Source organism: Triturus cristatus, chromosome 10 (genome assembly GCF_964204655.1).
Source record: "Triturus cristatus chromosome 10, aTriCri1.1, whole genome shotgun sequence".
NCBI classification, from domain to species: domain Eukaryota; kingdom Metazoa; phylum Chordata; class Amphibia; order Caudata; family Salamandridae; genus Triturus; species Triturus cristatus.
The window spans coordinates 1,198,379,825-1,198,451,913 of record NC_140593.1 but is presented as its reverse complement, the minus strand read 5'-3'; the positions used below and the strand labels follow the sequence as shown (position 1 = coordinate 1,198,451,913).

The 72,089-nt window shown below is 43.1% G+C and overlaps 1 protein-coding gene across 2 annotated transcripts; it reads right to left on the bottom strand.

Annotated features, from left to right (window-relative positions):
* Positions 1-20,789: 20,789 nt before the first annotated feature.
* Positions 20,790-68,770, bottom strand: LOC146797037 (myosin-4-like). 2 transcript variants are annotated; one of them, XM_085629646.1, is made up of 41 exons: positions 68,646-68,770; positions 68,173-68,218; positions 64,255-64,473; positions 64,001-64,144; positions 62,352-62,508; positions 62,237-62,264; positions 62,010-62,130; positions 61,822-61,914; positions 61,649-61,712; positions 61,463-61,561; positions 53,544-53,647; positions 53,272-53,410; positions 50,815-50,933; positions 38,914-39,063; positions 38,646-38,816; positions 38,253-38,559; positions 38,064-38,140; positions 37,815-37,902; positions 37,592-37,709; positions 37,145-37,268; positions 36,924-37,060; positions 36,580-36,835; positions 36,246-36,488; positions 35,979-36,155; positions 35,632-35,777; positions 33,736-33,826; positions 33,239-33,628; positions 33,030-33,156; positions 32,566-32,684; positions 30,721-30,917; positions 30,447-30,630; positions 30,197-30,362; positions 29,042-29,166; positions 28,629-28,937; positions 28,337-28,540; positions 28,065-28,190; positions 27,629-27,799; positions 27,436-27,540; positions 26,785-26,880; positions 22,091-22,225; positions 20,790-20,922 (listed from the first exon to the last, which is right to left on the bottom strand). In XM_085629646.1, exons 3-41 carry the CDS (start codon positions 64,456-64,458, stop codon positions 20,905-20,907), a joined length of 5,829 nt encoding a protein of 1,942 aa, XP_085485772.1. In that variant the 5' UTR covers positions 64,459-64,473; positions 68,173-68,218; positions 68,646-68,770; the 3' UTR covers positions 20,790-20,904. The 2 variants fall into 2 exon arrangements, with proteins under 2 accessions (XP_085485772.1, XP_085485771.1); XM_085629645.1 differs by having other exon boundaries at positions 68,173-68,662.
* Between the last annotated feature and the right edge of the window lie 3,319 nt (positions 68,771-72,089).

Sequence of the window (72,089 nt, the reverse complement as noted above, 5' to 3'; positions counted from 1 at the left end):
ATGAGAGCCATTGGCTTTGTCAATCTGTCTTAGCCGTGTTGTGCGTAAACGCTGTGAAGCTTGGCTGAAAGTAAAGAAAATGAGCATTTTAAGGGCGTTGCACCTTATAATGCAATGCCAAGAGCTCAAGCTTTCAGTAATGCGAGACCTATTGCATTGTAAAGGCTTGTTAACTTCATGTTCATAGGAAAAGGGCATCTATTTTACCACTGTCCTGTCGTCCCAGCGCTTGGAGAGAAGACAGATCTGACCTGTGGGAGCACGGTGACCTCCTCCAGGGCGGCTGCAGTGTTGGTAGTCCCAGTAAGCGGCAGTACAGTGAACCGGACATTGCTTCTTTGGTGCCTGTAGCTGCAGGGAAATAGCTCTTCTTCTCCAAGGGAGTTCTCTAGTAATTTGCGGAGCACTGGCAGCCCTCCAGGTTTCCTGAAGTCTGGACAGTGGCAGGACAATTTGGTTTCTCCACAAGGGTTGGGTGCAGCAGGAAGGCTGGCATGGTTGGCACCAAGTCAGTTGTTGCTCCTCTGTTCTCGGGTCAGTACTCTTCTTTGTCCACTCCTTCTTGAAAAAACCTAGCCTTGATCCCGCTGAACCGAATAATTACAGACCCTCTTTACGTCTTCCTCTCACAGTTAAAGTGGTGGAAAAAGTTATGAATGAACAGCTAACTATCTATTTGTACAATAACAACTGTTTGGACGAAACCCAGTTTAGTTTTAGGGCAGAACACAGTACAGAATCTGCCCTAATTAAAGCCACAGATGAAATTTGAGCAGTTTTGGATGCAGGCCTACAAATGCCTACACAACACCGGACCCCAATACCTCAACGATAGAATCACCCTCCACGTACCCAAAAGAAACCTTTGATCTGCCAACTTCATCATTGCTGAAACCCCACCCACCTGCAGAGACAATACAGGGGGAAGAGCCTTCTCCTACATCACGGCCAAGTCCTGGAACGAGCTCCCGATCGAAATCAGACGCACCCCTACCCTGAACACCTTCAGGAAAGATCTCAAGACCTGGCTGTTCGGCTGAATGGAACTGCAGCCCCCCCCCCCCCCATTGCCTTGAGACCATCACGGGTGAGTAGCACACTTACAATTCCCTTGATTGATTTATTGATTGAGGTGGCGCTGCTGCTCTGATTCTGCTCGACCTGTTGGCGGCCTTCGACACGGTCGATCATAATCTGCTACTTAATCGCTGAATTCTATTGGCATTTCTGACAAAGCCCTCACATTGGTTTCTTCCTTTCTGTATGGAAAAATACAATTGCATGCAAAATTGTGTTTACTCTTAGAAGTCCTTCCCCTCATTATCATAAATGGCGACAATCCAAAAGATTCATTAGTAGTCACCCTTTAAGCCCATACCGCCTTCCTCACTGCCAATCAGAGGGCCCGATTAACAAAGGAAATATGAGACAAAAGTCTAACTTTACAAATTTTGGTATTCATAGAGGTCATTTACGAGTTGTATCTTTACAATCTGCAGTCAGGCCGGAATCTCCGTCTCGAGCTGGGATTTCTACAATATACAAACAACTGGTATAGAGGGATAAATCTCTCTTTTATTTTAGCACAAGAGTTTATAAATTACCTTGGCAAAACACTATTTCTTATAGCAAATTCAATGGTTATTTTTCAGGTGCAAATATCCATCAGTGAGCATCAAAATGAATTATACACAAAACTAGACAAATTCATTACAAATATTCAAAAATAAATTGCAAGACAATCCATATATACATAATCATATATACAACAAGTACATCAATTATATTATCCCCTAACTACTTCTTAAAAATGTACACTTCTCCATCTCAGTGATACATTCAAAGGTAGCCCTCTTGGCATCAGAGGTCTCTATCTTAATTTGTTATGCCAAATAACTAATGTTTTAATTAAAACAATAGGCGGACTCCTCCTTCGTCTGTGTGTCGACGCGGTCGCGTTTCAGCCTCCACTTTCTTATTGGCTTCCTCAGGACGGGGGTACACTCTACAACAATGGTTAAACTTATATAAATCATATGTTCTATCGTACTTCACTCTATCCCTTATTTGCCCATGCAGTGCTCGGAAGGGAGGAGACGTCTCAAGAAATCAGTGACTCTAACTCAGAAAAACTATAAAAAAAATTCTCTAAAGCAATCAATCAAAACTGACAAAATCAAATGGAAACGCACCACACCGGCGCGCTACTCCGGGAGGTGGAATACGTGGGTGTGGGTGTAAAAAGATAAGCTACGTCAACACCACATGAACATACACACCGGTAATGTGACTGTGTGCCAAACTAACCAAGCTTCATCATGCCATATCTCAATTAAAACCAGAAATATACCTGTATGCAGTCCAAATTAATCAAATTTCAGAGCAAATAGGCATCTGCTTTGGCCCCATTCGTCAATCTCGTAATCCTACAATAATGGACAATTACTTATAGCGAACTCTTATCAATCTCATTTCGCGGATTATGTTATTAATCATGTGGTACTTAAATCCAAACCTCTAAACACTTGTTTCATCTAGAGGGGACCTGGTATTCTTCACGTGATTCGTCGTAACCTCAGGTCACTACAGAGAAAGAAACAAATATACTATCTGTAGATAGCAAATCTATGTCTTTATATACACACCACCTAATATCTCCCAATTGAAACTATCTTCCCCGTGGGTCGAAGGATCCAAACTTACATTAAATTTAAACCAAGTCGCCGCGCAATCGTCCGGCGTTTCTTCCTCTCGCTTCAATCTGCGGGCTCTGCTTGAACTTCCGGGACGTGTATAAATACGTATGCGCGTGATCGCGTCATACGTTCCCGGGCTATGGATATAAACAAAGGGCTAATCTCTATGCTATGCTTGGGTTATCGTACTACTAAGTAGTATCGACCTTCGACAGGATACTCAATACCCCTAATTCAGTACATCTCCACAACAAAAAATAATAATTAATTAAAAGCCTCACTTAGACTCCACATCAAATACATAGCGCAAAAAAATGTTTTTGTCTAAAAAACAAAAACTAACTAGTTCTTTCTCCTATCTTCTTCAATGTCACCTGGACTCTCGGCTCCTCACCCTGCACCTAAAAAAGTGCGTGTGTGTCTTTGTGTAACATAACCTTCGTATTAAAACCCCATATAGGCGTGGCCATTCTGTATAGTATCAACCTTATTTCTGTCAGTTATAAATTCGCTAGGTAGTACTCATTACTCCCACTGTTAATATCCATCCATCACAATGTAATATATCAAGGAGAATTCTCAACGAAGAAATCTCCAAATAATTTCTCAAGACCAAGCAGTAGGTCACACATCTCATGCAGGTTCAAAAACTTTGACAATGGAATCTCCAAGTTATTCATCAGAACTTAGTGGTAGATCGCACGACTCCTGCAAGTGCAAAAACTGTAATATATGACATCTATACACAAAAGGTCTCGTAAATTCCAATGCACTGTACGTTCAAACACATGGGCTTACATTCTGACTAGGAAGCCAAAGCCTCACTTCCTAGTATTTAATCTCTTATTTGCCCAGTTATATTTACAGACAAGGAGAGAAGATAAAATCACATTCGTCTGGATGCTTCAAATGCATCCCTAGTTAGATGTTTTATACCTGATACCTGACGAATAGGAATGCCTCTTTCCCTTTTAAATCAAGGCCCATAATTCATCTCTCTCATTCAGACCCTCTGTCGCTGTATGGTATCTTTCAATGAGTCGCGCTTCTATGCGATTTAACCTCATTTCCAATTCTCCTTTGTTGCTTGCCTTAATTACAGCTAAGACTGTCCACTCCATGTCATTCTCGCTATGGCCAGACTCAGCAAAATGTTGTACAAGTGGGGCTCCCTGGATTTTACATCTAATGCGGGATTTATGTTGTAAAATCCGCATCTTAACCATTTGCGTTGTCTGCTCTATGTACATCTTCCCACAGGGACAGGTCACAGCATACACCACATTTTTGGTGTTACAATTGGAGAATGCTTGCATCACATGTTCCTTGTTATTGATCATCAGTGCTTTAGAGTCGCTTGTACTAGCGCAAGCGACGCAATCATTACAACGGTAATGCCCTATAACTGCGGGGAGGCCCAACAAAGTTCTTGTATCTTTTTTTGTCATTGGTTCCCTCATGGCTTTTACCAAGTGTTGTTTCAAATTTTTACGTTTTCTAAAGACAAACAATGGTTTCGGTATATTGAATTGGTCAATCAACCTCCAATTTTTTAGGATAATATTTTTAACCTTGTATGCTTTTGGGTTGAATGTCAGTACACATGTCATAAGTTCTGTCTTTTCTTTTATTTTAGGAGTTAGTAAACTCTCCCTAGGCGTATACCACGCTCTTTTCAGTGCGTTCGTACCAGTTTTTTGGGGTATCCTCTGGCACACAATTTAACCTGTAGTTTCTTAGCATTATCAAAAAAATCGTCTTTGTTAGAGCAGTTGCGCCGTATTCTTAAAAACTGCCCATCAGGCAAGTTTTCTTTTAAACTTCTTGGGTGCCCTGATGAAAACTCTAAGAGTGTATTCCGATCAGTGGGTTTCGAATACAGATTCACCTCCAATTTCCCTTTGTAGTCGAAGATCCACACATCGAGGAAATTAATACGTGTATTACTGACGCATTTTGTAAATTTCAAATCTGGTGTACATCAGTTCAACCAGATATGGAATCTCTCTAATTCCTCAATTTTTCCATTCCAGATAAGAAAAATGTCGTCAATAAAGCGCACCCACCTATGGGTGTGATGGTAAAATGGTGTTGCTTCATTGTAGACATACTGCCTCTCGAATTGGTCCATTACTAGGTTCGCTATTTCCGGGGCGAAGCAACAACCCATGGCTACGCCCTTTATTTGTAGAAACAACTCATTCTTAAAAGAGAAAAAATTGTTTTTCAAACAGATTCTCGCCAACTCTAGTAAGAATTCGGTTGGAACCTGATGAGGCCTAGTTCTTTGGTCCAAGATCAGTTCCATTACCAAAAGGGCCTCATCTTGAGGGATGTTAGTATACAAGCTCTCAATATCGAAGGAGACCAACAATTGCTGGTCTCCATTGAAAGCCTGATCTTCAATTTTAGAGATGAGGTCCATGGTGTCTCTAACATATGCCCGTGTTGTATTCACAAATGGTTTAAGAAATGTATCTAAATACTTGGCAAGTGGTTCGAGTATCGATCCACAAGAGGAGATAATCGGACGTCCCGGTGGATTGGTAGCATTTTTATGTACTTTAGAGAGTACATAAATCAACGGTACTTTTTGCTTCGTAAAATTTAGATATTCATATTCTTTTTTACATAAGAACCCGGATTCTAAAGCCTTAGTTGTCAAATACAAAATGTTTGCTTTTAATATTGGTGTAGGGTTATCGCAAACCTTACGGTAGTGTATGGGGTTATTCAATTGTTTAACCACCTCTCTGTCATAATCATCGATATCCCAAACGACAATTCCCCCTCCCTTGTCAGCCGGTTTTATTACCGTTAAGGGATTGTCCGTTAGGCTTCTCAGGGCCATATGTTCTTCTTTATTGAAGTTAGACTTAAATGTTCAATGTTTACTGTTCAAATTGTCTATTTCCTTCAATACTTGATTTTCGAACAATAAAATCTCTTCTGGGATCATCTCACTCTCTGGGCAAAAAGAAGATTTAGGGCCATATGTAGATAAATTACATTTACCGATTCTTAAATACCGAATTTTACCGATTCGGTATTTATGAATCGGTAAATGTAATGTAGGTAAAATATTACCGAATCGGTAAGTGTCGGTATTTTAGAATCGTTATTTACCGATTCGGTAATGGCAACTGGCTTCCCATTCATTCCTATGGGCCTGGAGGCCCATAGGAATGAATGGGAAGCCAGTTGCCATTACCGAATCGGTAAATACTGAATCGGTAATGGGGAAGGCATCATCATGGGTGGCAGGGTGTCACATTGACACCCTGTTGCACCCCTGATTCGTCCATGTGTGCACATGTGGCGCACATACATGCCCTAAGGGCATGTATGTCTGCCACATTGCACACTTCAAAGTGCACAAAAATGCTTTTTTACAGCTATTCGTCATTTACCATCAACTTTTAGTTGGTGGTAAATAACGAATCCCCACACCAACGACACACTCCCCCTACATCTCATTTCAGGATTCGGTATTTACCGAATCGGTAAAATTACCGAATCGGTAATTTTACCGATTCGGTAAATTACCGAATCCTGAAATGTGCCCCCTAAATACCAAAAGCCTAAATACCGGTCGGTAATGGGATATTTACCGAAAATCGGCCGTTACCGACCGGTATTAGGCTTCCTACATATGGCCCTTATTCTTTAATCCACTCACATTGTATTCATGTGTTTCATTTTGGTGAGCAAAGAATACTTTCAATCTGATCTTGCGTAGAAATTGTAGTACTTCGGTCTTAGTGTCCACTGGATCTTGTAAGACTAGGGGCACAAAGGATAAACCCTTTTGTAGAACTCTCATCTCCCATGACGTCAGGGTATGTTTAGATAAATTGTAAAAAGGCTTCAAGATGTCATTAGATTGATTACTAGAACAATTAATAGTATCTACATCTAGGTCTACCGCCTGTATACTCGTTGGCGCGTTCGAAAGAAATTCTGTTCTTGTGGTTGTTGGTGGATTGGTGCCCTCCATCCCCCTCTGAACCCTCGCCCCCTGCGGGTCCCTCTGTCTAAAAAAGGCGGGGGTGCGTTTGGATATTGATAGAAGGGGTGCTATGGCTGATAATATGGACCTGCTCCTTGATCGGAGTCTGAAGAAGAATCAGAAAAGGTCAGGAACCTAGTACGTGATCTTCCTTTGTATGGTAAATTTAATGAGCTAGGATTATTGTTTTTAAAGAAGTCTTTTTTTAAGTATGGGTATACTTGCTCCTGCTTGAAATTTTTAATATCCCTGCTCAGTTTGGATGTTTTTAAATTGACTGTATGTGTTTTAAACTCAGCAAGCGTTTTATTAATACTTTCCAATAGAGCCTTAGTATCTACAATTGTTAAATCACTCTCAATTTCTTCCTCTAACCTTTTTATCTCTTTTAATTCCTCTTCACTAATTCGTAATGCGGTGTTAATGGACGGCACAATCGAATCACGTGAACACTTTGTCCCCACTCCACTAAAGTCGACTAGATACTGTTTGTCATTTATAAAAATCATAGGGACATTTCTCACCTGCAACCCTACTGGTGTGGTGTTAGTCTAGTGTAGTGTTCTTCTCGAGCTGGGATTTCGGCACTCGGACCGGAATTTCTGCATCCGGAGAGGAATCTCCGCAACCCGGCCGGAATCTCCGGCTCGGGACAGATGAAGTGTAATCAATGGGCCGGAAAGCAAGATAAATGGTGGAGAGGTCATGAAAATCAGTTTGGGCAGGGAAAAGGGTGTTGCCAGATAATAAAGCACAACCCAGAAGAATTTGCTTCTTTGCATCATAGTACATGCAGCTCCACAATTTGCACTCCCCTCAGTGTTGAGCGCTAACTGTGGGCTGCATGTACCATGATGCAAAGGAGCAAACTTTATCTCACATTCCTAATATTCCTTTTTGTAAAAAAAAAAATCCGGCCCATTGATTACACTTCATTCATCCCGAGCTGTAGATTCCGGCCTGGGAGCAGAGATTCCGGCCCAAGCCGGAGATTCCGTCCTGACTGTGTACGTAAAGATACGGCTCGTAAATGATCTCTGTGAATATCAAAAGTCATAAAGTTAGACATTTGTCTCAGATTGTCTTTGTGAATCAGGCCCACAGTGTCTCCCTAAAGCATACTGATTTACACCCTTAATCACACAGTTGAACCTTTCCACCATACCGTTTTCACTTGAATCGTAAAGAGAAGTGCTCTTACGTTTTACACCTACTCTCTCAAAATACATTTTTGATCCATTTGAGACAAATTGCACACCATTAGCGCTCAAAAGAGCAGCGGTGATTCCTTCTGACAGAAATTATTTGTCCAGAAACTCCTACACTGTCTGTCCACTATCGACCATCTAAAGAATAAATCAATTAGCACAATTATGTACTCTTGCAGCTCACCAATCGTATCTAACAAGTCTACTGCAGCGCACTCCTAAGGCTGCTTAGGAAGGAGACATTCGCTCATAGGTGGTCTTAGCATGAGTAAAACTTGTCAGCAGAGAAACAACTGCCACTCGCTCTGGCAAACCTCTCTACAGCCAAGTCTATTCCTGGGCATCAAAATAGTTCTTTTACTACAGATTTTGTTCTTACCACTCCAAATACCCCTCATGACAAAGTTCTAAAATCAATTCATGCAACCCACTTGGAGTAACTATTTTGCTTCCTCTAAGAAGTAAGTCTTTTTCTGCGGTAAGTTCCAACCTGACTTTCCTTGGCCAACCTTCACTCATAGACTTCAACATTTTTTGCAGAACCACATCCTTTCCATGCTCTTATTTTCAATCCTATTTTTTATAGCAGGCATCCCACAATCATGCACATGCACCAACTCAACACAGAAATCATTCCTGGGGTCATCCTCACATTCCTCCAATGGACAAGGCATCTTAGACAGGCAATGCGCTACCATATTGTACCTACCAGGTGCATACACAATACGGTAAATGTAGTTCCTTATGCGCATGGACAATCTCGCAATCCTCGCAGAAGCGGTCACACTCCCCTATGTAGTTAGCAATTTCACTAAGGGTTTGTGGTCACATTGTATAGTGATTGATTTACCTCCGATAAAAGCTCGGAAATGGTTTAAGGCCCAAGCACGCACTAATGCGTCATTTTCAGTGATAGGATACTTTTCCTCTGCTGGCGATAGGGGTCTGGAAGCAAACAGAATTACAGTTTAGTTACCCTTAGTGTCCCTTTGGGTTAACGCCACCCCCAAACCTTTGTTGCTGGCATCAGTCATTATGAAAATTCCACCTAGGGTAAAAACTGCCAAATTATTGTAATATCTTGTTTGATCCTAGGAAACTCCACCTCACATTGCGGGCACCATACAAATATTGTGTTTTTTTAACAATTGTCTGATGCTGTGCACTTTATCTGTGAAATTTTGAATGAATTTTGCACAGTACTCAGTCATCCCTAAAAATTTACTTCCTTCATCGTTACTAAAAGATGGGGGCCCCATTGATTGCATTGATTGATGAGGGTTTAGGCGTATCTTCTCCCTCACTAATCACATGCCCCAGGTAATTAACACTCCTTTCTGCATTTGGCAAACTCTACTTTGAGCCCCTTTTCCTCCAGTATCTTCAAGACTTTCTGTAATCTCTCATCATGGGTGAATCTATTATCTCCAAATATTAAAATGCTGTCTTAAAAATAAATTACTAAGTTTTCCTTCCCATACAACCTATTCATTAGCCTTTGAAAAACAGCAGCCGCTGATGCCAATCTAAACGGCATCTGTTTCAATTAAAAACCAGTGGGATGTAATAAATGTGGTGAATTTCCTGTATATGGGTGTCAATGAGATCTGGTGGTATGCAGACGATAGGTCTATGGTTGAGAACCACTTAGTGCCTTTCAGGCAGACACCATCTCGGTAATTTTCGACAAAGGAAACCGATCAATACCTATATTCTTGTTTAGATGGCATAAATCCACACACATGCAAATTTGTTTGTTAATGTGATGTTCCACCAACACAGACAAAGTCCATTCAGAAAATGGAAATATTTCCATCATGATGTTGCTATCATTGAATTTCCCTCATCTATCATGAAAACTTTCTCAACACTATTAGGGTCCAAAATAATATACAGATTCCCTTTGATCAAATCATTCTGGTACCAATGGTACTTTTTTTGCTACATATAATTTTCCCCTAGTCTGTGTATTTTTAAAGGGGAAGTTAGAGAAGTTCAACCATCTGAAACCTAACATATATGTCTTTTCTCCAGTATACGTCTCAGGATGTATGTCAGGTGCCAATAAATGTGTGCCAATCCTGACAAATGTTTCTCTCCAAACCTCCTTATTGGCAATGGTGAGATTGAACAGGAATCTGCATATATCTTAATGTGCACACCTCAAAAGTCATATTGCATCCAGGTTTGTTTCTCACATACAGGTCACTGAAATTTAACACAAAGTTATCACGCAAACTCATAACACTGTTCGTTTTTGCTGGTTCCCAATCAGTGTTACTATCTCCAGGACTTTTATTGTCTTCATATATGTATTTGACACAACTCTTATGTTTCCTGCAGACTTGCAAAATGTCCCACAATACCGCAGTAACTGATTTTTTGTTTTAGTGTGGGACAATTTTTGCATATGCGAGGTGATCTTACTATCACAACGGTAGCATTTCCTTTCCTTCCCAGCAATTATTTCCTTGGCACCGCTTTTCCTTTCCCTGTCAGTTTTATGAGTTATCACTTTACAAACACAATTCAAATCTTTGTCTGCTTGTTTCAACAATGTTGGAAACCTTCCTGAGAATTCTGTCTTGCGTACCTAGGCTAAAACCTACCCTAGTGAGGAATCTCCACTGATCCACAACCTCTCCTCTATAGCTGGATGATTAGAATGCATGACTAGTTGATCTCTTATCAGGTTGTCATGCAGTGCATCAAATTTGCAGACTATCGCCAATTTTTAAAAAGTCCTCTACATAGCCATCCTCAGATTCTTTACTTTGTTTACGCTAAAAATGTATACCTTGTAATGCCTATGCAGACTTTAGATGCAAAATATTTGTCTAAATCATGTAGAGCAGCTTCAAAAACATTGACATCACCAATAATTGCCACTTTTGGCATTTGACTGTATGTTTTCAACCCTACTGGACCTAAGGAATGAAGAAGAATCCTTTTCTTCTGATCTGCTGACATTTTGTTGGCTTCGTCAACTACATCAATATAGTTAACAAAATAGTCCTTCCACTCCACCCACCTCAGTGGAGATTCAGCTCTAGAAACCCAAATGCATGTGGTGGGCTTACACTACAGTTCTGTTCTGCCATTGTAATTGTAATGTTATTCTATAGTCACTATCAAAGTTTCTGTGTAAGATATTATACATTCAAAGCAGTACTATAAGCCCCCCAACAATGGGTTAATTCCCTTCTGTAACTCAATTAATTTTTATTTTTAACCTCCTGAGTACCGGCACATTTTCATTGCCACGGAGCGTACTGGTACTCATTACTGGTAGGCTCAGTGGTATTTGTGCTGCTGAGGATGAGGCTGTCTGAACGCCACTCTCAGCCAAAGTGCCACCGAGCCCTGTGCCAAGCCACTGCTGAATCATTCAGCGGTGGCTCATTACATTTTGTTAGTGTGGCAGGGAAGCAAGCTCAGTATCACGCTGTGAGTGACAGGTTCCGATCAGACCCTGCACCATAAATCACAGGTGTAAAATTGCACAGGCACTGAAAGTCCAGACAACTGGCCGAGAGTCTGCAAGATGAAACCCGTGGGAGGTAGGAATTGTAAACAACGTTTTTAATTCTGTTGTGAGCCTTTTGTGCCAGTGAATGTCTGCTTTTGTGTGTGAGTGGGGAAGCGACAGAGAGAGCATCGGGACATTATGTGAAGGTATTTTAAAGAAAATGTGAGGAATGTTTTGTGTGTGCATGTCTGCTTGTTCTTGTGCCTGTGTGTGACAGTGTGATCATGGGCAAGAGAATGTATGAATGCTGTACCTAATAAAACAAATAAAAACTGAAGCTGCACATATAAAAAACGCAGAAACTAAAGCATTACACACTGGCCTTCATTTAATTTTTTGTGAGGAGTCTGTTCATACATTTATCATGTGTTTTGGTGTGTGCTGAAACTGCTGTAACTAACATGTCCCTTTAAATGCAATGGGCGGCGTACACAGTTGAAAGGGGCATAGTAGAAGACAGGTTATTAATTATCTACATATGCAATGCCCACATGTGCAGAGGTAATTTGCACATGCAGGCAATTTGAGACTATTGATAAGTGCAATTCAAGGGCAAAACGATTACTTGACAGAATGCAGTAGTGTCTTTATATAATCATGCCCCACCCTCAGCTCCGCCCCTTGCCCCGCCCCCAGCTCAATTTGATGAGTACCTGCACTTATGTTTCCCCATTTAAAGAACTGTCTGTGTCCTGTGTAACCGTATGCTTTGCTCAGGTGCAACACTAATTATTGTTTAAACTTCTTACAGACACGCACAATTCCTCCTCATGTGCCCATGTATTCCTACTTTGTAAATCCAAAATGGCCCCCCATGTAAGGTCACACAACATGACCCAGGCAGTGCTCTGCAGTGCGGTGTGTACAAATGACTACGGACTCCTCTATTCATCATGTGCAAACTGAGCTCAGTGTTTCAGCGTGCGCGTGAGCGTGGGAATACTCGGCGGGCGCCAATGCAGTTGCTGGAGCGCTCTGCCATATGATAATGCAGTTGATTGCCTTTGCTGACCCCCACCGCAAAAAGGTGCCAATTCTTTCTGTTCAGATTTGTCCTTTGCATGTTGTGCTGCACACTCACATGCTTGTTTAAATGTCCCACTCCACCACTTTCGAGCATCTTCGTGTTGTATTCCAGAGCAAGGAAAAATGAGGAGGTCTTTGTGTGGTAGGGCTTTCCATTTCAGCTCATCAACACATTCTAGTGTGCACATATGTAACGCACGTAGGCAGAACGCTGAGGCAGTATGCATTGGTTACCCTATATTTCCATATACAAAACAGGCAGACATACTCCTGATGGTACATGCTGAGTACACTGTTAGAACCACTGCCCACGCCATATGTAATGGGTTTTAAACATTATTTAGTTTTTTTAAACTAGAACCGTGCATTGAAACATAAATGTCGCAGTCTCTTCTGGACTAAATTTCATTTGCATCTCTCCATTCTATCGTTTTATGTGCAACTTTGATAAATCACTTTGCATTACTCACAGTTTACATACATAAGTGAGAATTTATTTGAGTTTATCCTATTACACGGATTCATTAATTAATAATCGTTAATCATCAAATCTGTGGACTACAACAGTTATGTGGTCATACTTTTGCTAAGACCATGTCTTGAAATGTTCTCTGTTTCTTCCGCATTGCAAGATTACACACCGCAGCATGTGCAGCTGTTAATACAGAAAATCCCAGCAGATTAGAGATGTATCAGCATGGGGGCACTCAATACAACAAACAAGAAACAAGGACATGGACGGAAAGTGAAGGCAGGCTACAGAAGTTGATCAGAGCTTCAGTCCGTCCACAAGTCGCTCTACAATGGTGAAAGCAGTAAAGGTCTGGGATAGGGCTGCACCAACAACAAAATATGATTGGGAGCAGAATGGGCAGACCCAGTTTATGAATTTAGAAACCAATGGAAATGGTAGGTGTTTCACCTTAAGAATGACTCTGGTGCATTAGTGAGCTTCCCCCGTTTATAAATTCTAAACCGTTGCTGCAAAATGTACGGGTGGATCCCCACTCCCAGGCTGTGGTCATCACTGGACGGAAATGCACTCGCGACAGAAGACTACCATATGTAGTCAGGGTCTAATGCACTGATCTCGAGCGGCCAGGTGCCCTTTATTTAATCTCTCAGGCCGAGTCCAGATCTCGGGATGTGTGGAGCGCAGCCCATGACATTGTGTCCAAGTGGCCCACTACATCCCTTGTAAACTTTATTAAAGAAAAGAATGAAAGAAAAGATAGCAACTACCACACAAACTGGTCACATTCTGCACTGAGGTTCAGCACATAAAATCCCAGAGTCTCTGGCTTGATTGAGGATTCGCCCTTAGGTGGTAGGGACATCCTCGAGTGTTCAGGTTCGCTCAGGATCGCAGTTGACTGTTTTGAATGTTTACATTTCCTTCCTCTGGGCTCTCACTTGTTGGAGTACCATCATCAAAGTGCTGTGCTGGACTTGGGACTTCTTCTTGACCAGGGCTGTTCCTTCACATATCCGACTACCTGGCCGGTTGACCACTGACACTGTCATCCTGGCTAGTGCTTGGAAGCCTACTGAACCACAACACATTCCTCAACATTTCGGTGTTGCCTCTTTTTGCTGTCAACATGGTCTCCTTTATTCTCACCACTTCCCATGCCTCTCTTTCAAAGGGGGTACAAAACTTTCACCCTGGGAGGCGATCTTTGAAGATCACACAATCACCGACACTCATGGATGGACTTACAGCTCTCCTGTCGTGGCTCGTCCTCTCGTTGTTCTCCCTTCCCCTCTCCTGAGTGGCCTCTGCATCGAGAACAGTTGGTTGCCAGCTAAAACCAGCAGGCAGGATATCTCGCCGGGATCTTCTCATCAGGAGATCGCTCGGAGCACCCCCGTGGTGCTGTGGGGCATTTGCCGATAGTCTCGTAGAAACTGATGCAAGCTACACTCAGGATCTTCACCGCACTCAATCCTAATTTGTAGAGCCTTGTTGAGTGTTCTCATGAAACGCTCAAGTTCCCCGTTGGCTTGGGGCCATTGAGGAGTGATGTTCAGCTGGTAAAGGTATTCACGGAATTCTTGACCTTGAAAGGAGGGCCATTGTTGGTCTTAATTTTCTCAGGCAAATCTAGGAGTGCAAACACTTTTCCAGAGTGGGCTGAACACACTTGAACGCAGTAGAGCAAACCAGCTCCATGGCGGGGAACTTGGTATGGCTGCCCATTTTGACCAGTGTCAAAAGCTGCTGAAGTCCATGCTTAGAGATGACCAGGGATGTGAGCAGGCAGCCTCAGGGATGATGGGTGGTACCTCATGTGATGATGCATGAGTGGCATGTCTTCACTGTCTCTGTGACAAAACGATCTACCTCTCAATCCTTGGAGGCCCATTGTGGGTGGTGTCAGCAAACAATGGTACAAGAGGTTTGTGATCGGTCACAAGTTGAAACTGTTGTCCGCAGAGATAAATATGAAAATGCTAGCAGGCCCAACGGATGGCCAAAGCCTCTCTCTCAATTTGTGCATATCGAGTCTCTTCTGCTGGCAGTGCCCTGCTTGCAAATGCTATGGGGACCTATTCACCTTAGCTCACATATTACATCACCTATGACAACTTCTATTACATCATTGATAATATCACTGCAACCTTTGCAGTGAAATTATTGCTGAGAAAATTGTGCATGGCTAGGGCACAAGTTACAGTTACTTTAAGGCACGAGTTATAGTTACTTGAGATAACTATAATTATAACTGGTGAATTTCTGTGACTTTTAGAGTTTAAAATACTACCTTGTTACTGAACATTTCACCTAACTTTAACGTTACTTGTGTGTGTATGTATATATATATATATATATATATATATATTTATATGATGCTCCAAATTGCCCAAGCAATGAGCTGCACTCCACACGAACGCAAGGCGGAAAGCCTTACTTCAGGGTGAAACGAGCTAATGACTGCAGATTACATTTAGCAGCTGTTCCTGCGCATATGCCTAAAAATATGGAACGCTTCACGAATTTTAAATAAAAGTTGGAGGAAGGTCCCTGGCACGTATCTGTTCCTTACTCAGCCTCTGAGGAAGAAAGTGAGAATTTTGAAACGCGTAAGGCATATGCGCAGGAACAGTTAGGAAACGGTGGAGGGTGGTGCCTTCTTAATTAGTCCACGTCAGTGGATAATCAACATCAAAGACATTGCTCAAAATGAAATTACTTGTGTTGTTTTTATTTTTGGCAAAAGGTGCAGGTATAGATTGTGAGAGGAAAAGCAACAAGCCGACACGTGTTTCGCCCTAGTGGCCCATTGGCCTTGGGCTTTTTCAAGGCGCTTTTTAGTAAGTGTCAAGGTCTTCCTGCGGATGTCAGTAGATGAGTCTCTGCGGTCTCGAGGAATCATAGGAATGAGCTGTCAGAAAGGTTGGCCAACCTTTCTGACAGCTCATTCCTATATATATTCGAAGAGGCAGCTCCTCCTGGGAATCTCGCCCGTAGTAAGGTGGCGCGTTGAGCCGGTAGAGCCATCGCCGGCAAATTTTGATTATGTGAAAGTCCACAAATAAGCAACGCACTCTCAGATGCAGTTTAGAGTTTTAATTCTCACTGTAACCCGTTTCGAGAGTCTTACTCTCTTGATCACACAATGAGCAACCGTGACACAATACTTATTAAGTACGTGATCATACTAGACATAGTCAAAGGACTACCATTCTCATTCCCCCTTGAAAATCTGACTTTGGCGGCTATCTTGTAACGGGTATGATACACTAAAATGGAATATACCATTTGGTGAGCTGCTGAGAGCAAGACGGAACTGTAGCGATATAGAGGGATATCAGGAAGAAGAAAAGACCATGCTATGCAGATTCAAGGAACGAGGTTATCCTGATTGGGTATTGAACAGGGCAGTATCCAAAATCAGGAATATAACAAGAGAAAAAACACTAGAAGCTAAGAGCAAAGAAAGTACCATGAGTAATAATGAGACGAGCGTGATTCTTACTTACAACAAAGAATCACATAGGATTAAAAAAATCCTAAGTGAAAACTGGAACATTTTAAAGAATGACTCAATTATAGGCCCTACAATCAGGATTTATATCCTCAGGGAGTAAAACTTCTAGAGTTTGCAAGCGACTAACTGTCACTGCAACAATATTGCTGCCACACATCTGTGTGGTGATATTTTGTCTTAGTTTTAGTTAACTTAGGGACCGAGTTATAGTTATTTGAGAAAATTGGTGAATTTCTGTGGTTTTTAGAGTTTAAAACTTGACCTTGTTATTGCACATTTCACCTATTATGTTACTTTAACCTTTTGTTTTTTCAGTGATTTTCTAGTTTAAAAAAAAAGTGGAAATCAATATTTAATTACAACATGTGAAGCCAACCCCCACCGTGCATGTGGTCCGGCAGAGAGTTAGCTGCACGGCCTGGCCTGTGGCCAGCCCCTGGCATGCAGCCAGCCCCATGCTGCGCCTGGCCTTTGGTCGTGCGCAGTGGGGTGTTGCCCACAAGGTCTGACTGTGGCTAACACCCGGAAAGGGAGCCAACCCCACCCTGCACAGAGCCTTCGGTCGGACATGGTAGGGGATTATCTACCGAGCATGGCCTGAAGATTGTCTTTTGACCAACCACCTGCATGCAGCCAACTGGCTGTGGCCATTTCCCATAAAGGCAGCCAACCACAACTGCGTCGGGCATTCGTTCATGCATGTTGTGGGTAGGCCTCAGGGCCTGGCTGTGGCCAGATCCTGTGGCGCCAGCTGCATGGAACCAAACCCACGATCGCATGGGGTTTGGCCATAAAAAGTATAGGGTTGGCCACAAGGCCTGGCCTGCGGCCAAGCCCTGTGGCCAAACCCCTCAAAGACCCTCAACCTCACACTGCCTTTGGCTGTGTGCTGTGGGTGGTTGGCCACAGGGCCTGGCCCTCGGGACCCAATTACTGGGGCTCGATGTGATATTTAAGGGGAAGGGGCACACGTCCCCCTCCATGGGCCTTTAATTGCTCAGGGAGAGGGGCTGCATGGCCCCCTCTTTTTTCTTAAGTTCACGGTCCTGGGGGATTGGGTCCCCAGGGCCAAAAGCAGCCCTGTGAGGGAGCGCGTGCCCCCTCCCCCTTTAAACATGGTGGGCTCTGGGAGATGTGGTCACTGGGGCAAAAATTGGCTTGGAGAGGTGCGCTGTGCACCCCTTCTCACTTTACATATGCAGCCAGTTACCAGGGGATGGTTCCCATGGGCCAAAAAAGGCCCAGGGAGTGGGGCTGAGTGGCCCTCTCTCCAGAAAATTGCATGTGACCCCAGGAGTAGGTTCCTGGGGTCGAAATCAACTTGGTGAAGGGGGGCACTTGCACCCTCCTCTCCTAAAAGTCAGGAACCTGGCCCACCCGTGGGGCTTAAATAAAGTAGGCACTTCAGACTCTGATTGTTTTTTTTGCTAATTTTGCCGCAATTCACAGATCCTCTGCAATTTTGTTTCAAGATTTAAAAAAAATGGTTTGGGACCAGGCTTCCTTGTGTCTTTTTTCATTTGGTTTTTTTTAGGACTCAGGACCGACTCCTGAGTCCTAAAATGACTGCCACAACTTCCTGGTTTAGGTGGTGGCAGTGAATCAGATCTCAGTTTGAGATCTGTCAGGATCTGCGGAGCCTCCCTAGATATCACAGTCTTTGAGCATTAACTGCTTAAAACTTCTGAAAGGATTTACACCAAAACACAAAAGCACTCTTTAAGGACCTAGTTCTAGCTTTCTGCCAAATTGGTGTAAATCCGTTCTACTGTTTAGGTTGTAACTGTGTCTAAAGTTCCTATATGACAATGAAAAGGAAAAATGCGTTTTGGACCCCCCTTTTTTCCTTGGCTCCCACCTGATGGATCACCCTGAAATCCAGGTGCAAACTAGGCAAAAAAGAGCACAATACTGGAAACTTTAGTTGCGATTTGTCAAATATTGCCAAAGTTATTAGCAACATAAAAAATAAACAAATCCATTATATATATATGTGTGTGTGTGTGTGTGCGTGCGTGCGTGCGTGCGTGTGATCAAAAATGCCAAAAGTACACTGCTATCTCCGCCGGGGCTGGTGTCAGTGACTGCAACGGTCATGTATCACAAAGAGTCCAGAAGAAATGTGGCACATCAGCTAATGCACACCAGTATATTCATTTACATAGGAATGACACGTTTTGATGTGGCTGATTAAATGGGGGTAGTCCAGTACTTTTGGGTATGGTTTTCAGTCACATGTGGAGAATTGTTATTAAAAAGTATTGTAGTCTGGGCTGGTTCAGGGGTAAATAAGGTCAGGTATTACTGGGAGATTTGGGCAGCATTAGATCTTTGCTGGGAGCTGGTATGGTGTCCAAAGTTAGTTAACTAGTTAATTGAGATAAGTATCTGTTTCATAGAAAACATGTTTGTATAATGAGCAGGGCAACTACATTAGTGTCTGAGTTTACTTTTGTATGTTCGTTTTAGGTGTGAGAAGCGCAGGGGCTAGTGGCACACTTGCTCTAGCATTGGTTTGCCAAAAAAGAACAATTCTGTTGCCTTGTGTTTTTATGGGAAAGTATTTAATACAAATAGGCTTTTCTATTTGGTCCTCTTTGACTGCTTTAAGGAAGGGAAGTGGGAGATACATTTGTACAGATTTGCCTAAAATACCTGTGTCATGACTTTCACAATGTTGCACATTCTAATAGTAATTGATAACGTTGGGACAACGGATTCAGTGATGAAGATCTTACAATTGTACAGGATTTTCCCTACTTGGGAAGGAGCGAGTGGACTTGGTAGCATGAAATGCCACATTTTAGCATGAGGGATAAATATACGTAGAACTGTTTTTTGGTGCCCAGATGTGAAATTAATCCACTAATGGTCGATTTGAGATATTTTTATGGCTGTAGTGTTAACCAATTTTGGTTGGGTTTTTAGAGACGCATCTCATTTGATCTGACTTCTGAGATTAGGTGAGGCAGCCATAACTGGTGGCGGAGTAGGGGAGTGGCTAGCAATATGAAAAGTTATAACCTGAATTTCTATGTATTGCAGTACAATGTTTTACTAGATGTTATGAAGTTTGTCTAAAGAATGAGGTTATCCAGTGCTTAATTTGAGCTGTGGTTGCAGGTGGGGCCCACCAGCACAAAGATTTTGGGGACCGGTACTTATTTTTCCTCATTGGACTTTAATCCAGAGCAAGAGACAAAATTTCACAAAATGGGCAAAGAAAGAGGAATAAAAAGATGTAAATGTGACATAGAGAGAAAGCAGGGATGAAAAAGAACTTGCACGAGTGAGATAAAGGGATGAATGAAAGCGGCATGATGAGGAATCAAGACTACACAGCCTTAGGATTTGCCAACTCGGATATCAGTACCGCTGGCCACGAGCTTCTGAGCAAAATGTTGGGCCCCCAGCACTTATTATTTTACAAATGAAGCACTGGCCCCTTTATCCCAGACATAAATAACTGAAAAGTGCTAAAAGTTGCATTTAAGCTGAATGCTGACCATATCAGGTAGCATGAGTGGATATGGTGTAGGAGACCTTCAGCAAAATCATCTACATACAGTTTATTAGATATCAGGCAACAAGACTGAGCATTTCCAACATATCCACGCTTTTTCATACTAGGGCAGACACAATTAGTAGGCACGAGAGCGCTGTGGAAAGGGGTGCAGGGGTGGACTGAACATAAGACCAGTTACACGGGCTCAGTCCTGAAATGAGGGCAGATCAAATTATTAGCAAATTTCATGTGAATTGATGTGGTGCAAACCAAGAGAGACCAAGGACGCTCGCAACCACTACAAATGAATAAAATATTTATCTGTCACTCAGCCTCATCTGATAGTAATGGCAGGGGGAAATTATAGCAGTATGTTTTTAAATATGTCCACACTAATTCTACAGGATTCTGAGCGCTTGTGTTGGTAGCTCCATGATCACATATCTTTGACACCAGAGATCAGGGAGACTGAGAGCAAAGCTGCATTTGAATGGGGAGTTACTCATCATCTCAGCCTTGATGGCATTAGGTGTTGTATCCCTCATCAGCTGCTGAATGTCCACACAGGCGTCCACTTTAGATTTGTATTGTATGACACGTGTGGATACCCTGCAACTTGTTTCAGTGTTGCTTTTCTTTTCCTTTTTATTTACTTGTTTATAGAATGTTACTTTTGGTCTGAAGCTGACACATCCTAACACACAATGAAAGAGAAGATAATGAAAGGATCATTTCAAAACTATAAAAGGTTCACAAACACCTACTGAAGGCACTCCAGCCTGAATATCAAAGTCCATATTTAATGCAGAGACGAGACAAACTGGTAATACAGTAACACTTTTATTATTGCGCATATTGAAATAAATAAAAAGGTTCAAAGAAACAAAATTCACATTTTGCAAATTTATAATTCTTCACTTGTTGATAGAAGCAAAGAAACTATTCCCCTTCGGTTTTCTAGGAGAAAGACACATTTATTAAAGCATAAATTGGAATATTTATTTCCATATTGACACAATGTGAGTTATTAATGACAGCATCAAGCAAGCATTTTACTACAAATAAGTTGAATCTTTCAAGGGAACAAAAAGCCTATGGAAAGAAAGTATTAACCCACAAACGGCATTGTATTTTTCTACAATGGACACTGGTCAAACGCTACTTCTTACTTTTACCAGACTTATAGGCAGAACATTTTAGAATTGGCAGCCTTATATATCTAGTCGTTATGAGGGCAATATTAATCCATGAGTATTGCTAAAGGCATTCACTGTCAAGAACAAGTTAGTATTTTTCATTAAGAAACAGTTTTTGTGTTTATGGGGATTAAGAATGTAGGTCTTATTGTTCAAAAGTATATTTTTGTGGCACAGAGGGGATTTCCCTTACCTCACCTGCCACTAATTAATTCTCCTATTTTATATTGGTAGAACATTTTGTGTTATGATTCACACATAAATATGAATTCCATTCACTGCGAAAGTGAAAGTGTAGCAGAAAGTAGTCCTAAGAGGGATATACCATCTAAAAAAGTCATTTGGAAACCACCTTGTGAAGTCCAAGGACAACTGCAATTCTCTGAACTTTCCATCCTGGACTACCGGAGTGCCATCTAGGTGGCCATCCCTACGCTCCTCTGGATGTCCAGATCAATGTATTCAAACTTTGAACCTCTACTGAACTCCAGCTTACATTGACTTTGTACATAACAATTGCTTTGAATTATTTTCAATTCTTTCCGTCATACACACATTTTCAACTCAGTAGACAAACTCTTCACAAGGTCCTAACAGCTGACAACTAGATCCAAAACTTTTTTTCTACGTAGATTCTCTTGGTGCAAGCTCAAAAAGGCACAGAGCTAACCATCTCCAGTATGCTACAATCTGTCGAAATTCCACCCTGTTCATGGCTTTGCCTGATCCCCGAATTACAAAAGCTATATACAAATAAACTCTTCCTTGAGTTCCCAGTCTGCACTGACTCTACTGGGTTCCCATCCTCTGCTGTAAGTCGACCTCACTCTTTTTAATCCGTCCACTGCAACTTCGATAGAGTATGATGTTGGCAAAGTTAAAAACTGAATACAAAATCGTGATTATGATGTCTGTTTGATTTAGCTTACCTTACTCCCAACGCCACGGCTCTTGGTCCTTAGTTTATTCACTTGGGATTCAGCAGTGTCGGCTCTCTCCTCTGCTTCCTCAAGCTCATGTTGCACTTTCCTGAATCGAGTCAGATGTGTATTTGCTTGTTCCTCCTAATGGGACGAACATAACGAAATAAAAGTCTCCTGCATGTAATGCATTTGCAGACCTACCCTAGCTTGTCAATGCCAATTGTAAACAGGATCGTTTCCTATTAATGTTGTAAAAACGCATCCTAACATACTTCATATCCTGTCACCTTTAACATTTGTTTTGGTGCACAGAAAAGGTGTGTATAGGTGGTAGGAATTCTTGTCCACTCATCTAAATGGTATAAAACCAGAACGGTTTTCTTTGACACTATATGTGATAGGAATGCAAAAAGCGTCAAGTACCAAGATTTGGCCCTGATGCAAGCTGTTTTACAAATTTAAGCCAATAGAAAATCATTCACCTAATCTGAACTGGAAACTACTGGACCTCGTCATTCTTAGGCGCATATCAGAATGAACTATTCAAAACCAGAAGAAAATGGCCCACATTCGTTCCGCCCATGTTGTTTCAGCCAAGACTACCTGTGTTCCTTATCTGCCATTACATTATGTGTAACTCCACTGAACCTGTTTCTTCACATTTGTGCCTTGCATGGCAATCCAATTGAAACGTTTTCAATTGATTAGATCAAAACTTGCAGCTCCCATCTGGGCTAGTGGAAATCCAGACTCTCGTCTGCATACACTCAGAGACTCCTCTTTTATTTATTTATTTAAAAAAATAAAATCTTTTTATTATATTTTCTTACAACAAATCATTTGTAAAACGCTACATAGGTCAACTGAAGCCCCCAGGTTTATGTGGCACACAGATGCATAGGAAACAAGTCAGAATGAAGTTGGTAAATACTCATATCGGAAAATGGCACAATTCCATCCCTTGACCCACACAGATCACAGGCCCCCCTCCATCACTCCCTATCTTCCTCAGACCAACGATCCCATAGCTTTATGAACTTCCGAAGTCAACCCTGTGGGCAGTAGATCAGCAACTCTTCATGCCTACACCACTCCATATTGGATTCCCAGTCTTTCAATGTCAGAATCTGTGCAGAATCCCAATAACTTATCACATCCCTCCTTGTAATGAGTGTGTACCTAACTTGGGCCACCTCTCCCCAGATGCCCAGGCAGACCAACCGAGGAGTGAGCTCCAGCAATTACCCCAGCGCCCCAGAGTGCCTGTGTTGAACCCCCTCCTAGAAGGCCCTTACTCTTATGCATCCCCAAAGTGTACGGAGCAGCATTTCCAGCTGTTCAAAGCCCCTTCGGCAGCGAGCCAGTCACATAACACAGAGCCTTGTGCGCGTAAAGTATGCTCAGTGCAACAGCTTTGACTAAATGAGCCGGAACCCCACCAGGATGTCAACTTCCCTGGGGTATTGACAGGCCTCCTCCCACTCAATGTCCTGTATTATACCCAGGTCTTCTTCCCTCTTTCTCACAGCCTCTGTAACGGGGCCTGGCCATTGATGAGGAGTGTGTAATACAGTTGTGAAATAGCATGTCTGCAAAAAGTGGGGCGACCATTGCCCAATACTCCAATGTGCTCTCGTCCGCCAGGTCCTGAATGCAGTAGATCTGCTGTGTCAAGATAGACATAATCTGTAGATCTCGTAAAAAATGCCCCCCCCACCCTGGCATATCATAAGGCCTTTGGAAGTTTGAGCATATCAGCGTTCCCTCCCCTCCCCAGAGACCATCCACTTTTGAGATGCCAATAATATTCCAGTGCCTGTGGCTCAACAGTCTTTGGAGCTCTGCCAACGCAGCTAAGTCTGACTGCGATGTCTCCAGTGCCAATCGACCAGCTGATCGCATTCCAGGAGAAGATTCTAAGATAGGTGCCCCTGGCTAGTTGTTGAGAACCCATCTGTACCATTGTCTGTGAGTAATCTGAGTGTTCCAAATTCCCCCTTTTGCCACTTTGCTCCCACTACCTCTATAGCAGCTGCATTTCCCTTCAACTCTCCCCTCCCAACCCCCCTCCCTGCCACCTCACGCTGCAAGCATTGAATGAGCCATCCCTCAATGCTCAAGACACCTGTCACACCCCCAACTTTGGGTTTTGTTGTAGCACCATAACTCGTCCAGTAGGAGTATTGCGTGGCCGGCCCTGCTTGTTCAGACTCCATCCAGAGCACAGCCACCCTGCTCATATCACAACCCCACAGCCCTGAACCCAAGTGGGGTCCCATAGGCATCCCACATATGGTGGCCCATCAGGCGACCTTATCTGTTGTCATGGCGTGACCCTTGGGAGGTCCACTTTCTCAACGCCTGCACTGGAGCTAGTCGATCCATCTTCTGACAGCCCCAGATTCCAAGCAAAGGCCACTGAGGGCTGCAGGAGGCCACGTTGTAGCTCCACGACCATCTTGTCCTTGTCTCTCTCCTTTCGTGCCTCAGCCTTGATGGGGTCACACTTGAGCCCCGACATGGACGCTGTCGCGTCTGTTGAGGCTGCCACCAGGGGAGCGCTCTTCAGCATGGCCCTGCGGCATTAGGTGGCCCTGCCTCGCCAGCCAGTCCTACACCTCCTTTTCTGCCCGAAGAAATGAACTGATGCGCCCACCACCACCCAGACATGGTCAGAAACAGAAAGGCATATTTGAAGTTGGGATGCCACAGATGTTTCTTGACAAACAAAAAGGACTCACATTTATGTTGGACTGAAGTCGTATAGTCCGAGTAGATACTCTTCAGGCTGTCCTCAACCAGCCAGGTCACATGAACTGGTGCCAAGTGTAGGATGTTGTCCCTAAAATTTACCAAGCCAACCACTATTAGTCTGGTTATCACTTCAGGTGCTGGGGACCGACCCAAAACCCTATGCACCCTCTCCACAGAGAACAATGTTGTCCCCCTTCCCCCCAGCACCTCGGAAGACAGCCATTGCTCCACAAAGAGTTACCTCAAGGGTCCCTCAGCCTAATCCGTGACCCCCACCAAATGCATATTGTTACGGCAGGTGCGCCCCTCAGCATCTTCCACCTTGGCTGATGGGACTTTTATCTCCCTCTGCAGCCTGGTCAACTTTTTCTCATGGTCCATCACAGCTGGTTGGAGCTGGGCCATAGTCGACTTAGCATCAGTGACCCTATCGGCCAGAATCAATAAATCCACCTCAATCACCACCACCTCTACTTTATGCTACAGTGCCTCCTTCATGTCTAGGATGGCTGCGAGGATCATAGCCGTGTGGGCTTCAAGTCCATTATGGCTCCCACTGGAGCATGGCCCTCCATGGCCTCCTTCACCGGCATGGTGCCCCCCTGTTTATCGCTCACCTTTGCAAGGGCCAGCAGGCCCATGTCCACGATCATCCACCGGCTCCCTCACAAGCAGCCATATGTCCAAATGGCCATTGGTGGGGCCCTGCACCCCAGGCCCGACGGGGAGGGACTCATTGCCAAGTCACTTCTAGGCCCACTGAGGGATCGCTTCTCCGCCTGGTGCGCCAACAGCTCTAACAGGGATCTGAGCTTCAGATGTCTCTGCAGGGCCCACTCCTTGGCCTTGCTGCACCAGAAGAGGAGTGGTGGTTTTCGATGGCATGGTCCCCAACCGGCCACAGAGGCATTGTGTCTTGTAGTTGTGCCCACCCCCCAGGCAAACTCAGCTCCCAAGGACTATTCTTGTCGTATCTTGGCTCACTCCAAGATCACTGGAACCTCCAAGAAGGCCGAGCCGTGCAGGCCCACCTGTCGTGTCCACAGCACCCTTGCCGGATTCCACGTACTTCTCTGTGCCCTCCAGTGCCTCTTTATGGTGTTGGCCCAGTACAGCCTCTGATGCCACTGATCACTTCGCCGCCCGGCCTGGCACACCTAGCTGGATGCGGCCCTCACTGTGCTCCATATCGGGCCCCTCCAACGCCCACTGGCTCATACGCATCACCTGGCACTTCTCTGAACTGTCAGCCATCAGCAGCTGTGGAGAGAGCTCCACCACAGCCAAGCTCACCATACTAGCAGCCTGCCGCAGGTGGCTCCTGGAATTCGGCCTCTAAGCCCGTCTTGTGCTCCACAAATCCTCAGGGTCATCCACAATGCACCCAGGTCTCCAATTAGCGACACAGGGGCATGGGGATGGGGCAAATGGCTCAGGATACTCACACGAGCAGGCCAGTGCCGTCAGAACATCGGGCTATGTGTCAGACTCCATTGACACATTGGCCACACACCCCCACGAGGCTCCTCTAATCAAAAGTTCCTACATGCTCAGCTGTCCAGCTAAGGGTACAAACTAGAGTGCCGTTGAATATCACAATACACTAAATATTTCTGCAAACATTCCTGAAGCAGAAACCTTCTATTATCAGAATCTGTTTGGGAATTTATAAAAGCAAGTGACGGCACATTGCTTTAACCATGGACTGTTATGATAGTTCGTTCTCCTAGAGGAGAATATACTTTTAATATATTTTAAGAATTCTCAGCTGTGCTTTTCAACATTGTTATAGCATAGTGTAGCAGTTAGATTCTTATCACATATTGTTTGTATAATCACAGTGTTATGGAAAGAAAGTCATTTTGTGAACCAGTAGCTCTATTTTGATATGTGCATAGGTGCCTGTTTCACATAAACAGTATGGTTAAAAATATTTTTTAACTTACTGATTCCTCGACTTGTCTCTTGTAGGCTTTGACCTTTAATTGCAATTTGTCTGCTAGGTCCTGGAGTCTTAGGACATTTTTCTTATCTTCTTCAGACTTTAAGCAAAAGGAAAATACACATCATCAGTGCAGTCTTTGGTTGTACTTTAAATGACCACAGTCTGGTAAACTTAGAAACAAATGTAGACTACGATGTAGAAGATGTCTACTTTGATGAGAACATCAGTATGGGTGAGGATGGACAGTAATTAGGTACAAAGAAATCTAGAGAAATTGTAGTGTTTAGATTTCTGATGGTATAATTATGCTGATATGCATGTTCTTGATGTTCTTGGGTGTTGCAAAACTTTCAGTTAGGTTATCAAAGACACATAAAGATGGTAGACTATGATAGCTTCTAAGAAACACTGGACATGTCTTCTGGTGTGAGCAGATGTAGTTGTCCAAGGTGCCTTAGTGAATCGAGGACTTATAGAGGCTGTACTTAAAAGGTAGTACTTTTTACATTATAAAAGCATTACTCTCAGAGGAGCTAAAAGAAAAGCTAATCTGTAAACGAAGGGAACGAGAGGTACGGTCATGTTAAACTTCATGGAGAATAGCCAATTACATATGACTATAACATAATTCCAACAGTAAATGTACAAATACCTGATATGTCAGTTCCTTAGCTCTTCTCTCATACTTGCGAACACCCTTAATGGCTTCTACCCCACGTTTCTGTTCAGCTTCCAGCTCGTTCTCCAGTTCATGGACCTGAGAGTGGAATTGATATGGTTATTTTATTCCATCACTGACCCCTACCTCCAGACCCTAACAATTTGATCGCTGCTGTGTAACTCACTCTGCTCTCCAGTTTCTGGAGCTGCTTCTTCCCACCCTTCATCGCGAGCTGCTCAGCCTCGTCCAGGCGATGCTGCAAGTCCTTCACGGTCTGCTCCAGGTTCTTCTTCATTCTCTCAAGATGGGCGCTTGTGTCTTGTTCCTTCTTCAGCTCTTCAGCCATCAAAGCAGCCTTCATGAAAGCATATAAATGTGACTTACTATAGAACAAAACAGATTCTTTTGAATCACATTCATCTAATGAATCACATTAACTAAAAATAGTCATATAATCCATATAGGTACTGTGAGAGTAAGCAAATGTTTTATTTGACTGAGCTTTTAAAATTAAAATTCTTATTTTGCACAATAACCAGTCACAAGTGTACATGTATATTGTTTTGTGATAATTCAAAATAAATATTTACTTAATTTCTTAGTTTCAATAAGGAACCTACATCGGTAATGGCCTTCTTGGCTTTTTCTTCAGCATTCCTGGCTTCCTGGATAGCTTCCTCTACTTCGCTCTGGAGCTGGGTGCTGTCACTCTCAAGCTTCTTTTTGGTGTTGATCAAACTTGTATTCTTAAAAAGAAAGAAACATACATTCAACATTAACCTGTGAGTAAGTGGAAAACCACCAAGTTCATGATTGGTTTCAAACCACACTATTGTTCGTGATAGGATATTTATATATTTCATGAAATGCATGCCAGAAAAAAAGGTTCTACCTGAGAATGGAGTAGTTGCAAACGTTCGCTGGCATCAAGAAGTTCTTGTTCAGCAGATTTACGAGATCGTTCTGTCTGCTCAAGTGCAACTCTTAGCTCTTCAATTTCTGCCTGCTGCAGATTGTTTCTACGTTCAATGACAGCCACCTGCTCCTTCAGGTCTTCTTGTCCCCTAGTAGCATCATCAAGATGTAATTGGGCATCCTATAAAAAATAACCATGTTATGACTTAGCTATTTTTACCCAAAAGGAAAGGTAGAACACCACTTGCCTCCTGTTATTATCAAAGTACCTTGAGTTGACCTTGTATGTTTCTGAGCTGCTTCTGTGCTTCTGCAGCCTGGCGGTTGGCATGGCTGAGCTGAATCTCTATTTCATTAAGATCTCCTTCCATTTTCTTCTTTACCCTCAGGGCATCATTCCTGCTTCTGATCTCAGAATCCAGTGTAGTCTGCAGAGAATCTACAGCTCTCTGGTTGTTCCTCTTCAACTGTTCAATCTCCTCATCTTTTTCTGCAATCTTCCTGTCAACCTCGGATTTCACCTGGTTCAGCTCAAGTTGGATTCGCAGGATCTTAGCTTCTTCATGTTCCAATGATCCCTTTTATAACATACAAATACAGTTTGAAGACCATTTAATCATTGCTTAGAATCACCAATTCAAATGAATTGTTTTATTGTTATTAACATGTCTCTTGTACATACTTCTGCTTCTTCCAGGGCTGTTTGGAAGTCACTCTTTTCTTGCTCAACCTGCTTTTTTGCTTTTTCCAGTTCATGAATGGACTTTCCAGTTTCTCCAATCTGTTCAGTAAGATCTGAGATCTCCTCTGGAAAGTAAATAGATATTCAATGAATGTAGCAAATTTATAAAGATATATGTATTAACCTTTGAATTAGTAATATAAGAGAGGTCTTTAATGAGATTAATTTGGATGAGAGATTGTTGTGCTGACTTTCCCCTACAAACAATTTGTTAATTAATCATTTCTCTTTGTATACCCGAAATGAAATTTTTTGTGCTTTGAGATATTCAACTGACTTCTAGGCCATTATAAATAGTATGACGTTTCTCATCTGTAGTTTTGACAAGTAGCCTTCTGTAAATATTTTGGGTTTGACCTTTAAGTCTTGTCAAGTGGTCTCCAGCAAACTAGTGGCTTTTTTCCATGCTTATTTTACACTATCTCTAGTTAACTTTTAACCCAGTGTCTTTTTCCTGGCTTATTTTACACTCTCTCTAGTTAGCCTTCCATTATTTATCTGATCACAAACATATTCTTTTGATTCATCTCTGCTTCACAAAATACAGTAAACTGTGCACAAGCCTCAGAGTCACTAGCCTCTTATTCTGTGTTAAATGTTAACTCTTTGTTTTAATCACTGCCCTACTGAATGTACTTCATTCAACCATGGAGTTATCATTTAAATGAGCCACAACAATTTTCAGAAACGTCTCTGCAATTTCATAGAGAGAGTCTGTTACAATGGCAACCAGTCTGACTTAAAAGCATCTTTCATTGCTGACTTAGATGAATAAAACATTTTGGGCAGTTTTCTATCTCAATTCTAGAACAGAGTCAATCCGAAGTTAGCATCATTGATGATTAAAAGAAACTTAAGTGTGATACATCTATAGTTCAGGTGTTGCTATTTCTCAAATAAACAATAATGTAAAAATCGAAAAAAGATTTTGTATTTTAAAACAGGCATCTTAATCCCTTATAAATCACAAATATTTTTGGCCATTATGTTAACTAAATTTTAGTGAGAGATTAAGATTGGCGAAATTGTTAACAGCTATCATGTATTTGTATCTTGAGTAACCTGAGCTTCATTAGCATATACTAAGAAACTTACGTTGCAGGTTCTTGTTTTCACGTTTCAAGGTTTCAAGGTGATCTAGAGACTCCTCATAAGCATTCTTCATCTTGAACAGTTCAGTACTCAAGGAGCGGTTATCCTTCAGCGTGGCTTCTAATTCAGCCTGGCCTTCCTCATACTTTTGTTTCCAGTCTGCAAGGACCTGTTAAAAAATTATGCAGTACACTTAGTAAAACTGCACAAAGTACATCAAATGCTTTCTATGAATCTTTGTGTCAAGTGTGACCTTATCGAAGTTCCTCTGTTTCTTGTCAAGAGCTGCAGCAGCACTGTTAGCTCTCTCAACATCGACCATGAAGTCCTCTACTTCAGACTGTAGTCTCTGCTTGGTCTTTTCCAGAGATGCACACTTGGAGTTCACAGCTTCAACCTGTTCCTCAGCTTCCTGAAGTCTCTGAGCCAGCTTTTTCCTAGATATTTGCAAGAACCAGATTATTATACAGTGGAAATAACTCAACTATTTCGCATCAACATATATTGGCTTATTGAACTCAGCATACTTGGCCTCTTCCAGTTCCTCTGTCCGCTGAATGGCATCAGTTTCATACTTGGTCCTCCACTGGGCAACTTCCCCATTGGCTTTCGACAGAGCACGCTGGAGCTCAGCTTTAGCTTCTTGTTCTTCTTCATATTGCTCACGGAGCAAATCACAATCATGCCGAGCAGATTGCAACGCGTGTGCCAAGGCATTCTTTGCCTGTAAGTAGACCAAAATGTAAATACACCTTCACAGTATTAATAGTGTATGACACAGCATTTCAGTATGAAAGAGTAGAAGTGCGGTGCTGTTTTTGAATTACATTGGTTCAACAATAAGTGTGCATTATGTTGTTAGGTTATGTAGAATTTCAGAGCGCATTATCACCCTGGAGGGTATCCTAGCGCTAAGCAGGTGTGAGCCTAGCCAAACCTAAGGCCTATAGGGGACTATTTTAAAAAGCCAGGTCTTCAGCTTCCTGTAGGGTTCAAAAAGTGGGGAGGAGGCTTTTAAGTGTAGTAGCGTGTTGTCCCACGCTTTAGGATCAATTTAAGAGAGGGCGTGACTGCCAGGTCTGCTTTCGCTATGAGTGGGATTTATGCAAGTAGGGGACCGGATGAGCAGATGTGTTTGGCAGGTTTGTGAAAGCAAATGTGATTGTTGTCGTTGGTTTAGGAGAGGACGTTGATGTTGTGAGCGTGGATGATGCTGGCTAGAGGGATCGTGTATGCGTTGACGAGGGTCGGGCTCAGGGAGGATCCTTGCACAACTTTGCAGATGAGGTCGCATGCATTCGAGGTGGTATGATTGCAGGCTGACTGACTGGGCCCTTCTAGTGAGGAAAGAGCAGAACCATCGGAGTGTGTGTCCTTGGATCCTGATGTCATATGGGTGTTGGATAAAAATGGTGTGGGAGACTCTGTCAAATGCTGCAGAGAGGTCCAGACTCATGTGGTCCAGACTCATGCGGATCACGTATCAAGGAGCAGTCATATAGGGCAATGTATTTCTGTATGTGATGATCTCGTGTGACTGAAGTATATGAAAACAAACTTAAATACTTCAAATTTCAGTGACTTGATATGATTTTTTTCATGGGCCACTATTTGTTTTAAAAAAAAAAGTCTTTATGTTGGGCTCAGGCTTAAGATAGGTTATAACGAAATATGGACTCAGACAGTAGGGACTATGCCTATATTGATTTGCTAATGTGCTTTTACTGTAATTGTGAGCTTTTGCTTATCCTGGGAGTACAGATTACTTTCATGACTCCATTAGCTTGAGGAAATCATACTGTTCGAATACCCTCAGCTGTGTTAATTTGAGAGAACTAAGATATGTGGCCAAGCTGCTTCTGCCTTAATGCGTTTCGGTATACCCTGTTACAGAACAGTATAATTTCCTGGACCTTATCTTAACAAGCCGTCTTATGTTTCCAGGTAGAAAGTTTGAAAGACTTCGGCCAGTAGTGTCAGAGATCTTTCTCTCAGGGCATCTCACTTGTTGACTAATTTTGTATGTTTTCTATCTGAACTGAGCGCCCTGTGAAGCCACTTCACTTCGCTGTCATACAAGAATCTCACAAACTCATCCACTCTATCTGGGTTGGCTTCCATAACTGGGCGAAAACGTAGTTTGCATTCCATTACCTGAACTGACGCGGATGAAAAGGCGGTTGTGCTTTGAAAGGGACGTATGCATGTTCTGGAGCTCTATTAATATTGTGTCCAAGTTCCCCTTATGCTACTATTCCCATAAAATGTATCTCATTCATTTCAAATGCTGTTTCTATCAGCAAAATGTGGTCTTCAATATTCTGTGAAGACATTTGCTTGGGGCAGAGTTTTAAAAGTCGAAAATAAGGTACCTTTGTTTCCTCTTCCAGCTGTCTCTTCAGCTCTTCTGTCTGCTGAGTGAAGGCTTGTTTGCCTCTAGAGAGTTGGGAGATCAACGATTCCTTTTCATCCAGCTGGCGAGAGAGTTCACCTTTAACAAACAAGCAAGTCATGTAAGTACCTTTAATGTGAATTTTTAATGCTTTCCTGACATATTTTTGTTTCTTTTTGGGAATCCTTTCCTGAGGTTGTGCATATGCAGTGATTATCACTTCACACCAAGAGTGTGAAACTTTGTTTGCAGAATCCACAGTCATAAGGAATGCATTACATTAAAGAAAATTGTGAGGTGTTTTGAGAAGAATGCAATCAGTCATGCATAGTGAAACAGGGTATCCATATAGCTAAATACTCCTTTACGAATCTTGTAAGGATTACTCGATAACTTTAAGAAAATGTGCTATAGATCAACACACATTTGTGTTAAAACCCGTACCATTTTCTGTCTGGAAGCGTGCCTTCTGAGTGGTGAGGTCATTAATGAGACGCTGATGCTCGTCATCTTTAGCTTTAACCTCACTGAGTTGGTCTTCCAACAGGCGACTAACCTTCTCAAGGTTGGCCTTTAAAAACAGATTGCATTGGCATTATAATCCATAACTGAATAAAACTTCATTATCAGAAGATTGCATTTTAATGTCTCACCTTAGACTTGGAAACATTCTCCATGTTGCTGGCAAGGTCATCGATTTCCATCTTGTATTCACTCTTTTCTTTCTCCAGCTTCTGTTTGACCCGCTGCAGATTGTCAATCTGTTCCCCAAGTTCTGCAACACTGTCAGCATGCTTCTTGCGAAGGGCAGCAGCAGTAGCTTCATGCTGTAGAGTGGACTCTTCCAGATCTCGCCTCATTTTCTGGAACTCTGCTTCACGCTTCTTGTTCATTTCAATCTGGGCTGAAGTGGCTCCACCAGCTTCTTCCAGTCTTTCACTGATTTCTTCAAGTTCCCTGGAGAGATCGGACCTCTGTTTCTCAACCTTTGCCCGAGCTGCACGCTCTGCTTCAATTTCCTCCTCTAGTTCTTCAATACGAGCCTCAAATATTAAAATAGTAAACCCTATAAATGGCAATCTAATGATAACAATATGCATTTCAGCCATGCCAGTTCACTTAATGAAGAACATATATTAAATGTAAGTACCTGAAGCTCTTTGATTTTTTTCTGCAGCTGGGCTCCAAGAGATGATTCATCTTCAATCTTGCTCTGAAATTGACTTATTTCAAAGTCTTTCCTGTTTCGTAGAAAAATATGGTGTTATTTTCAAGTCATTTATATAACCACAGGATTTTGACAGTAGTGCTTTAGATGTATTGGTTTAAACCTAACAAAATGTGCTTTGTTAACACAAAAAAAAAAAAAAAAAGAAAAGACTATTAATACACACAAAAAATGATATATCTTCAGTGCATATAAATCGAATTGATGCTTGCTTCAACAATCTCCCACTAACTCTGCTTCTGCTGTGCCCCCACTTCCTGGGGTCTATTGAAGCCCACAGCTAGTGTCCTATCCCCTTTATGTCTCTTGTGCCTCCACTGAATTCTTTCTCACATTGCAGTCTTTGAGATACATCCTTTTACCCTATTGTGGTCCATATCCCTCTACTTCTTCTGATCTGCCACTCCATTTTCTTTCTTAGAGCCATGTATGCCATGTTAGCCCTCATTACATACTGACTGGTAATGACGCTGGTAATTCCAGCTCCAGTAGATACAGTTACAAACCTTAATAGTACCCATTTACAGGCTGGACCCTGATCATCCAAGCAGGAATGGGGGAAACCAGGTGAATTTGATTTAACACACCCTATTCCCCTGTTTATTCTTCATTCCTTATCGGATTTTCGCCTAGGCATTCCAGCTGCTTTGAACAGCTGAAGTCCTCAGGGGGAAATGTCAGTGCTCTTGGGATTACCATGTTACTGGTAATCCCAATGGGCCCGGTAACTCATGTTAGCTGGCCTATCAGAGGTTACAAACAATTGGAATGAGTGCTTATCTGCCTATCCTCATTTCTTTTCCCCCACCACAAATCCTCTTCTTAAACTATCCCTTGAACCTTCCTGCATACTATGGCCAACATGATGTTTTGGTGGCGCTGATTGATTTTATTGTGTTCCCCCTATCATTCGCCTGCTGTTGTATTTTTTTCTACAGCCTCCATATAGGTTGGCCTTTGTTTTTTTTTGCATTCTATCAGCAGCCATCATGTGTCGAAGAAATGAGAATCAGACCCAATAAATTAGATGGCGTTACAAGGTACATATATTGGATTGTAATCTAACTCACTACAGTGAAACTCATTTCTTGGAGTGTAATCACTTGTATATTTCCAACGGTCACTATTTGTTCTGCTGGCACCTTGTAAATTTGCAAAACAAATATATATATTTATAAAACATTCTTTTAAACCACGTTCTTAGCCACAAGAGAATTATTCAGGTAAATGAGACTGTTCTCAAAGAAGTGGGACTCACTCACACCAAAACAAATGACATTTTCTTTAAATTCATCTTCATGGACTGAGACTGGTCTTCAAGGTGTGAGACAAACAAGGTTAGAGTGACTTTCTCTCTCCTCTACTGGCCCTGGTTCTACCCTTCTTTGTGCATGGAGCATGCTGTTTTTGACTATGATTATTTATAATTCATCTGAGCTCCATGGACTCCTCTTCTGGTGTATCCTCTCTCTTCCCTGGAGTGTGCTTTCCATTCTGGTGTTTGTTGTTTTGCCCTGCATAACCTGCCATCCATCTCAGTGAGTTCCCTCTTTTGTCTGTGGCATACCTCTGCCTCCAGAGTCAGAACTTTGTTGTGTCGGAAACAGATAAATTCAATATAATAAATATGTATATTTTTCATTAATGAGGTACTCTCCAAATTGATGTCTTCTAAATATATACATTTGTTTTGTAAGTTGCCAGTAACAACAAATAGTTTTTAATACAACTATTTATAAAAAGATGTGAAAATATTCATCATTGAAACTGAAACAAAAATATGTTTTTAGAAATCAGGTTTTCTCAGTTGACACTAACTTCTTCAGTTTTTCATCGCTTTGCTGCTTAGCATTCTCAAGATCCATTGTCGTTTCCTGGGACAGCTTTAGGTCACCCTCAAGCTTCCTCTTGGCCCTCTCTAGGTCCATGCGAAGTTTCTTCTCTTGTTCCAAGGAGCCTTCAAGCTATGTATTGATAAACATATTGGTTAATTGATGCTATTCAAAAAGATGTTCTTTCTTTAATACTAATTACTGAACAAAATGACTACTTAACTGGAGAGTTTTGAAAGAGCAAAACCTATCATTGGTAAATTCCATGTATTGGCTTAGCATTATAACAAGAAATGTGTTTTCTCTGTTACTTCTCTTTTCATGAACACTTACGTCATCTACTTGCTGTTCCAACTTAGTTTTGGCTTTGGTCAGAGTGCTGACTTTGTCTTCCTCTGCCTGTAGGTCATCTAGGGTCTGCTGATGGGCCTCCTGGAGAGCTTTCTTCTCCTTGGAAACCTTTGCAATGTTTTCATCAAGTACTGCCATTTCCTCTGTGAGGTTTTTTACCTAAATCCGACAGATGGGTAGTTGTTATTTTAATCAATATTAAATGTAATATGTTGATGTCTAGATTTAAATTGAATATTATCACATTACCTTATTCTCTGTGGCATGCTTTTCCTTCTCCACTTTGGCAAGGGTGAGCTCAAGGTCATCGATGTCTTTCTTCAGCTCAGAGCATTCATCCTCCAGTTTTCTTTTCTTGGCTGTCAGCTCAGCATTACTTTCCTCTTCGTCTTCAAGTCTTTCTGTCAACTCTTTCACTTTACCTTCCATTTGGATTTTATTTTTAATGAGACCTTCACATCTTTCTTCTGCGTCTGCAATGTTTTCACTTTCCTAATTGAATATTACAATCAAGTATGTTTCATTTATTTTTGTTTATAAAAACTTACTTAGTCATCCTTGAAAGTTATGAAATTTCACCTACCGACTGAACCTGTAATGCAAGATCATTTTTCTCCTGCAGAAGGGAAACCATTTTCTCCTCCAGTTCCTTCTTCCTTGCTTCAGATTTTACCAGAGCTTCTTTTGTCTTTTCAAACTCTTCTTTCATGTTCGCCATTTCCTTTTCTGTCTCCGCACTCTGCAGAAGAGGCTTTATCTTAAAGTAAAGCTTCATCCATGGCCATGTTTTGACATTCATGAATGACCTGACATTGTACTGGATGGTCATTACGGATTCTCTGGGGTTGAAACAAAGAAGAAATTAAAAAAAGGCCCCATTTAGATTATTAATATAAGTTTCACTGATGAATCAGTTCTGATAAAAACCTTCTTTCCATCATCTTCTTGAATTCTACTCTCATGAGGAACCCTCTGCAAGCCGCCTGTGTGCGTGTGATGAGCTCGGCCAGCTTTTCATCTCTCATTTCTTCCAGACCACCCAGGAGGCCAGCTTTGAAGAACACCTTTAATGAATGAAGTGAATGAGAAAAGTCCTTCTTGCAATATGATCAGCTGCCATTTTATGAAGTGATTACATAATTCCCTACCTTTGTGTGTCCAAGTTTGTACTGAGTGTGGTCAATATCTATGGAACCCAACAGTTTTTCACAAGCCTTCTTGCTGTCAATAAATGCACCCTCTGGAATTGCACTTGCGTTGAGCACTTTGTACCTTAAATAAATTATGTACCAACTTAGTTTTCTGATAATAACACTTGGTTTATTTAAATTATTTAAAATATGAATTTGATAAATGGAAAGCTCATACAAATATTATCTTACATATTTATGAGAAAGAAGTCCTGTGTATGAGTTTGCTTTCTCTCACTTCATATGTGCATATCTTAGTTTTCCCATGAGTCATGAAAACAATTATGCTAACTCTTAACTAAACAGGTATCATATACATTTCTATTCTTGTAATGTAACTATGCACTGTGCAATTGTTTAGTTATGGTTCAAGGTGTATTTAACTGTGTTGTGCAGTCTTTTTACCTTTGCTTGAAATCACCATAGAGGATCCTGCTAGGGAATCCCTTTCTGCAAATTCTGATGCCTTCTAAGACACCATTACATCTCAACTGATGGATCAGCAGATGATTGTCCATTACACCTAAAGGCAGAGAATAGAGCTCATATTAGTTCACTTAATGCTCACAAGGAACACAGTGATGCTCAAATACTGTATGAATGGGTAATCATCAAAATGACACTCTACCTGGAGTCTTTGTCTCATTAGGAATCAGGCAACGTACAAAGTGGGGATGAGTGCTCCTCAGGTTAGTCATCAGCTTGCCCAGATTTTCCTGTAGTAGTAGTGATATATGTGTATTTAAAATATTGCAAATATTTTAGTCAATGCCTCACGAATTTGATGCAACAATTAACTCTGAAGACGTATTGCCCTGTATTGTGTACCAAAAGGCTATTTGTACAGCAGAAATATAAGTTTATGTATACTACTCACTCTGAACAAAGCGGACACCGTCTGGAAAGATCCACCCTTCTTCTTCTTTCCACTCTTTCCACCAGCAGCAGCTGCTTCTATAATTTGAACATAGCAAAAAAAAATCAATTCATCGGGCACTTGCTCAAGAGTGCCCGCTTAGCATATTTTCTTTATGTCATTTTACATGTGTTACTCCAAAATATTTACCAGCCTCTGCAGCAGTTGCTGTGTAAAGCATGGCCAGTACTTTAAGGGAGGACTTCTGATACAGTTGGATGACAGAGTCATTCAATGGATCCTTGTTCTTCTCCAGCCATCCAGTGATGTTGTAATCCACAGTACCAGCATAATGCACCAGGGAGAAGTGAGCTTCAGCCTTTCCTTTGCCTGGCTTAGGTTTCTCAAAGTTCTTGCACTTGCCCAGATGTTGGTCATAGAGCTTGTTCTTGAAGGATGTGTCTGTAGACTTGGGGAACATGCACTCCTCTTCAAGGATGGAGAAAATACCCATGGGCTGAGAAGAATAAAGATTTCTATGAGTCTTCAATGTATTTGTTCATTATATATAGAAATCCACACGTTGTTCACTACGTGACCCACCTTTTCAATAAGCTCAATGCAGGCAGCCAGATCCATGCCGAAGTCAATGAATTCCCAGTCAATGCCTTCCTTCTTGTATTCCTCTTGTTCCAAGACAAACATGTGGTGGTTGAAGAACTGTTGCAGTTTTTCATTGGTGAAGTTGATACACAGCTGTTCTAAGGTATTGAACTAAAACATAACACAGATGTTCTGTGATTAGCTATTTATTGTGATCAGAGTGTCAGCATGGTTTAAAACATGACCAACCAAAAGATCTGAAACTTACATCAAAAATCTCAAACCCTGCAATATCCAAGACACCGATGTAGTATTGCCTGGCTTGCTTAGTGTCCAGCTGTTGGTTGATGCGGATCACCATCCATAAGAAGAGCTTCTCATAAATAGACTTGGAGAGCGCACCAATGGAATTATAGACCTGTTGGGTAAAAGATTACATTGGTCAGCTTCAAGCAGTGTAGTTAGCCGTACATTGTTTATTTTCTGCATGTTTAAAAGATCCAAATATTTTTGTTAGTCATATACAAACAAGGAAAAGTTAAGGAGATTGCTTGCGGTGAGGCTGTGGTGTGAGCTCCTAAAGCTATACCGCTATTTTCTTGAGAAAGTCCTCCACACCTATTGCTAGAAAATACCAGGTACAGAATGGGCTAAGTAGTTTCAGTTTTAACTTTTTGATTTATTATATGGCACATTGTAAGATAATACCTGTCAGTTTTATCCATAACACAGACTCTTTTTCTCTGTGGGAGTTCAGCTGCAATCTATACAAGAATGTAGATGGTGGTTTTAGGGATGAATGCTTTTCTTCTTCATTCTCAGTCTGGAGTATTTAAACATCATGAATTTTATGATCCTAATTCAAGTTTCAAAATCAGTAAGTCAAGACAAAAAGACAGGGTGTCTTCCAAAACAAAGTCACTATACACCTTCCCAAGACAATAACTATACAACAAGTACTCTTAATGTGAAGTAAATGGATGAAATATCCTGTCTATTCAGGTGATTTGTATTGGACTTTACTTCTGTCTCCAGTGTGTAGATTAAAAAACTCATAGATGTGAGGATGTGATCAGCAAAGTGGCCATCTAGCAGCTATTCTCACCAGCTCTGCCGGCCCGTTTCGTAATCCTACTGTAATCCTGTGATCTTCATACAGTTCAAATTCAGAAAACATGATCAGATTGCAAAGGTCCACAACAGAGCAGGCTGAAAGAAGAGCACATTATGGAATAGGAGACCCACCAAACTAGAGGCCTGATAGGCACCCTCAATATGGTGGCGAGGATGGAGAGCGGTGAGATCTGGACACCAGACAATGATACTCGCAGTGAGCGAAGCCAGAGAAGCCCCTTTCCCGCAGTAGAATAAGGTGCAGATGGCCCACATCCCTCTGCCCATCAGAACTTGTGGTGCTGAGCACTGGACCCTGAGCAGAGTCAGTGGCGGGCGGCGGGGTGCGCACAGTGGAATGGAAGAGATGAAAAACACTCTGAAGTTATGACTCCCCCGGGGCAAAGATGCGGACTGGGCCGGTGAGAACAGATGTGGCACTAGGGCCATGCGGGGGAGTGGACGGGAGGGGTCGCGTGAGGCTGCGCTTGCCCTGTGGACACCAGTAGAGTCTGCGAGGCCCTGTAAGAAAGTGCACTAATGGACATTGAGGCTGGAGGGAATGACATTGCGCTGATGCTTGATGACCTGCGGCTCATTGATGGGAAGAGGCACAGAAGGAGAGAATGACCATACTAGAAGAGTACGGACAGAGGCGACGGAAAATGGCGCTGAGTGGCCCGCGAGGCAGAAGGGGCAGTGTGGAGGCCTGTCATGAAGGTGTGGGTGAGGAAAACTCTCTCTCCGCGGACACTGAAGCGTCAGGAGGGCAGACTGGGAGGAGAAGGTGGATGGCTGTAGGCCCCACTACACTGATATTTGAGGGTCCTTGTCACTCCATGAGTGAGGAGAGATGACAGGGCGGAGACCACTCAGCTCGGGCCACTAAAGAGATTTTGCCCTGTGGAAGCTCCTGGTGGACAAATTGCGGTGACATTGTTATTATCCTCACAAGGTGAGAGAAGTTGGGGGCGAATACAGGAGGGAGACACTGCAAACCAGGTCAAGACCTGGCAATAAATAAAGGCGACACCCCTGTCCCACTTCTAGCAATGAATGAGACTGGGACATCAATGACCCTGGAAGCCAAAATAAGACTGAGAGCCTTCTAGACCTCACAACAAGAGGCAGTGTAGGTAAAGATTCAGCCTAGATGTACCGAAACATGGGAGCCACAAACTTCATCTTCCTCCAGCGGCATGCAGGAGTCAGATCTTCATGATCATTTTCAAAAGGAGGGAATGGACACCTGAATTGTGGTGGAGAAAATACTGCACCATGAGAACTTCAGCCAAGGTGATGCAAACACCCCCGACATCCCTTTGAGAGTCCTGAACTGGTATAACGTCCTCTACCTTGTGTCCCTCCAGGCTCCAGCTCCCAGACACTACCACAAAACCAGCCAGCATGGCCAAAGACAAAGAACCCAAGCAACCGAAACATGGCAAAATGGTGGGCAGAAGAGGAGACAGCTACTATGCCAGACAAATCTGTACTCCTGCAGGCCATACACGCTTAAAGGAAAATCCTGGAAGGGAGAATAGGGGAGGTCAGCTCTGAAGTTACTCTCCCCGCTTAGATTTTTGTAATGTCTCTGAAATAGTAACCCAGGCAGAAAGCAGAATATCAGAAGTAGAAGACGTGACACATACCCTCGGAAATGAAGTCATTGACGTTCAAACTACCCTGAAAGATTTGGCCCAAGGGGTCGACAATGCTGAAAACCATGCACGGACAAACAACCTGCGTTTCATTGGTTTGCTGGAGGGGTTGGAGGCTCCAACAAGGGGACACTCCTGAAAAAATGTTTGAGAGACTCTCTACCCACAGCACACTTCTCCTCATGCTTTGAAATAGAGCAGGCCCACAGGGCTCTGACTGCCAAACCACCAGTGGGAGCACCACAAAGCACAGTCATTCCCTGTTTCCTAAATTACCAAGATCGGGACCTGATACTACGAGAGGTGAGGCACATGGGAAAGATTAGGCATGCACAATTTAAAATCAGGGTGTTTCCCAACTACTCCAGAGAAATACAAATCCAAAGGCGGGCCTTCGATTCACTCAAAGGGAAACTGCGGGCAATGAATGTGCAATACACGTTGCTGTTCACAGCAAAGCTTAAAGTCATAATTGGGAATAAGGCCGTCTTTTTCCAAGTGCCAGAGAGGGCTTGGACCTCGATAGAGGAATGACTACCCCTGAGATGGGTGTTGTGGCTGTGTGGACTAATGCATCCACTGTAGGGGGCCTGTGTTCAGCCTCATGGTCACAAGGATTAGGACACATTACAATGCACGTGTTTACAACGTGTGCCATTACAATGCATTTTTACAACGCAAAATATATTACAGCGAATGTCATTACAATGCATAATCCATTACAGTGCAAATTACTATTCTAACTCCACTGGGCGTTACTTAGAGGAATGCGTTGTAATGGCATGCGTTGTAATGACATGTGTTGTAATGGATTTTGCGTTGTAAAAATTGCGTTGTAATGGCACGTGTTGTAACTCGTGCGTTGTAAGTAATGTTTCCCGGTCACAGGTGAAAATCCCTGTGGATCCACTCAGCCTTTCATCCTTCTGTGGTTGATAACATGAGTACCATTGAGTTGGGTAACGCTAAGATACCCTTCTGGGTGAATGTGCGCTTTATATGTACAAATGTTATGTTATGAGACTGGAAAGAGCCGAACAGGAACGGCAGCATAGAGTCACTTGGGAGGGGCCAGACCCAAAAGTCGGAGAACAAGCAGGGGACATCGTGGTGGCATTGCGAGTAAACTACGGGTGGGGGCACCCGTCCCATAAGACGACAGATCCCAGGGTCTGGTCCCTCATCAGACACAGAAGGAGGATAGACCTAGCGGGTGAAAAAGAAAACACAAGACAAGCAATGGAGGGACACCACAACTGACTTATCCGATTACCAACACTACACAGACTCTGAGTATAACAAGAGCCAACCTGGAAGAGGAATCTTTGACCTAAATCTCTTCACCCTGTCATAGACACAACAGGAGACGAGAGATATGACTGAACGAGTGAACAAGCCAGACGGAGCCGTGGAGGATGAAGGGTCGGCAAAATACTAAGAGCCTTTGGCTGCACTTGAAAGAGTGCTCTCTAACTAACTCTTCAACCTAACTCTTTTTTTTGTACCCTACAAGTTTAAGACTGACTAGTCTGTAATTAAATTGCAGAGTTTCTAGGGTTACAGGGTGCCAATTCAAATTGAGGAAGGAGGGGGGCGACAGGCCTCTCTGACCTACCTGCGGCACAGTTGTCAGGTTGACAGAAGGGGTAAGTGTGCGGGGGATATTGGGGAGGGATGGTAGGAATGGTTGGGTTAAGCTGTTGTAGTTGTTCATTCATGTGGAGTGGAGTAAAAATGCAAATAGGCGTAGCTGTAGGGGCCACCATGCAGAATGGCGGGACACCATCACACACCCCAGATGAGCTGACACTCAAGATGATGGGAGAAGCTCCATACTGTCGTGGAATGCGAACAGGCTAGGGAATAAGATTAAAAGAGGGTTGGTGGCCGCGTACATCAAGAGATTGAAACCTGAAGTGGTCCTGCAACAAGAGAAACACTAACAGGGCTCACAGTGTGGGTTTCTGGGTAGAGGGACCTACAAGACACTGGCGCATGCGTGATTCACAACGGGCTCCCAAGGGGTTGCCATATTGATCAGGACCCCCCCCTTCAGGATGGAAATAACAGAAGTATGCCTTAATAAAAACATAGATTCAGTGTCATCTGCCGTCACACTTTAAGATGCCTACAAAACTGTACTGAGGGATAGGGCGCAAAACATCATATCATACAAAAAGAAAAGAGAGGTACAGGAAACAAGTGCTGGAGAAGAAACTGGTGGAGTTAGAAGGACAACCTAGGGCACCAACAGACCCCTCATTGTTGGGCATCATTGCGATAATCCACATAGAATATCAGGTGTTAGCCCACCAGGAGGCCAAAATATTGATCCAGGTCAAAGACCGTTGTGTCTGCGATGCAGGCGACAAAGCAGGGCGACTGCTGGCATAGTTGGGCAAGAGGGAGGTAGAGGCGAGATGGGTACATACCATATTGGGAAAGAGTGCCAAATCCTATACAACAGCCAGGGAGATTGCGAAGGAGTTTGTCTGATACCATGTTGACTTCTACAAAGCACGCCCACTGTCTGACACTCTCCAGATAAGGGATTACCTTGAAGGGGTGCAGTTCCCGACCCTGAAAGCAGAAGACTGCAATCCTTAGAGGAAGATGTGGGCCTCGTGGAGGTGCTAGAGGCCATAGGCAATTTAAAAACAGGGAAAATCCCTAGCCCTAATGGAATAATGGCAGAGCTCTGTAAGAGAAATACCGTAATAGTGAGCCCATACCTACTTAAACTTCTCACGGAGGCAAAGGAGAGCTGCTCTGTCCCCCTGGGCCTCCGGAGCACCACAATAGTGGGGATTCATAAGCCCTGGAAGCCTGCGACGAAATGTAGCTCCTATTGCCCGATCTTCCTCTTGAAAATTTAGACCAAATTACTTGCCAAGTGGCTCTCAACATTAATTACCTCCCTAATACATAAAGACCAATTGGACTTTATGCCAAAAAGGTCACCCAGATACAATCTTTTCAGGCTTTACAATTAGTTGGAGACAGTACAGCACAGAGACGACCCCCATATGTTCCTGTCCCTGGATGCAGAGAAGTCCTTTGATGCAGTTCATTGACCCTTCCAGAAGCAGGCTCTGATGAGATACGGATTTGGACCCAAATTCCTGGCCTGGATAGAATTTCTCTATAAAGAACCGGTAGCCCGAGTGAGGATGAATGGAGAGCTGTCTGCAGAATTCCCAAATGAGAGGGGCACGAGACGGGGATGCCCTTTGTCCACCCTATTGTTCGCCCTTGTGCTGGAGCAATTGGCTTGTATAGTCCGACTACACCCAGGCATCATAGGGTTTAGAAAGAGTGAGGGGCCAATGGGGGACAAACGGGTCTCACTCCCCGCCGACGACATCCTGCTGTATGTCACAAGCCCCAATACTACAGTCCCATTATTGAACAATATGGGGCACATGCGGGTTATAAGATTAATTGGGACTAATCCTGCTTATATCTGGCAGGGCGACATTTTGATGCACGTCTTCCCAATAAAATTGCGCATAGATAGAGAGGGGTTCTGATATTATTGGTCTGTACGTGAACGCAAACCAGGAAGATAGCCTAGAACGCAACATTCCGAGAGTACTGATAGACTTCCATGCGGTTGGAGAAAGATGGAAAACACTGCCCCTAACATTGTTGGGAAGGGCCGCCATGTACAAGTTGATAAAACTTCAGAAACATTTATACATCCTACAAAACACATACCACAAGATCCCTGAAGAAATTTTCGTCAGGATAGAGGGGGGAGTCTGGACTTTGCTGTGTAGTGGAGGGTACCCAAGAGTGGCATTTCAAACATTACAAAGTAATCAATATAATGGGGGCATTGCCCTTCCAGACGTAAGGGCATACAATTGGGTGGCTCACCTAATACTAGTCAATGACGAGGGACACTCACCTGGGGACCACCTGACCTAAGCACTGGATAAAACTCAATTTCAAATTCATACCTACACTACCGTCATGGTGGGAAAGGGACAAAGAAACTACTGTTAGCAACACAGATGACCATAGAAGCCTGGAAGGGGGTGGAAAGATGGCTAAAATGGGATGCACGGGTCACACGAGCGACTCCCCTAAGGATAGGAACACGTTTGAAGGAAACTGGGAAGTTGAAGGGTTTCAGGTCATGGGATACCCTTGGGATTTCTAAACTGGGAGACCTCATAGAAGACGAAACACTGATTCCATTTAGCTCCCTCCGAAGAGACAACCAACTCAACACATCACAAGACAACATTTCAAATACTTGCAATGCAAACATGTCTGGAAAGCTGTGAGAACCGTCATTGAGAATATCCCTGAATATGCACCTTTAGAGGGGAGATGGCTCCAGGGAGAGATAGAAGAGAAAGCGGTATCATTGGCCTATAGGACAATTATTAACAAGAGGCCTGACTCATTGACGAAACTAAGGGCATGACGGGAAATGGATGTGGGAGACCTGGACGAGATTGACTGGGAGGCAGCTTTGATATACCCGAAGGAATTCGCAATCAAATCCAGACTCAGACTGATCCAATTTAAGATCCTACACACGGCATATTATGACAGGGCCCGCTTGCATAGGTTCGGAACAGGGGACTCCCCCAGTTGTCTGGGTTGTATGGCAGAGAGGGGGTCGTTCATGCACACACTGTGGAAATGAACTGACATTCACCTGTACTGGACCAGTATAGTGGAGGAACTCAATAGAGTACTGGGAGAAACACTACCAACTGACCCTAAGTATTTCCTATTAGATATACTCACAGAGGTGGACGTCCCTCGAGCCAAACTCCTATTTAGCAAATTGGGCCTTGTAATGGCAAAATGGGATGTGGCTAAACATTGGGGTGCCCCAAACTTCTAACCCTTCGGAAATGGGAAACAGGAATGGATCTCTACATGGCAGCTGAAAAAGTCACCCACTCGGCCAGAGGGAGCCCGAAGAAGTTTTAAAAGGGATGGTGTCCCTGGATAAAACACTATGGTATAGATTTAGGGGAAAGCAAGAAACTACCCCAAACCATACAGGGACTGTGATGGGTGATGGACATTGGGGTAATGTAATACCGAATGCAGCATGTTACATTGCATGCTATTACATCGCATTCCTTTACAACGCGATCGTTACAACGACTGCATTGTTACAACGCGATACCTTTACAACGCAAGTCATTAGATCAACTTGCAGTAGGGGGCGTGCTGGAATTAGGAATAGTATAATTTACTATTCAAGCTCCAGCCTGCGCAACAGTAGGGAAGGTGTTGAAATAGTAAATTATAGTATTCCTTAATGACTTGCGTTGTAAAGACATTGCGTTTTAACAACACGGCCGTTGTATCGACTGCATTGTAAAGGAACTGCGATGAAATGACTGCGTTGTAAATGCTGTGTCCCATAATACCTGATTACTAAATGGCCACTGCGATACCATTGACACTGCACAGAGATGCACAAGCGACTCTGCAATCGATCTATCAAGTAAAAGAGTAGACCCGCCTAAATTGGGCAAATGTGTGGCACCGATAGTTGACAGACAAAGCAGAGCCATTGGTTCTTGCGCTGTTAGATCTGTATGCCGCATTCGATACAGTATCTCATACTATTCTACTTGCCGGCTACAGGAGATTAGAACTGGGGGAAGCCGCTCAATTGGTGTTCATAGTACTTGGAAGGTAGGTCTTAGGCAATCTATCTACCCTATTTGTGTCAGAGTACAAGACACAACACAAAGGCATTCCTTAGGGGTCAGCCTTAACCCCAATGCATTTCAACATCTATGTACGTCTGTTGGTTAAGTTGGTGAAATCTTTTGGCCTTTGCTGCATAAATTATGCAGACGATACACAACTTAACATTACTATGGAAAGATCGAGCTGTGCCCACTTTGAGTTCCCCCAACTGCGTAAAGCTGCAGTGTCAGATTGGCTACAAGTATGTAAGATTGTGATGATCAACTCAGAAAAAACAGAGGCGCTTTATTATCCCCTGTCCACTCGACTTCTGCCCTCTGCCCCCCCTTCTGTCTTATCCGTCTCTGCCTTAACTGTAAAAACTTGGGGGTATACCTCGAGTTGGAACTCTCATAAGAAGGGTAGGTCAAACATGTTGCCTCTACATGCTTCTCCCTTCTGAAGGTCTTCATGAAAATATTGCCCTTTCTCTCAAAAAACTGGGGGGCATATTATCAATGACGGCGTTAAAAATTATCGCCGGTTTAGCTGCAGAAAACTGCCGCTAAAGCGGCGATGATGTGCTTGATAATATGCCCTTGAGAATCCCCGTAGAAGCCCATGTTCTGGTGTGAACATGGGCTTCTATGGGAATTCTCAAGGGCATATTAACAAGCCCATTATCGCCGCTTTACTGCAGTTTTCTGACGCTAAAGCGGCGATAATTTTAACACCGTGCTTGATAATATGCCCCATCGATTGTGTGTTGATCCATGTACCAAACAATAGTCATCAGGAAAACGGGAGGGGTGTAAGGAAGTACTGTCAGTACCGGGATTCAAATGGCAGAATACATATGGTAGTTAACTTTTTTTTATTTTCCATGTTTTTTTAATGTTTCATTTGCAGTATAGAAATGTTCAGAAAGCATGTTAATATGATGGCTTTATTTCATTGGACTACCTCAAATACAAGGTCCCCCTTAATTCCATTACATCAACTAACATATGTTCCCATATTCATAGGAATGACAAGATCCGCTGGAGAACTGTGGATACATTTTGATTCACTCGGATATTTTTGCTGTTGAAAGAAACCAAAAAACCTGGGTGAAAGTACAAAGAGCAATTGAAGAATTACTGGGTCAATAGGTCCCGGAATTACTGATCCCCCTGGTAATCCTCATTTCTAAGGGAATCCTCACAGTGCCGCTAGAAATTCCCGGTGTGTCTTCCTCCCACCAAGAGTTACCAGGACTTCTGGTATTAATACATTCATTGAGGTGAAGTTACCGGGCCTCACAAAGGAGACCTTGTAGTGAGGGCAACGAGGAGTCCTGTAGTTTCACAGGAGAATGCAGACCAGAATGGCAAGTTGAGGATTTTTGACTACGTTTGGTTGAGAGCTCCAAGTAGAGATATTAATAGGTACACTGTGTCCATGGGTCAACTCAGATTCTTTTCTTGCAAATCACTGGATTGTCCAACATTAGGAAAAGGAGCAGTGGTAAAACATTCTATGGAAATTGAATCTTTGAGGCGGACCAGTGACCATTATTTTTCATATGACAATAGCACATCCTGCTTCTCGTCACATTACATTTTAATTAAGTAATAAATGAAAGCTTCATTTGCACCAGCCCTTAAGCAGCCATATTTTAGAAGTGGGTGAAGTTTTTGAGGCGCCGGCGTACTCATGGGAAATTTTGATATTTGCGAAAATACATCGAGTTTGCTGACTTCACTTGTTTCAACAGTGCAAAGTTCATCTGCTCAGAGAATAGCAATAACTGCTTCTCTATGCATGGATGCCTGAGCGTTCACCCACTACTTCTTTTCACATGGAGGACTGGGCTGAAAGAGTGGATGCAGCAGCGGTCGATATGGGAATTGGGATCCTTTGAATAATGGGGCGCGGACAGCGAGTGTAGGAGTGGCTAAAAGAACAAAATGTTCTGCATTTCTCGTAGGATAGTTTGGTTGGTTAATGCGATCACTTCAGATACCTGTGGGTGGACCCGGACTGTCTCTGATTTGAAACCTGGTCGGTCGGTGCACTGGGGAAAAAGTGACGTGTGCTAAGAAGTCCAAGCCTGTGCCAGAAAGCACAGTGAGTGAGTAAGTCATTCATTTAAAATATGTATTACACACAGTATAAGATAAATTGCACACATACTGTCACAAAACGTGCAAAAAGAGTTCGTTTATATGTTTTAGTGCTATCAAAAGTTACATTTTTAATGATGCGCTCATTGTAACTAGTGCAAACAATTTTTTAGGATTCGTTTTAAAGGACACATTCTAGATTTATATTTCTTTTAGGTAGCAGACACCCTAGAGAGAATGCTTGTTCCTTCTACCTCGCCTTTCTCCTACTTCACGCTAAAGAAGTCCCTTCTTCTCCCCTTTCAACCTGAAGCAACTCAGCCGTTCAGGAACACTTGTTTTTTTGATAAAAAGTATGGGAACTGTTTTGATCAAATGGTTAAATCTTGGGAATATCTTTCTCCTACGCCATGCCGATTTCAACCTCTGGGATGCAGCCTCTGCACTTTCGCCCCAGCCTTCCTCTTTGCCCACAATTCGCATTTGTGAATCAGGGGCCTGTAGCTTCTGACACTGTGGTGAGGATCATGCTGCTACTTGCAAATTTGCATCTGCGGTTTCATGAATTTGACCCTAAGTATGACATATCAGCTTCCTGTAGGTGTTTTATTTATTTAATGCTAAACGAACTATGCCCTTTACAAGGAAAATTACAGATTTCCCTACAACATTTAAGGAACAGGACATAACTGGGGTAATAGACTAAGCATTCAGTAAATGAGGGGGGTTTGGGGTAGGTGAAGCACCTAAAAGAAGCGGAATGGCAGGAATATGCTATCCATAGCTAGTTTATGTGGAGACAGGCAAGATGCATTTCAGTATTTTCCTCACAGACAAAAGGTTTGATTGAGTTCTTTGGCAGGGTGCTAACTTTGCCCCAACCTAATGTTCTGGGTTAATGCTGGAATGCTTACTGCTAACTGGAGGTACACAGGTAGCTAAATGGATCTTAGACCTGAGTTTAAATAATGACAAGCTAAAGTGGGATTCCATTTACTAAGGGGTACACAGAGGGGCTTATTTACAAGCCCCTTGCGCCACTTTTGCGTAATGTTTAACGTGGGAAAAGTGACGTACCGGTGGCGCAAGGGGCTTGTAAATAAGCCCCAGAGTTTTTATTGCCTCCCAAGTGCATGTACGAGGCCAGTGATGATATCAACTTTTCTTACAAATAAATCAAGTGTCTGCTTTAGATTCCAGCAGAAAGGAAACCCCGCTATTAAGTTACTGGTGTGTCTTTGTCGAATAGATTTTGACTAAAATGTTTCATATACAGTTCATAAATATTAGAACAATTGCTATTTTGAGATAAAATTCCCACATAATCATTTTTAAGGATCACTGAGAGAGAGCACTGTTCTCCACATGGGATCTTAAGAGACTATCTGTTGGTACTCTAGATGGTTAAAGATACTTTTTCTATTTTGAAGTGCATTTGTTAACTATCTTATTACACTTCAGTGTAAGAATTTATAATTGATAAAAGTGGTACTGGGTTGCCTTCACTTAAGTTTCATGTAAGTTTGCCAAAGTGCAGCTGTTGTTCAGAAAGACGTGCGTTTTATTTTTGTATTGATTCCAATATGTCAAGGGTATGTTGAAAATGCAAAAAAAATGTACCTGATTAACAGTCTGCCCCTTAGTGACATATTCATTGCCAACCTTCACTCTTGGGTAGCACAGAGCTTTCAGTAAGTCAGCTGAGTTGAGAGCCATCAAATAAGAAATCTTGTCAGCAACTGCAGGTAGAAATGAGAGGGGTGAGTGTGTTACGGTCTTTTGCATCATCATCTAATTTTACAATTCGTGTAAACACTTTAACTTGTAAACATTAGCATATTGTCCATCACAATGCAACATGTTATCTATTACAGGGTAACTGGATTTCAGCCACACATTGCCTCCCAGTCTAGGGGTCTTCCAATCTCATTACTTGCCTCTGCCCGTTTACAGTGAACAGGTTTCTGTAATCGTTACCTTGTAAATGTCAAGCGAGTGACTGATTCGTCTTGTTAGGTGTGCTCCTCTAATGTCTCCAGACATGAAAGTGTTGCAGTTAAGAAGTAGTATAAATACTGAATCATCTTTACACTAATTAGTATACAGTGCTCTGTTAGTTTTAAAGTTAAGGCAATATAATATCCAGCACACATACAAAGAATCAATCTCTATTTACACACCATTGACAGATATCAGTGCATGGTTAGACCATTCCTTTATTAAACAGTCCAGAATGCAGCACGATGTTGTATGAAATGTCCCAGTCATCACAGCCATGGCACCATTGAAAATTATTAGAAGACTCCTGCATATGTCCCACAAATGTGTGAGGACCAATAAGATGTGGCAATTGTAGTTGCTAAATAGCAACCCCATATAAAACATTTAGCAACATATATTTTTTATGGACCTGCATCAGCGGCTGTTGCTGTTTATCACACTCTCAACTTATGGGCAGAAAGCCTCACACAACACGTCTAGTCTGTTTCCTATCTTCATGCACAGCACCCAACTTCCTCAGAAACAGGACAACCCACAACTAACATGCTTTCAATAGGGGTGGGCAGAATTTGCGAAATTAACTTTCGCAAATTATCGCGAAAATGTTTAAAATTATCGCAAACAAGCGGAAATATCGCGAAGATGCGGAAGTTTTTTTCCGGCATGTTCGCAAGATTTTCTGCATGGTTGCGGGTCGCCAACTTACCCATGTGGTTGCTTGCGGGCGCGGCCATCTTGTTTTGAGTTTTCTCGCGGTGCATGATCGCGAGAAGAAAGACGTGATCGCGCGACGCATGACGTCACTGCGGGCGCGAACTGTCGCGAGACAGCGCAAATGGCTAAAAACAATACAACATCTCATGGAGAACGCGACCGGATCAAGAAAACTTGTCGGCGAACGCAGGGATTCAGGTAAGGCGATCGCGCGCGCGTGAGAATGTATTATTTTATAGCGCGAGCAAGAAACAAATTATCGCCAAGCTGCGGAAACCGGAATTTTTGACATTTTCGCGCTCTCCGCGGAACGCGAAAATGTCAAATTATCGCAATTTCCGCGAACGGAACGAAATTTTCGCCCAGGCCTAGCTTTCAACCATGAACCTCGAGGGCACCCGTGATGCAAGGGAAGAATCTCCTATGTCCTTGTCAGGACTACAAAGCACTATGTAAAGTAGACATACCAAGGAGCTACTTTTGCAATAGTCATAAAAGTGTAGGTAGGGGTCGGGTGTAACTCATGTGACCTGTGTAGCGTAATAACACGGAATTGGCTAAGAATTCTGCAAGATTACATGGAATGGCGTTTATTGCTATTTCTTAGCGTAAAAATGCAATGGACGCAAGAGGGCATATTTGCGCAAAGAAATAGCACCAAAGGCAACAGAACGCGAATAGCCAGCGTGAGGGGCCGCTCGTGCTTGCCAAATGTGCTCATGGGGTAGGATTTTACCCCAAGTTACTCCCAGCATTTACCTCAAGTTTCTTAGCTCAAAATGGACGTGACACTGCATCCTGCAGTACAAAATATTGCTTAATGCATGAGAACACCAAAAGTGAGTGCAGGCAGCCACTCATACCCGCTAAATGTGCTCTCGCAGTTAGGATTTCCCCCCAAATTATGCGAGCAGGCGTAATTGTGTAATTATCTATAATCCGCATCAAAGAGTAACGTGGAAATACCGAAATTACTCCAGTGTAATTGAAATTTCACCCATACCAATGCAATATAATACAATAGGTATTTGTTTAAAATAAGTAAGAAGTGAAAATGTTATAGTTGTAAAATCCTTTGCTGTTTTATCGGGTTTTCACATATTATTTTCTTACTTTGTACATTAAAGTAATATTGTGTCTATTTGTCAAACTGTCTTTATATCCCATGTCTCTTCTTAAAAAACATTTCTCTTACATTGTAAATCCCTCTGGTTTCTGCCTCTCTGTAGCGTTCCATCTTCACCTCACCTTGCTTGTTTTAATCTATTCAGTAGGCAGGCTCTAGTTGTAATCACTGGGCGATACAGTTGCACTTTAATATCTGATGATTTTCTCTTTGATGAAGTGCACAGCATGCCCTACCTTCTGTGCCATCGGGCTCGGCCTGCTCCTCGCGCTGTTTCTGCTTGAACTTCATGTTTCCGTGGTGAACGACTGCTCCTGTCAGCTTGTAGATGGCGATCTTCTCATCTTGGTTGAACCCGAGGATATCAATGGCACTCTGGCGTGAAACAAGGGGAGCATTTTATGAATGATACTATTTAGTTAGAGACATAGTCATGTATTGGTTTGTGTCCTTATTTATAGTAATTTCAATTAACAACACAAGGCGAGCTGTGGTATTTGTAACTCACATCAGTAGCCAGCAGCTCCTCTTCGTCATCAATGCTCTTCACCGTAATTTCACCCTGGCTGATGGTTGGGAAGTCATATGGGTTAGTGGTAATGAGGAGCATTTCTGTTTAGGAGAAATAATACGAGGAGTCAAATGTTACAGTAGGCCCCTGTTCATGACACACCTATGGCTATCTAGATGCAAAGTGCTTGAATTCCCTTCTGACTTGTGACTAAATGTTATGGGTATCTAAAAATCTCATATTTTACAGTTTAATTTACAGATATTTTAACACATTTATTTAGCGACACCATCAAGTGTTTTCATTTCAAAACAATTTTGATGATGCTATATATCAAACTAATCTAAGTCAGTCATTAAGATTCAAACATCCTTGCAATTTAAACAGCTTTATGATTTGAATATTAAATATTTGGCTATGGTATTTCTTCAGTATAATTAATGGCATAAAATGGCAGGAAGAGTTTTTACTCATGGGATTAGATGTCTGCAGCCTCTAAACATAGATCCCTCATGATTTAGGGATAGAGGCATGTCGTCACTTCCTACAAGCAAGTTCCCTGTCCCACTTATTCCCCACTGAAGCCATCCTGGACATGACCAGGTTCTGTCTTGACAACAACTACTTCATTTTTTACAACAAACACTATCGGCAAACCCTGGGCACTGGGATGAGGAGTTGTTTCGCCCCCAGCTACGCTTGTCTTTACATGGGCTGGGGGAGGAGCAAACCATGAGTGACATCCGTCTCTAGGATGAACATGTAGTGCTCTGAGCTTTCTACATTGATGACATTTTTGCCATCTGGAAGGGGTCCAATAAACTTGCCTTACAGTTTGTGGAAGAACTCAACTCCAATAATCTTACCTGAAATTCACGAGTAACATCAACAAAAACAGCCATACATTTTTAGATTTAAAGCTCACCATAATGAATTCTCAGGTTGACACTGTTCTGTTTAAGAAAGAAACCACTGGAAACAGCATTTTGCATGTAACTAGTTGCCATCCTAAGAGTTTAATCACTAGCATGCACTATGTAGAGTTAATCCGCGCAAGGTGTAATTGTAGTAATGACGCAGATTTTCAATGTGAGAAAAGAATTATGTTGGACAGGTTCTGTGCTAAGGGTTAAAACACTGACATATTGAAGCTACTGATATCAAAGTGGACAAACTCAAGAGGGAAGCTCTCCTTGTCTCAAAGGAAGAAATCCTGGGTGAGACTGAACCCATCAGGTTCATCACCAGGGCCGGCTTTAACACTGGTGGCGCCTTGTGCGACATTGTCTGTTGGCGCCCCCCCAATGACCACCTCTGCCACAGATTCCCTCACTAGCACCCTTTCACAGTGCCCCTCAAGTCTCCATAACCACTGTCATTTACCTTTATATTGCCACTCATACCAGTGTAAGGTGTCAGAGCACTTTACATCACACACACATTACAAAGAGACAATCAATCATGCGTGTGTAAATCAGTGTATAGAAAATGTTACATCAGACAGGACTACAAGGTGTAGTGTATGAGCAACATGTCATCAATACTGGTAGGCAATATAGTTTAAGAGTCCTTATTTTAGAAAAGCACAAATTCTGAATTTAAAACATAACATCATTGTTAGGGGTTCGCTTTACTATATGAATTGTTTTCTACCCAAATTAACCCTTTTCACAAGATTAGGATGATAAAACACTGGGCACATAAAACATATAGCTCTAACATATACCTTGCAGTTTGCCTGCAGTTCTTTGATGACAGTTAAATTCAATGTTCTATTTTAGGATTTTGACTTATAAAAGACACGTTACAAAAGGAGCTCTCTTACAGAAGCAGTAACCTTCTGACCTTTTTACATTATATGCACTTTGTTATCTGCATATTACAGGTTCTTAGCAGCAGGCATTTTAACCCTCTACACTACCTTAGGATTAGTCAAAGCTTTCACTAGAAAAACCTCCAGTCTCTTCCCAGGAAGATGATTAATCACCAGAGTTATCTTGCCATTTTAATTGATGCCTGTAAATTGCTGGAAGCCAGGAACGTAGCAGCAGCCCTTTAAAATGATAATATTCTTGCAAAAATGACCCCCACCCCAAGTCAGCGCCCGGTGCGATGGCACTGAACGCACCGCCCTAGAGCCAGCCCTGTTCATCTCCACATTTACTAAACAAGCCAATTAATTAAAGACATTGCCACACAAACATTGGCATGTGCTTCACACTGATTTTGTTTGTAAACAAATGTTATTAATTCGCAAAAAGGCATAGAAAACAGCCCGCAGGGCGTTGTGGAAAGACACGAGCTCCATCTCAAAATTCAACACAGTTGAACACAATAATTGCAGAATAATCCTTCAATATCTATTGTCAGTCCACTTGTTGGGGAAACAAGGGAATGCACATCCGAGCCCAATGACCGCACTCATCTCTGTATCCCGCAGTATGTCGCAGTGCACTCCATCAGCCCTAAATCCCACCTGGTGTCCCTGTGCAATTAACACCCAACCAACCCCCTCCCCCCCTCCCAACCTCTTCCAAACCCCCTCCCTCCCCACCCCCCAGGCATGCCACTGATTCATCAAAACATCCGTACTTGGGCGTTGGTCGGTCCAACAATGCATTGTGGACGCTATGCCCCTGATCTCAGGTTAGTGGTGCAATTGGATGGGATGCTTACCGTGACTGCCTTTCCCAGTCAGTGGACACACTCAGGGCAACAGGGTAATCCCGGGATCATTCTCCTGCTACTGGGTCCACCCCCTCAGGGTTGTCAGCAGCGTCATCAGTTGGGTGTTTCAGCAGGTCCACCAATGCCACCCATGCCATCTCCAGCGTTTTTTCGTTCCCAGTTCGGAGGGCCATCTACAGTTGGAAGGTCCCCTCGCAATCCGCCCACTTCACTAGCTCCCTTGTCCATCGTGTCACACTTGGGCCATTCTTTGCTTTCCAATGGCTAGTGAGTTCCCTTTTAGCCAACACCATTCCCAGATCTATGAACTTGCTAGTGACTTTATTCCTGGCATTGTGAGGAAACCAGTGCAGCAAACAACAACCAAGCATCAACGCTATCTCTGTCTCTGTCGTGGCCGTCAACCCAGTTGTCACCTTTCTCCAGAACTCTCCCAGATGTGGACAATCCCAGAACATGAGGAGAAATCCCGCACCCTCTAAGTTACATTTCAGGAATGCGGTCCAGGCTCCGAAGTATTCATTAATATTACCCGGGGTGAGGTACGCCCTGTGCAAAACATAGAAGTGAATCAACTTTAAGCACGCATTCCTAGAGCTCTTTCAGGCCCTTTCCACAAGTTCTCCCCAGGGTTTCTCATCAATAACCTCACCCAGGTCCTCCTCCCATTTGAGACGTAGTGTCGTTAGGGGTCGGTGCATTCCCTGTGTCATACGCCTGTAGAGGCAAGTGACCGCTTTGAAAGTACCAGCTACCATCACTACATATTGACAGGCCAGGGAGGTCTGGGGTTCCACCAACCCCTCCCGCCAATGCTTTCAGGTAGCTGCTGTCAGAGCGGCATGCGGAAGAAAATCACCTCTTGGGAGTTCGTGGAGCTCCAGAAGATCATTAAAAGGGAGCTAGTTATTGTCTTCAAATAAATTCCCTACAGTGGAGATCCCTGCCTCTCTCCATAACCGCAACTGACTCCAATCCCCCCCATAGGGTAGTGCCTCACAAACGACCAACGGGATCTCAGACGCATATGGGGTTCGTACCTGCGCTCGCCTAGCTAATCGGTTCCAGCACTGGCGCACCGTTTGTAGCTCCGAGGGGACCACCCCCTCCCTCATGGGCAGACGCAGTAGCACCCGGGATAGAAGTCTCAGGCTCGGGTCCGGACCAGCAATGTCCTCTGTGTGTTTAAGACGTCCTGCCATCCATTACGTGAACCACTGAAGATGTGCTGCATGATAATAGGCCTCGAATTCCGGCACTGCAAAACCCCCCTCCGCTCTGGGTCTCATCATAGTGGTGAGAGCCACTCTCCGCCTCCCGGTACCCCACAAGAACCCCGTGAGCATTGTATTGAGTTGAGCAAAGACCCTATGTGGGATCCAGATTGGGAGCGTCCCGAAAAAAGCATTTTCACTAATGCCACCCTGCCCGCCACAAACAGCGGAAGGGTCCCCCAGAACTCAAAGTTGCTTTTGGTGCAGCGTACGGCGCGTCCTATGTTACCCTCTAAAAAATCTACAGGGTCATGATATATCTGAGTACCCAGATAGGGCAAGCATCTGGTTTCCCAAGGCATGCCCTCTGTTTCCGGCGATCCGTCTCTGCGCGAGCATGCAGGAAAAAGACACGATTTGGCCCAGTTCTGAGCCCCGCAACTCTCTCCAAGACACCCAGCAGTTCCTTGGCTCCCCTTAGATCCTCCCCCGAGTTGGCCAGGAACAGTAGTAGGTCATCCGCATACAACGCTATATGCTGTAGCTGTCCCTCCACCTTCAGCCCCTGATAATAGCGGCCCGACCTAGCATGCACAGCCATAGGTTCAATTGCCAGGGCGAACAACAGGGGTGACAGTGGACAGCCCTGTTTTGTACCCCTGCCCGCCATGCAGGCCTCCGAAATCAGCCCCCCCGTCCTAACTCTGGCAGTGGAATATTTATACAAGATCACCGTCCATTCCACAAAGCGTTCCCCCAGGCCAAATGCTCTCAGAACCCTAAAAAGATACGGCCATTCCAAGCTATCAAAAGCCTTCTCGATGTCGACCTTAAAAATGCATCCTTCCTCCTTGCAGTAAGTGTCTGCCCCCAATATACCCAGGAGCCTTCGTACATTCATCGCTGTGTTCCTGGCTGGGATAAATACTGACTGATCTACGTGGATAAGTGTCAGCATGTGGGTTAACAGCCGACTGGCCAATATACGACTTAATATTTTATAGTCTAAATTAAGCATGGTGAGGGGCCGATACGCAGTCCGGTCCCCGTCTGGTTTACCAGGTTTTAAAAGTGGAACGATTACCGCTTCCCTCATTGAAGCAGGAAGACAGCCCTCTTGCTTCCCCCTGTTATACAGTGCCACTAGCCGTGGGGACAAGACATCTATGAACGCAGAGTAAAACTCCACCGGGAGCCCATCCGTCCCGGGGTCTTATTCCTAGCCATATGCTTGATGGCGCTACGTACTTCCCTAATCTCAACTTCTCTGCCTATTTCCTACGCCGCCGCAGCATCAACCGTAGGATGCTCCACGTTAGTCAAGAAACCCACCTCGTCCTCCGCCCCAGGGTCAAGTCTGCTCTGGTACAGGGAAGTGTAATACTCCAAAAACTGAGCGTTGATGTCTTGTTGACCATAGAATACCTCATCCCCCTGCCCCCTCAGCTCTAGGATCGACCTCCCTCTATACGCTGGGTTGGCCAGCCAGGACAACAGTGCCCCAGATTTATCCTGTTCCGTGTGGGCCCGGGTAATGTATGCCATATAATCAAAACATATGTGCTTCACACTGATGACATTATCTCCAAACATGTGACCACTCATCCTCAGATCACTTACGCAAGAAGTAAATCCCTGAAAGATATACTCTGCAATAATATGATCACCAATCAATGTGAAGATAAGGGTACCATTAGCTCTGCAGGATTTGTGACATTCAGGAATTGCAAAGCTTGCAAGTCCAGCGCTAATATATGCTCATTTGTGATACCCAATACCTCCCACAAGTTCACGATCTCCCAAGGACTGTCATGTAACTTCTGTGTCAATGCCCTTAAATGCCTGTGCAATCTTTACGGAATTGGGAGCATGATACAAAGAGTGAGAAAACGCATATTGGAGCACATGAAGGTCATTGTGCACAATAACAAACAATATCCTGTGGCAAGGCAGTTTAAGGAATTTCATATGGGCAAGGCAGACTTGTTACATTTGTTTGCATTTGACCATGTCGTGACCCACATCAGAGGAGGGTGTCGGGGGCGATAGGTTTCTAGCGCTCAGGAGGCTGGAATCTCGTTACAACATTTGGTTCAAGATGCAATATCCACAGGGATTGAATATGGATGAGGAGCTAGCTGTACATTTTGGATAAAGTTATGAGGGTGTGTAGACTGGTGTAATTGTTCATTGCTTCTGCTCATTCATATTTTGTTAATTATTGGTCCTATTCTGAAAACTTTACACTTCATGTTTTTATCTTCTGTGCTGTGCTGTCTTTTGTGAGTGTGTGTGTGTGTGTATATATATATATATATATATATATATATATATATATATATATATATATATATATATATATATCAAGCACATTATTTTACTTATCACTGTCTAATTATGCTTGCAATTTGCAAATTTCAGTCATAACGTTTACCTTCAACTACAAGTTCTGGGTCTCACCATGCTATTTTATCTCTAAGTCAGCAGGCTGCACTTTGGACCCAGTGGTGTCTCTTTTGTCTACTTTTGTGATAGTTTAGTAATAGTATTATCCCAGCTGCAGCAATTGAATATCTTCTTCTAGGGGACATTGAACTAATAAACAGTAGAATTAGAAAATAATGGTTGAGGTAGAGTTGCTTCATCGCTGCTGTTTTTGAAGTAGCTACTAATTTAGCCCCTTAGTTTTGTGCTGGTGTTTTTGGGAGAAAGTATATCCTCTCTATTCAGATATGGATGTGATGTTCCTTTTAATAGAAAAAAGTTCTCACCCACACAAAGGGAGGCTGCTTCATCATAGGGCTTCTGCTCACAGGTTATGAAAAAATGAGGGCTATAATACTTGATATAGGGGAGTTCCTGGTGTCCCTTTATTTGTGTTCATGATGGAAATGTCCTAATTTTGAGAGGGATAAAAACAGGAATACCTAAAACTACCAACTGGTAAACTACAAATTTTATTCCTGTCTCCAATGAGCAGATTACTAAATACATGAAATTTTATCTTCAAGAGAAATAGGTTAATTTCCATACTCACGACCTGTACAAGGTTGTGGGAACAGAACATCAACAATGATCTTCCTTTGATGAACATTATTATTTTTTTGGTGAGATCAAACGTATAAATCATTAGAAATGTGTATGTATGGTTGCTTTTAAGTATTGAATGTTCTGAAAATATAAAGAATCCTACAATAGTTACTATGTGATATTGTTTGAATTGAGAGTTCTGCAATTTATAGAAAAGATTCTTTGGACTCATGAGCCAAAGAGGTAATATATTTTGATGTGTAAAATATTTTTATAGCCCAATATTTCTGTGCTCCATATTATGACATACAACCAAAGACATAGATCAAGAGCACAGATATCCAAAACATAATAAAACATAACACATAAAATTGACGTCAGACATACATATACATATTGCAGGAACTTAAATTGTACAAAACCAAACATTAATACAATGATTTAACAAACAAGGTTACTTCAAGTTATTGCAAGGTGATTATTTACAAAGAAGCCAGTTTAAGAAAAATGTGCAAATACATTTCTGATAATTGAACATAAGAATTGCAAGTGTTATGTTACCTGGGGGTTTTGAACTTTTGGAAGAATGCACTAAATCTCCCTCAAAATGTCTTTACATAGCCATCAACTATAATTACTTGAGATTTTACACTCCGTTTCAAGTGTAAAACGTTCAGTAATTAATATCATCTGTGAAAGTGTGTTCATATTCAGTTTGGAAACGTTGTTGGTGAGAATGATTGCCAGATAAAGCTATTTTCTGAATTTTTCATTTAATGCGATTCAATGCTAAGGAAACAAGCATGTTCCCCAACTACTTCATGTTAGCCAAATAGAGATTATTTTCTTTTTTTTTTTAAATCAAATCAGACTTCAAGCGATGTTTGTCCCTGTTATCTCTGCGATGCTGTCTTGGCCTTCTTTAACACTCATTGGTGCAATTGAATTCTGAAACCTGGAGCTATGACCATTTCTAAAACTTACCGACAAGCTCTGGCTTCTTATTGGTCATGATCTGGTAGAAGATATGATAACTCCTCTCGGCTGAGAGCTGAAATGTTACTCTAGACTTTTCCAGCAGATCTGTAAAATAAAGCATCAATAATAAAGAGTACTACTTATTTTGGGGCATATTTGATGATATATGTAGATTTTAGATTCAACGCTTACATGTTTCTATATCTGCAGAAGCCAGTTTTCCTGTAGTTCCAAAATGGATTCTGATAAATTTACCCTAAAGGGTAAATAGAGGCTAAAATAAATTCAAGTTTTTATTGCAAGACAGTAAATGACTCTTTCAAAGTGAGAATTAGGAAGGAAATAAATGAAGTTGGAAGTCTTACGAAACGAGATGAGTTGTCATTCCTCACGGTCTTGGCATTACCAAAGGCTTCCAGCAGCGGGTTAGCCTGGATGATTTGATCTTCCAGAGTTCCCTATTAGAGGCAAAGTTTCACCATGTATGAAATAGTCTGGCATATTGAGAATCATGAGCAGCTGTGTAAAAATCCATTAAACATAATTTACAAACCTGCATCTTGTTGGCCATGGCAGGGCCCTCCTTTTTCTTGTCACCACCAGCAACAGCAATTGTTGCAAAGTACTGGATGACGCGCTTGGTGTTCACAGTCTTCCCTGCACCAGATTCTCCACTTTAAATAAAATCAGAACAATTAATTGGTCATGTACATTGACATGTTACACCATAAAACATGTGCTTCTTGCAAAGGACTTTTTAGCAATATGTAATTTACTCACGTGATCAGGACTGACTGGTTTTCACGATCTTTTTTAAAGAAAATAAATACATGTCATTTTTGGGTAGGCAATGATGAATTTTAAACAGTGCACACAATTTAAAATAAAACCTTACCTGTCAACATGAACTGATAAGCATTATCAGAGATGGAGAAGATGTGAGGTGGGGCTTCCTGACGCTTCTTGCCTCTGTAGGCATCTACAACCTCAGGGTTGTACACCGGCAACCACTTGTAGGGGTTCACAGTGGCACAGAAAAGACCAGAGTAGGTCTATAAAGGGAAAAAACTTATTTAAGAGACAGGAACCATCATTTTCTAGTAGCAAGAAGAGAGTTTCTACTCTAGAGATGTTTTAAGCATTCACAATTATCTTTGTTGGTTACCTTTCATTTATGTTCCTTTGCTAATATCAGCAATACTTTGAAGAGTATGGGCCCGATTCACAGAGTTAACTTAAGACAAAATCCTAAACTTACTACTTTTGGTATTCACAGAATGCACTTACTACTTTTGGTATTCACAGAATGCACTTACTACTTTTGGTATGCACAGAATGGATTTACGACTACTAACTTTACGTCCGCACTTGGGATGGAAATTCCGGCCCGGAGGCGGAGCTTCCGGCCCAGAGGCGGAGCTTCCGGCCCGGAGGTGGAGATTTTGGCCATGGCTAAATCTCTGCCACTGGCCGGAATCCCCACCTCTGGGCCGGAAGCTCCGCCTCCGGCCCGGAAGCCCCGCCTCTGGCCCGGAAGCTCCGCCTCCGGGCCGGAAGCTCCGCCCCCGTGCCGGAATTTCCGGCCCGAGTGCGGACGTAAAGTTAGTAGTCGTAAATCCATTCTGTGAATACCAAAAGTAGTAAGTGCATTCTGTGAATACCAAAAGTAGTAAGTGCATTCTGTGAATACCAAAAGTAGTAAGTTTAGGATTTTGTCTTAAGTTACTTCTGTGAATCGGGCCCTATGTGATTACTCCTGCATTGTGACCTGATAGCAATCAAGTCCATTATAGGATCTGCCACTGTGGCTTACCATTTCAGTGATGCCAGGATCTCTTCCATGCCCACTGTGATATGAAAGTTCTTCCCCACACCACTTTTAGCCAGCTCCCTTCTCCTTCTCCACCTTTGGTATGCATGATTAACCTTACTCTTCACAATAGTAATCTGTGCATGTGGAGTTTCTTAGAATTTTAGTAACCAAAACTATAATATCTTTCTGGCATCTTTCACCTAGCTGAGGAAACACTAGTGTTTATGTTCCCCGTTTAGCACTGGAGGCAAAAAAGAAATTCAGAGGCTAGCTTGCTTTTTATCATGTGTGCAACATGAGTCATTAATGAGGTTCAAATTGGAGACAGTAGGGCAAAATCAGTAGAGTGTATATGTGTTTTATGATAATGAAATCCAGAAGGTGAAAGAGTGAGGACCAGTGTAGAAACTAGTATTATAAGTGCACTTGGGTCCTTGCCATAAGACAAAACAACATTTATGAAGAATAGCATGTGCACACTTTGCACACAGATCAATTGTGTCAGTTCCTGAACATGCACCGAGTTGTTTCACCCCTTTTGAGGTGATACATTTCAAACTCTGGTCAATGAACGTACATGGCCCAAATCACAAAGCTTTTTTTTTTCATTTAATTTATCCATAAAATACAGGAGTAAGTTACACCTACTTCATGAGTATGTCACACCTACTCATAGAAAAATCTTAGTGAAAAAAGCAAGCAGTGCTGAAGCGTCACTGATTTGTACTTACGTAGATCATCCAGGCTGCATATCGGTCGGCGAGGTTAAACAGCACGGAGGCTTCATTCAGATGGGTCATTATGACCATGTCTTCAATCTTGTCGTACTTGGGAGGATTCTGGGGGTAGACTTGAGTGTCTTTGACTGTTACAGTCTAGAAAGGAAGAAAGACATGCAAAGATAAAGTTGGAGTTGAGTAGAGATGTCTGCTGCATTATGATGCCAGGCATGTTTATGTTATTGTTGGTACATGACTCTATTTACCCTTCCATCATCGGTCTTCACAGTGACTTTGCCACCTTCTCGGGACGTGATCATTCCCTTAACGAAAAGCTCTTTTTCATCATCTACGAAGCAGGAGTTCTTGGCATCAAAGGGCTTATTCTGAGCTTCCAAGCGTTCTTTGTCAGACTTGCGCAGGTATTGTGCGGCTTGCCCAAACACGGCCATTTCTGCGTCCGAAGCCATGGCTGCTGGCAATCACTAAAGTGGTTAGAAACAAGATTTCTGTCATACAAAGATGAACGGCGTTTTATTGTCACAAAAATCACTGAACAAGTGAATGCATTGTATCCATTTAGCACCCCCACATATTGCACTTTGACAATAAAGACTTCAGTGGATTGCGAATGACGACACTCTCTGAGCCTGCAGTTTAGGTGCTCTGGGTCAAGGCAGTGGAGTTTTTTAACCTGTTGTTCACAAGTGACATATTTGTAATGATTCACCTTCAGTAAAACACCAGCATGTTTGGCACTTACTGGCAGTGGCAACGTGCTTGTCATTTGTGTAGAAAGTCGTGGACTTAACAGGGTTAGACTAGGCACTCAAGGGGCACCACCAGCTGCACTAGGCCGGCCGGGTGCAGAGTGCTAATGTTAGCCCATAGGGTTAGGGGGCACCTTGGTTGGGGACTGCTCACGGGCAGGCCACTCAGACTAACTGAGTGACAGAGGGTGCTTTTACTGGCTTGCTAGGAGCAGCGAGGAAGCTTGTTTGGACATTAAACTGCAGGTGCAAGCACTCCATCAGCAGACATAGAAGCAATACCTCTACCCTAGGGTTCATGTATGCTGCTAGAAGTGATCCAATCCCCAGTCTGCGCTGCACAGAAATCAGAATAAATGCTCCTGAAAGGCCTTCTGCACATACAGCTCGTGGAGCGAGATGAGTTAAAAACATTCTCAGCTTGTCCTCACATGCCCCTTCATATCCACTTGCAAAGCTTTCCCCTGTCATCCTAATCCCAGTAAAGCGCTCCAAGAAGACACTACATACGTGTATTCTTTTAAGAAATTGATCCGTGAAATGGACGTAAGCAAGTGGAACTCATAAAGCTACATACACATTCTGTTGTCACTGGAAGAGGTAGGGTAGGCAGCCGTGTTTGAAAAGATGCTTCAGGACAATACGACGTAGGCTAACTCTTCCTCCTTGCAAGATGTCCCCTCTACCCTGCACCGTTTGTTAAATGAATGCTGAGTGCTGAATAAAACATTGTGCTGACTGGGCCTACAACTCTGGCTTTAGTGCATCTTCCCATCAGTGCATCCACTGGAGGAGGCAAAATCCCCGCAGGGCAGGCGGGATCTCTATTTATGTTGTGTGGTCCTCACCCGGCCGACCTTCAGGGTGGACAGGCCTCTTGCCAGGGTCCAGAAGACCCTCTTGGTATTTCAAGGTGCTATCCATCTGTGCCTGTTCAACCTACGTTTAACCAGGGCATCCAGCACAGAATCCATCAAACTTTAATCCATCAGTATAGCTACGACATGTAACCACTTGCTTTGAATTCAAATAATACAGCAAACTTACAGTCTAACATGTCTTGCTTCCAGCAAAGCATCCTGTAATCCCTGTACTTCCAAAGAACCTTTCTTCTGTAGTCAATGTGAGAGACAATCCTTTTCCTGGTATCCTGATCATGGAGTGCAGCGTGGTGGATTCCGTACCATCCTACTGGACTCTAACCACATGGTACTTATTAGTGATTGTTTGCCCTGCTTTCCTTTGGTGCAACTCAGCGCTATGTGTTTATTGCAAGATGGCAACCAGTATTTTACAGATCTCCTTAATAAATAAATGTATATAGCATCGAATCAGAGACTTTATCATCTACGTTTGATCAATCTACCTGCAAGTACATTTTCTAACCTCCAACCAGAGCACCTTTGTCCAATCTATATACTTACATCAACACACAAAACCATTACAGCAACACACACACGAAAAATAAGGGAAGCTTACAGTCTTGTCAGATGGTGTACCTGTTCTGTGTGTTTTAAGTAGGTGCATGTATGTGAACAAAGTGCCCATCCTGTTGGTAAACATAGTGCTTTACTGGTGCCCTAGATGTATAGAAGGGTCATGGCAGCTCACACTGATTTTAAAGCAGCACCGAGTTGGCCGGCTTACGTGGAAATGTCAGAGTGGAGGAATGGCCTGTCCGTCTCTGCTGGTTGCCACAATCTGAGCCATCCGATAATGTTAGCAATCCTCCTGCTGCCCAATGCATACCTGTGTGTGATTTGGAATGTGTTTGCTTTGGCTGTGTCCTTCCTCATAGTGGCAAAGGGGAGTCCTACCCTCAATTATTGAGTATGGCCAGGTTTCAGTTTGATAAAATCACAAACTTAAGGCTCCATTTATGTTTTTAAAGTCTTTTCAAGATTTCAGAATACTTTTTGTCAGTTTATACTGATATCCCCCCTCGCCAATTGGTATGGAACAGTCTGTAAGGGCGTCTTCAGGTGTCGGGTGTCCTTCAGTATTAACAATCTGTGTGCCCAACAATATACAAGACGGTTTCAAAAGTTGTGTGCATATGTGTACCAGCCCCTAATAGAAACATGTTTAGCAAGAATTATCCTCAATAATATGAGGGCCTCTCAATTATTGAGTTCAATGTTTCCAGTACCGTGGGGGGGAGGTGACACCCCTGAAAGCTGTGTGGATATGTGTACTAGTCCCTAATAGAAGCATGTTTATCAAGAATTATCCTCAATAATGAGGGTCTGCTAAGTTATTGAGTTCAATGTTTCCAGTACCGTGGGGGGGAGGTGACACCCCTGAAAGCTGTGTGGATATGTGTACTAGTCCCTAATAGAAGCATGTTTATCAAGAATTATCCTCAATAATGAGGGTCTGCTAAGTTATTGAGTTCAATGTTTCCAGTACCGTGGGGGGGAGGTGACACCCCTGAAAGCTGTGTGGATATATATACTAGCCCCTCATAGAAGCATGTTTATCAAGAATTATTCTCAATAATGAGGGTCTGCTAAGTTATTGAGTTCAATGTTTCCAGTTCTGTGAGGGGTGCCAGCCCTGAAAGTTGTGTGGGTAGGTGTACTAGCTCCTAATACAAGCATGTTTATCAAGAATTATCCTCAATAATATAAGCGGCTGCTAAGTTATTGAGTTCAATGTTTCCAATACCGTGGTGGTGGTGGGGGGTGACAGCCCTGAAAGCTGTGTGGATTGTGTACTAGCCCCTAAAGGATGCATTTTTATAAAGAATTATCCTCAGTAATGAGGGTCCACTCAGTTATTGAGTTCAATGTTCTCAGTACCGCAGAGGGGTGACACAGTACGTGTCTCAAGCAGCCAGTAAAGGTGGATCTACCAACATTTGCAGAGTCGCTGCTTTTTGAATGACTACTGGAGAAAGCATGTCTACTGATCTCTAGCATCCCTCACATACTCGGGTTCTCCCAAGAGAAGTATTCACAATGCCCCCCCCCCCCCACACACACACGGCAGAGGAGATTGTGTGCCACTGTTGGACCATCATGTTTGTTTGGTATGCATGTACGTAGCGCTGACCTGCCGCTCTATCGGCCGAGATCTTTGAAGATGATCGTCGTTCCCAGACTCATGGGACTGCTCCTTCCACAAGATCACAAGGAGCCTTGCACCTGTGCTGAGTGCAGCGTGGACAAGAAGCTCTTATGGGATATTATTATTGAAGTACTCTGACCATATGTAGCAAGTGCTGTTCTGAGTGTTACAGGATCCTAGCCTCACTGAGCTGCCTCTGCTGAGGGCTGGGTTGTGGACCCTCTAATGTTTGAGGATTGCTGTTGTGTACAATGCATAAAGCGTTAGTATTCAACCATGAACACCTAAAGCAAATAATGTCTGACATCCTGTGACTTCATGACCTCAATAGAACAAAAGCCTTACCTGACAGCGTCGCTGTGTTAGGAGAAAGAAACCTTCACCAGGGTCCCTGGAAGGAAAAGCAAAAATACCTGTGTTATTAAGATTATTCACTATTAAAATGAGAAAATGTATCTTCTAGTTATAGTTGCTACTACGCGTGAGTGAGTGACGAGTGAGTGAGTTACTGAGGGAGTAGTGTAGAGACTGAATGGAAGCTAATGCGTGGGCGACTATAAAGGAGTGAAAGCAGCAGCAGATAAGTGAGTGAGTTACTAAGTGAACAATTAAGTTAGTGACTGAACACGGTACTGAATGAGATAGTAAGGGGGGAGGCAAAGGAACTATCAAGTGGGCAGGTGAGTGAATGGTGAGTGAGTGATGATGGGAAAGAGAAATCCAGCTAAAGTCCCGAGGCAGAACTCGAGACATGCAGCTTCTGCTTGTGTTACTGCATGCAAAATGACCCAAGTCCCAGACAAAGTTTCTGCACTTACCTGAAAAGTCTGAAGCTTCAGTACTGGACTTCATCTCTTCTTATATAGGAAATTCACCTGCTGATTCAGCACCTGTGTCCTCCCTCTCAAGGGAATAAGGCGCTGCCAAAGTTCTGCTGAAATCCAAGCCACCGTGTACCGTTAATACTAAATATATCTGGTATAATTAAACCTGCCTATTGGTGCCAAGTAGCTCCGGGCTTTAATACGGGCAGGAGATTTATGATTTAGAAATGAGAGAGCATGCAGTGTAGGAAGCCCTTTCTGGCTGCTGGACTCTGAACGTCAGAGGCAATATTCTAATAAAAATTGATAGAATGCTCTAAATTTCTTTTAGAGAAGCCTCACCAGAGGTTTGTACTGTTTATTTATATTTATATTTGACCACATGCTAAAATGTGAGCACAATGTTAAAGTGTCTCATTAGAAAGGTTACCGTGTTTGTGACGTTTCTGGCTTCTTTGAATGCTCCTCAGCTCTAATAACAACATGGGGTGCAGGGGTTCCATTCTTTGCATCTTCTTGTCACATGGCTGGGGACCCTCTACAACTGAAACTATTCACTAGTGTTCCCAATTATACTTGAGTACTTCCATTCTATTGGACGCTCTGAATGGGCTTTGGGCTCTGTAGTGCTAGCTGTTACACTCTGGGTGTCAGACTTCTTTCCCAATCATTCCTACAATATCAAAGATTGCAGTTGTCTTTTACGTAACAAAACATTGGGTACTCTCCAGCATTGGAAAGTTGGTCCCAAAACCTCTCTGATGTTCCGAGGTGGTTTGTTCAAGCAGTCAAGAGCGAGCTCTAAGGAGGAGCTGTGACACAGGGAACGTATGTACCATAACTCCGTTTTTATAGCAACAATCAAGTATTGTTCAGCCAGCATTCCTAGTTGCAAAAACCCTTTAATAACAGCCTACATGCATAAATATATAATCAAATTGATGTAAGTGACAGAGCAATAAAGCAACAAAATATGATGGAAGATCCTACACTTTCCACACTATTGTCCAAAATACAATGTTTGGGGATCCAACTGATAGTGAATGGACATCGACTTTGGACATCGACTTGCTCTACGCCGATGGTGAGTTCTGCCGGACGGACCCCCCACAAGACCCCCTCTTGTTTTCTATGCCTGTTTGTCTCATCTCACTGCGCGCATCGCCTGGGTTCTCTTCCAGGGGATCCTCATCAATAGTCATAAGCACTGAATATTCCTGCCCATGTGCGGGGACCCCGGAAATAATAAAATTATATATGTAAAAAACATACATATATACAGCTCTGTATATGTATAAACATATATCATTTTTTCCAAGCAAATGCAGCTCCCATAAAAGGCTAGGCAATGTAAATATACACATCCAATAACACATATATATATATATATATATATATATATAAAGGTATAACAATACACCTAAATCTCTTTTTTTTTTTTTTTTTTTTTAATGAGGTAAACACTCATGAGAAAGCAAAAAATAAAGAGAACAAACTGTGGAAAAACACAGATGTACAACACATTGCCAGCCTGCAGGCTGCATTGCAATATAATACCATAGAGACTAAAAAGCCCTGTACAGGTAAAAACTGGCACCGTGCCTTTAAGGCAGCCCTGACCTCCATATCCCATCATGCCTCAGGGGTGACAGTTAGGTCAGTTGTTCTTTCCGGCTCCTTCAGTCAGGACCCTGGAATTCAGCTCTCTTCTTTTTTGACTCTTTAGTCAAGAATTATTACAACTTTAAGATTTTTTGGACTTCTTCTTATAACATCTGAGAGGAAGTTAGTATCCTGTGTTTTTCTGACTGACTTTTTTGCTGTTTTGTCAGAAAAATGCCTTCTTTATTTGTTCCATGTCCATCTTGTGGAAAAAAGAAGGCTGCTTCAGACACACATGAGGTGTGTATTATCTGTCTGCCGGACTCTCACTCTCCAGCAACATGCCATCATTGTGAAGACCTTTCCAAAAGGACTTTAAAGGAGAGGGAGAGGATTAGGCTGTACGGCCTAGCAGAACGGTCGACGTCGAAGCAGTTGGTCCCTGTTTGCTCCCCATCGACGTCGGGCTCGGCGTCGAAGACTCCAGCGGCGGGATCGTCGCTGAGAGGTGAGGAGTCAAGGGGAAGTCATGCTGCTAAGAGAAAATCGTCGTCGACTTTAGATTCAGCGTCGAAGCGGATGCGTTCGACGTCAACGGCGTCTAAAAGCTCGGCGTCCAGGACTCGGCGCCACAGTTCAACGTCGAAAAAGCATCTGTCGACGTCAAGAGAAGATCGATCGACGTCTGCACAGAGATATCGTTCGTCGTCGAAAGAAAGACATCGTTCGACGTCGAGGTCGGCGAGACATCAGTCGACGTCGCAAGAAGTACGTAGGCGATCTCCACCACAGTCGACGTCGAGACCAAGATCGCCGTCAAGATCAAGATCGCCGTCGAGGAAACATCGTTCGTCGGCGAAGAGGCTTTCGACGTCGTCGGAACATTCGACGTCGAGACAGAAGTCTCCGTCAAGAGCGACGTCGAGGCAGACGCCTCAGTCAAGGCCGACGTCGAGGCAGGAGCCTCCGTCGGAGTCGACGTCGAGGCAAGCGCCTCCGTCAAGACCGACGTCGAGGCAGAGGCCTCCGTCGGAGTCGACGTCGAGGCAGGTGCCTCCGTCGGAGTCGACGTCGAGGCAGGTGCCTCCGTCCTCACAGGTCTCCAAAGCTTTGGAGAGGTACATGGAGCCTCCGTCGAAGATAATCTCGACGTCGAGACAAGAAGCTCGGAGCCTCGAAGATTCGAGTCAAAGATCTCCAGTGATAGGCCTATCACCGTCGAGGCAGCCCTCTGTTGAGGGTACGCAGGAGGTGTCACATGTTCGCCTCACGATTCGACCAGTCTCAAGGCGAAAATCTCCTCATAGACTGATATATACAACTCCTGAGTCACCGCGTCTCATATCTATCTCGCCTTCAGGATCAGAGGGCTCAGGTTCAAGATCCGAATCACCAGAGCTTGTGCATCAATCTCCGGTACCTGCAAGAGAAAGTTCGCAGGAGGAGGACAATGCGGTACCTCAAAGTCCCGTAAGGGAGATGCCTCAGGACCCTGCTATGCCCGACGCAATAAAGGCATCGCTATCAAGAATAAGGGGCGTGGTATTCCCAGCGACACCGATCAGACCAAGATCTCGGGGAAGAGAATCCCGAAGTCACTCTCGAGCACCAAGAAGGCGATCCAGGTCTTCCTCCCGCAGAAGAGAGTCGACCAGATCAGAGAGAAGGCGCCGTAGGACCCCTTCTACCTCCCCTTCTTCCAGATCATCCAAAAGGGATTATTCACCGACACTCTCGGAGACGCCACCCTCTCGGGTATCTCCGGTAGATGATATTTCTACGTTTCAGGAAGTGTTGTGTAGAGGAGCTACAAAATTAAATATCCCTATGCCGGTT

Bases quoted from the DNA above. Each gene is read 5' to 3' on its own strand.
- LOC146797037 (XM_085629646.1), bottom strand. From the start codon at position 64,458: ATGGCTTCGGACGCAGAAATGGCCGTGTTTGGGCAAGCCGCACAATAC. The intron at 53,411-53,543 runs GTGAGTTACAAA...GTTTCACGCCAG, and splicing joins AGGAGCTGCTGGCTACTGAT to AGTGCCATTGATATCCTCGG. The intron at 28,191-28,336 runs GTAGAACCTTTT...TTTCTTTTTAAG, and splicing joins TGCAACTACTCCATTCTCAG to AATACAAGTTTGATCAACAC.